Below are 60,948 nucleotides of genomic sequence, written 5' to 3'. Positions count from 1 at the left end.
CTCGCTTTTAGCTGTTTTTTTCGATTTAGGCATTGATAAATACATACCACTCATATTTGCATATTTGGATGTCAAGGACAAAATTACGTTCCGATGTGTTGGTGTTTGCAAAAACTAAATCCGACTCGGGAATGAGTACATTTGCTCTTGCATATAATGCACTCAGATAAAACTTAACATCATATAAAATATACTTGTTGAAATATGGTCACATCACAGAGAGAAAAAAAATAATTGTGTTGAGCTTGAAATTACGTTCAGATTGTGCAAACAGATCTGACACATTCGGGATTAATTAACCAGATTTCCTCATGGCAGTTTGCCGAGATCTGCGATAAACAGACAACAATCAGCTAATAGTAATAATAGTACTGTGACACACAACATGGTAATAAATCATTGGCTTCAGAATAAGAAGTATGGACAGGGCCTGGCCGTGTGATACCAAAAGACGTTAAACGGGCATTTGCTGTAGAAACTACCGCACTCTGAGTGGGCGGAACTTTTATGAGTGATCTGACAGGTCAATATGACGTCATGCTAACATACAAACTTCATTGGTTAACGAGTAAACGGGTAACGTCATGTAAACACCCACCCAAGTGGGCCGTTTCACAACCAAGATATAAGTTTTAATGGAAATAAATATCCATCAAACGATTCCAACACTTTTCAACAAACGCGTAACGTTTGGTTTCAAAACCTACCTGCTATGTCGTCTTCAAATCTTCATAAAATGATGCTGTGGAATGTCCACGATTTATGTTTTTATTCCAGTCCAACACAAAACTTAGTCCTGCGCTATTCTCTGGACGAGAACGAAATACGTTTGTCGTGATGAATAAGAGTAGTTTTGTTGAACAAAACACCATATTATGTATCACGGCACCAAATGTAATCCTGTGGTGTACGGCATATTTGCAGTTTATGAATAGCATTTCACACAATACACACGGTAATCTGTGATTCCAACAGTGTTTTTTTCGTTGTGTTCGTCTTGGCTTCATCTGGAATCAGGATGGCAACGATCGGGAAAATCCCTGGTAATGGTACAAAATATGTTCAAGTGATGAAAGTAGTTATTTGTCGTTTCCATCACATGTTTTCATTGCCCAGTAGCAATGTGTTTTGGCAAAGTCACACTTGACCGAGGGCTCCTCATGGCGAAATCACTCTATCCGTGAAACTTTGCGGGTCCCCGTGACCCAGATTCCCTGTTGATTGGCAGCGCAATTGTCATTTGCATAAGGCTATCCATATGTTGTGTATGAGTTTCTCCTCTCAAACCTCAACTAACCAGAGAGCGGGCTGACAAAAAAAATAATATTTTTTATAAAAAAAATGTCTTTCAATATTTGTGTAAGTTATTTTATGACATTTAGAAAAAGTTAATTGGTGCTACACTTACTGGTACTAGAATCTAGTCGATAAATTATTTTATGATGTAGATTGATTCGCTTTGCTTCGGAAGCGATTTTGAAATAAACAACTTAAGAAAGATAAAGTTTTTTTTATGACGGTTCAATGGTAGATCTAGTAGTATTTATTTAACTAGATCGGTGCACATTTTCCACAGCCGCAGGATAAATTGAGACATGAAACCTTTATTTTATTTCACGTCGGAATCGAGATTAAGAACTCGGACAGCATCACATACTTCGAAACGATGTTCAGATACATACATGTTCACACTAATTCTGCCATTTGCGTGTCCTTGGATTTCAACATTATTTTCATGAAGATTATTCAGGTCGCTGGCTACACGAATCTTCCTCTCTTGTAACTACTTCGGAATAAACACATATTTTGTTTCGAAGCTCAAAGCAACAATGTTGTTCTGAGATGCATTTTTTTCTCTCCATCCATGATGAGCATCTGTCATAATGTCAATGCCTCGACAATGTTCCTGGTCAATTGATTTCAACAATGTAATAAACACGGCGTCATCACAAGATTCCGCAGAAATATCCACCCACGTGATAATAGTTATGACCACGGGATGAAGTTTTAAATTAATTTCCATTTTTAGGATAAAAAATGTGTTCGTGAATACTTTTATTTAAAAACACCATGTACACAGCCTCTTTGGATTGCACTGCGGATTCCTTCTAATTACTATCGAAAACTTTTTGTTTGCCCTATTCTGAGCAAGCGATTTCCAAGCAACCACGCCCCCTGAGCGCATACAAGTTGGATTGATGCTTACAACTTCCAAGAACTTTGCAAGTTCGCTTGTCTTCAATATGAGCAACAAAACAGTTACATGTGACGCTTAATTTGACGCAGAATTGTTCGAGATTATCAGGGGAGCCTTGGTCATTTCGATTATGACATTGGTGACTTTGCAAGTGCAACAGTAACTTTGACAAATTCAGTTCCGAGTCTTGGGATTAGTGAATCAGTGTCACAGACAGATTTCATTGTGGAACCAGATGAAGGCGAATATGTCTGTTCACATTGCTTTTGACACAGCACGGGCAATCGCAGTGAGGGAATGGTGTGGCCACCATGTTGCAGTAAATTGTCGATTCGAAAACAGTACTACAAATACACACGGAATGAGCTAAATAGACTAAGTGTTTGGATATATCCTAGATACTCGGACTTGAAGAAACGGATATTAAACGTAGCAGCAGATGAATGAATTAGTGGACATAATGGGAAGTGATTCCAGATTGTAATTTAAAACTTGTGCGCGAAATGTATCCAAATCCACCGAACAAAAAGTACATGTGACATATGTGGATCAAATGATCAAACTAAGTTTTGTGTGTGAAAATGTTGTGAAAGAAAAGGAAATCCATCGTTAAAGTTGTCTTAGAATATATGCATTAGAGTTTTGGTTTATCGTCAGTAGAATGTTATCTAGACAGGCCTAATGTAGGTCAAAGTATCAAGTATATTTCGTTACTTATTTATCAGTTGCTTATGTGCATTATGTTGATACACGTGACATATTCATATACTGTAGTCGAGCGGAGAAATATTGGCGCCGCTTCAGGTGCTTCAAATTAGGCCTCTTCCTAAAACTAGTTGAAGAATATGTGTAATAGTTTAAGTTTCATAGATATAATATGATTATAGTGTGGTATAGATCTGTCTATAACATGTAACTGTAATTAACGGACTGAACTGAAAGAATCTTGTCGCTAATACTTATGTAACTAACGTGAATTTCGTAGTTATGTATCGTTATTGTTACATTAACAGAAACTGCTGTTCTGCCGTAAATATATATACAACAATAAGACACTTTGACCACAAATGCATCGAATGTGACCATGTGCTTTGCTATTTAAACCACAACCCTTGATAAGCTCCGCCCACTGTACTTGATGCAGACGCCAAACACGACCGATTCGATTTTTTAATGATAAAACTATAGAAAATGTATTGACTTGTATATAGATATGGAGCCATTTGTCGTACCCAATGTTTGCCATTCAAGTTTGACGGTCAATGGTGATTTTGTTACCGTTTGGTTTACAAAAAGCTTATCTCGACACTCGGTTGTGTTCACCTTGTCAGTCATTGTTCGAAACTAAAACCGCCACCTTGCGGGCTATTTATAGTCAGGGTTGGGCTCTAACAGTGTACTTGTTGTGATCCTGCTCGGCGTATAGTTACCGAAAACAGTGGCACGATATCTCGGTTGCTCTGGCACTATAACTGCAACATATGTTCTGACAAGAACTAACAGCCACACACGTCAGCTAAATCCGGGATGTAATCTTGAAAGCGATGTTAAACTCCATACATAAACAAAGAATAATTAAAACTTGACCGTGTGTTTTTCCAGATCGTAAGTATATATAATGTGGTGGTGAAAATGGTTATCTAGTTATATTATATTGCAATGTTTGATAGTAAATGTTCTAATAACGAGTTAATTGCAAACAAAGACATTAAGCTGTGAACTTTGTAAGCCTTTATTATCAACGAAAGAGAACATTAGGAATTGAATAGAAACTCCAACAATTCCAAACCAGTGCACACAAGCCTATTGCAGAGACTTGATACGTTTATTAAATAATGCTCTTTCAGGATATTCAGTCATTCACTCCTGATAAGAGGCATTCACATGTACATAACATATAACGTGGGTAACGTTTGTGTAACAAAGGATTTCAAAGGGAGAACTTACAAATATGTTAGAGGTGATACTTACACGTAATATACAATGCAAGTGATAGTAAATCCCAGTTAAAATGCATAGGACATGTGTATGCTCTATGCAGACACTAATGGAGAGGAGAATGTTTTTTGAGAAATTTTAAAACGTCAACACCAAATAATCAGTCTCGATCATCTGCCGAAACAAAGTCCTTTGGTGCAAACCCAAAAGTACTGATGACACAGGTATGGATGGATAACTGAAATTCAGCGACAACTCCGGGTGTTCGCGAAAAGGTATACAAGTCCAGCCTTTACCAGCAGTACCTGTCACTCACACTGTAAAAAAAGTAAGCATTTGTTTGTTGTTATACCCACAAATACTTTTGCTTAGCGACGATATTGAAGAGATTTCTTTCGAAAATAATGGTGTCCATGCCCAAAAAACAAACGACGTGATGTCATTATGCCTGTAGTCAAATATACTGGCAGAAAATGCCACAAACGAACTTGCTTGTCTAAACACTGTGGATTGACACTACTATGTTCTCATGGGTGGGTTTTCGTAGTCAGCATTTTTGGATACGGTGTTGTAGTAAACATCGTTTGTGTGTATGTTGGACTGTCTGGAAGTTTCTTTCTTGATCTCTGAGTAACAGGGATCTGTATTGCCATTGTGAGCCAAAGTGTCGTACTGAGGTGTGTCAACATCAGCCAGTGATACATCTGCACAAACACAAATACAATTTAGAACTTAAGAATCAAGCATTGGTGACATAAGGCATATTTTACATTACACACACGGGTGCAAGCTGCATCAATACATTTGATCTGTGATACAAGGCCACAAGACATCAATCGGTTTTTTTTCGTTTGTATTGAGATATATGTTAGATATACTCAATAGAAACTACTGTTAGCAGCGGAACAAAATACTACGTTGTTGCTCGATTATAAAACAATAAATTCACATCCAATCAGCACTGATCGTATAAATGGCGTTACAGTCAGCTCCGGCTGTATGCAATATCGGCTTATGAATTGGAAACAAAAGGTATTTCTTTTTGGTAAAACTCGACGTGCGGTCCTGTCATCTAGGGCGCCGCAATTCGTTGTACAATGTTGCTTCTCATGGGACGCAAAAAAACCTACGAATACCGCCTCGCATTAATACAACTGGAATACTGTGCAAAGCTGCATTGTACCCAACTCACTCACGCACTATAATTAAAACATGAGAAAATTATTATCGAGCAAAGGACAACAATAGGAACTGCCAATCGAAGTAACTATAAATAAATATAAAAAAATCATATTGAGTCAATTTTAGAATGAGTTCACCTTGTGTAGCTTTTCCAATTTCTTTTCGCCTCCTCCTCAAAAAACATACACAGAGAACACTTATGATGAGGATCACGACGCCACCTCCCGCCATAACAATGATGATTATGGCGTTATTAACAACTTGAAAAAGAAAAATAAGAAAACAAATACTGGGCTGATATACCGTCTCTGGCAAATGTATGAGTTGTACTGTGCATAGAGGTTGTTAGTATAAGTATTGAATAATATAATATTAACAAACACATTGATAAGCAGCGAAACTAATGGGCTTTACACCTTACTCGTTAGTAATGGGTGTCTGTTCCATGATTTATTATTTAGCAGTGATATATTTGTGTAGGTCTTGTATAGTGTAATATTACATACTTCCATACAGCAGGGTTGACCTGTTATAAATTCTGCAATATCAAGAGCCATAACATACTAAAATATATCACCATGATGTTTCTTTGAATAAATGCTGGGCCGGTGGGGTAGCTTAGTGGTTAAAGCGGTCGCTCGTCACGCCAAAGAACAGGGTTCGATTTCTCACTTGGATAAAATGTGTGAAACCCATTTCTGGTGTCCCCAACCGTGATATTGCTGCAACATTGCTAAAAGCGACGTAAAACAATAGTCACTCACTCACTCACTCAAATAAACGAGGCTCAATGCATATTGATATTATGTCCTAGATCATGTGTCTGTAAAAGTTGTCATACTGATGTATTACTTCCTAATTCTTTTGATCTCCCGTTTAGAAAACTGCACTGAGCAGGATCGCAGTTTCAGAAAACCACAAATGTCGAGTGGCCTGAACAAACTTCATCTATGGCGTCTTTTCCAGTGTGACGCTATTCCGACCTTCAGCATCAAAAGGATTAAATGACTTCAACAATGCCATCAGAAGGACGGAAACAATGTCTTTTGCACTAGTACACATGCATTTTTCATGAACTCGGTCTTTTCTAACCCTATGGGTAATCATAGTTGTATTATATATGTTCCAGACTTTTCCTAAAACTAATATACATTGTACTGCCAAACCTTTAGCTTAATAAGTATACAAGTACATGACTTATGTCGGCATAAGTTTAAATATGATAACTGGTGTTAATACAAAGTCTCTCTAAATATGATATACACTGTATGCAAACGTTAGTTTAGTTAGTTGGTGCACAACTACCATGAATAGCTCTGTCTGTGGCGATCGTTGTTGCTGATGCAGTCAGTGGTGGAGTTGACTCATACGCAGTCCCTAGAATGTCTGCAGACACAAATAATATAAGTTAATTATGACATTTACTGGCTCAATATCTAACACACAATAACAATGTGGTCTAATGGTTGGATGTTCGATCTCCGGCCGTGTAATTCTAAAAAATGTGAAAAGATGGTACTTGTTGTTGCCCTGCCCGGTGCACTGAGTCAAGGGAATACAACAAGGACTTGTCGCTTCCGAGCGTAATGTGTCTGAGTGGGGTAATCATGTTAAAGTAGTGCATGATATCTTTGTGGGCTAGCACTATGAAACCTGCATTAGTCTGGGCTAGTATATTTGCAAGCACACACCCACATACGCACGCGCACGCACACACACACACACACACACACACACACACACACACACACACACACACACACACACACACACACACACACACACACACACACACACACACACACATATGCATGTCGCTGTGTAAGTGCAATAAACATGCAAGGGACGTTAAATCCCATTTCACATCACTTCTAAAAGTATTAATGTATCTTTGGGTGTCCGTGTTGTAAATATAGTTATTGATCATGCATACCGACTGAGGTATATCTGCATTGATACATGTACAGTGTGTCACAACATGATGCGTGAGATTACAAGGACATGTAAATGTAAATAAAAGAATATATGCGCACGAAATGAAACAGATAGATCATACCTGAAGTAAGGTTGTTACTGACTCTCTTGCGTTGATCCTCACACCGCCACACAGTCCCAGCATGGAGGTATTGAGTTGTAGTTAGTGTCATGTTGTGTTGGAGGTAACCACAGCTTACACTGACATCCGTTGATATGTATAGGTCGTAACGATATGCATAAGTATCGCCTGTGCTGGTAGGTGGGTGTTTTAGACATACATTCCCTGCAGACACTGACATGAGAACTCGTACGTCATCCATGTACCATTGTGTAAACTCAATCTTGATAGTGGTGTTAGTTGCGGTGCAGACTAAGGTGACATCATCGCCTGACTGGAACTGAGTGAGTTCTAGAGGGAAACCACCTGCAACATTCCAACATACATTAGAATAAATCAGGCAAACAGGTAGAGATTTTCGTACTTTGTCTTTCTTCAACACCAGTCATGTTGGAATTCCATCAGCGTACACAAAGAAACGTGGTGAGGGAGTACTTTTAAATACTGTGATTGCTATTTACACTTTATACACCATTGCACAATATATATATGTACATAGATAATTCAATACTTTGTATAATGACAAAGGGAAACCTACGTGTGTCAACAATCCGTCCTATCCACAACAGAGTAGTCAGGTATGTGAGAAATCCCATGTTACCGGCACATCGAATACACTCTCGTGAATGTCCCTTGAAGGCTGCTAAAATACTGTAAAACCAGTCACTACACACCATGCCCTACACCGAGCCGCATACAACGTGGCTGTGCAGTCACCAACCACTCTAAGGGAACTTTTATTTCCTGGTTTAGATAGAGTAGGAATCAAGTTTTTTTGTTTTTTTATGACCATGGAAAAGTTTTGTCGCTTTTATTTAGATAACGATGAATACCTACCCGTTATTGTGGATAGAATGGAACGGGTCGCTATTCAGAGTTTGATAGTAGGCGTGTTCACAAATTATTAAGAGCAGAATGCAACTGACCTGCCACAGTACACTTGCCGTATAATTATAACATATATTTGGTTTGCCAAGAAATAATTACATGCAATGAAATTTTGCAGAAACTATGTTCAGATAGTCGCGCGTAAAGTTTGGTGGTATTGATACTTGTTAATTTAAGTTTTACTGTCGGATCTTGACAGTGGCAGTTCTCACAAAGCAGCCTCGGGTAACCTGCCGATATGTTTGATATGTATGCGACGCAGGCTACAATAAGTTCGTTATAACAAACTATTGAAACTGCCCAAGCAAAATAAAGCTATGATCGCCTGATAGAGCTACACTAGCCAAATAACGATATGATAGCCACATAATTCATGGAAGGTAAATGGACATGAGTGTTTGATCTGTTATTTCTAGCTTCGTAAGGGCTATTGAATGTAACTTTATGTAACTGTTTCTTTATTCAAAATAAAGCTTTTACTTCTCTTTTGCCAGTTTCCTTCATCAATCAAAAGCTAATGTATCTGGTATTTTTTAATTCCATTTCTCTAAGAGTAAATTTATACTGAATTCTCCTCCGTGATACGGGCGGACTTGGATGCAAGGGGAATACTTTTGTTCTATCATAGCAACCATAGGGGAACACTTTTCAGTAATACTTGCACATGTGGGGCTTGTATTTACAGACCGCCGTCATATAGCTGGAATATTGCTGAGTGTGGTGTTAAACAACAAACGGACAGACATGATTTGGTATATGATGTAAAATGTCCATCGTTCAACTTATACGTCTCCTGGGTTCTACGTGTCAACGAATAACACTTGCATCACGTGTATGTATATGAATAACATTGCTGCCCCAGGGTTCCATAGAGACAAACGGATATTCAAAAAAATATAATGTACCTAAACAATTGTCTCTTTGCGAACGGATTCTCTCCTGTTACCGTATTGATTGTATCAACTGCATATCCATTAAGCATAGTCGGGCTAACGTGACTGAGAAGACAAACTAAACAATATGTGACCGATTGTTTCATGATACAGAAGGCAATAATGCCAACGTTCAAATATTAGTCCGACAGATCAGTTGTTAATAACATGATCCATGATCCACTCAACCAGGTAACGCACTGCATAACAGGTGTCCCTTATTGTGGTGTTGGGCTCTGATCTACCCTGGACATTAGGAATGACACAATCGGTGAATCAGTAAATGTATGCATGTACGTCACATGAGGTCTAAGCTGGCGACGATAAGAATCGTGTTGTTTTATAACCTGTCAGTAAAACATCCCCAGCACCATTAAGACGACCCAGATGGGTATCATGGACACTTACATCACCCCCTGGATGTTCTTGAGAGAGTGAGTGAGCTGCATTTACGCCATCACTAGATGGTATGTATGTATCTTGGTGTGGAAGGGGCGGAGGAGTAGCCTAAAGGTTAAAGCGTTCGCTCGTCCCGAACACGGGTTCGATTCCCTTCACGGGAAGAATGTGTAAAGCGCTCGTGTCCCCGCCGTGATGTTGCTGGAATATTGCAAAAAGCGGCGTAAAACAATATTCACTTACTCACATGATCTGGTGCTTCACGCCTCAGTGAGCAATACTTTAACTATATCGCTGTGGCTTGTAAACAATTGTGTCAGCACTAGACAATCCAGTAATTGATTCTACTTGCGACGTGTCACACCTCCAGGGTGTCAATCAACCAAGCCACCGAGCCTCCCCGACCGATACATTGTGTCGCTTCTTACGACATGCATAGGTGGTAAGAAGTGATTGGTGCCGGTAGTCAGTCTCCGTGACTCAGCCGATTGCGTGTCATCGTACCCGATGGCGTGGGACTCAAAACATCAGCCTCTCAACGCGTTTCAGAGGCCGCCGCGAAAAAACACGAATAATACTGAATGTGAGTGAGTGAGTTGGGTTTAAGGCCGCTATTAACAGTATTCCAGTTATATCACGGCGTGTCAGCTTAACGTAGAAGGAAAGCCCGAAGTAATGCAGGTCTCAGACGTTTACCACTTCGGTGAAACCCACGAGCACGGGTATTGCTGACAAACCTAGAAACATAATCGGTTCGAACCGGGATTCGAACCCACAATCATAGGTTTCTGGCGTGCCCAAGGGCCACAATTCTGCACAGCGAATCGCGGCGCCTTTGACGACTGGGCCACCCGTGCCCCCCAATACTGAATGTGCATTAAACAGCACGAATTAACTGCCTTTGATTTCCCAAATCAGTTCTACTTGAAGTACCGAGACACAATTCATTGTATATTTGTATACACATTTGTAGATAGCGATAATGTACATGTGACCTTATTCAGTTACTGCGATAGCATTCATCGGAACACGTTATTTTGACAGCTTCCGCGTAGCAATGTGTGTACAACAAGTGCTTTCTATCAATGCGTCAGCTAGTCTGTGATTCGACCATTTCACGTGATGTAGGAAGTTTGTCTAACTGATTTATCGATTACATCACAGACATGTAGTGGTGTAATGGTGTAGGCATGTACTCTGGTGTAGGTCAGTATGGTAGCGAAGGCAAATGGCGGAAGGAAAGTAATCTCTTTATTGTCATTGTACTTTTATTTCGAATACTACCGTACACATATACACCTCACTCGGTGTTCCGGTCTATATTATATGTCCTGTTCCAGTCGATAAAGATCTTGTTCCGGTCTACACACTATCTTTTGTTTCCGACTGTACACTATCACTTGCTTAATTGATAACGTTGTTAGAACCTACACCGAAACGTCGCTCCTAATTGTAATAAAGAAGTTGTTCATCCATATATGTTATCCTTACTTTGTACTCCAACGTCTAAATGCCTTTCAGAGAACTTACACGCAATAAGCAATTATATGTCACGTTCTGTTTCAATCTACACATCGTGTTCTTTTCTCGTCTACATATCATCTTGATTGTGTCCACTGCAGTTGTATTCAAACAGTTGAATTATACACCATGTCATTTTCCCATTTAAGAACATTTTGTAACTGATTTGTCCACATCAGTCATGTTGTAACTGTTGGCTTATTAATGAGCTGATTATATTAACTCACTGACTGTGTGTGTGTGTGTGTGTGTGAGTGTGTGCTTGTGTGTGTTTGTGTGAGTGTGTTTGAGTGTGTGTGTTTGTGCTTGTGTGTGTTTGTGTGTTTATGTGCGTGTGTGTCACTTATTTGAAAAGTTTGATAATCTCTTGGTTTAGTTTGATAACTCACGGTATGACCTTTGACCTTCACCTTCACCTCCCCCTTGTGTCTTATGATGTTTTTACTTCCTGTGAGAGATGGTCAGCCACATCAACAAAGAAATATTGTCTCATCACGCAAACAGTTTTCAATCAAGTGTTGTCTACTTCAGGAATAACCCGTTAATGTCAAAGCGAGGGGACACCAGAAATATACATCAAGCATTGTACCCATGTTGGAATCCTGACACATATGCCTCCCAACAAACAAGTATCCAAGTCAACAACAAATATATCTCCAGCAATCAGGACGCACTATGATCTATTTATAGTGAAGACAAGACAACGTACAGCTGATACAGTGATATGGTGATATACAGTGAACATATGATATATTGGTGTTGCGTTAACGCACTGATAACAACACATGTGGCGGTATCAATATCGACATACACAGCAAAACATTATTGAGTCCGGGTCAAGTGTTTCTTCCTGAAAACTCTTAAAAACAGAAGCTGATTTAAGTGATCAGCAAGTTCTTAACAAAATAAGTGATTACATTAAGTACAAGTACACATGGTTGTATAAAAATTCAAGTAGAAGACTAAATAACAAAAAGTTCAAGTACATATACAACAAGATAAAAAAGTGAACAAAACATGTTTCGAATAAAAGTCTTTGAATGTAAAAAGTGTTTCCTTGACATAAATTCCATTCACCGTGCAACTTACTCATCATTATGTTTAATGATTTGTAGCATGGTGGAACTATGTATTTTCAAGATGACAAAATAACTGCAAAATGTTCTCTGGCTGAGGTCGGTTATGAGATTCAATAGTTCATTAATGTTATTACGTGCCTCATGTGGTGGCAAAGCTCAAAGTGATGCTTGTCTGTTTGATAGTGATTCATAAGCACATGCTCATGGTATAGTCGTGAATCGTTCAATAGACTCTGTTTTATGCAGATATTTCCATTGGATATGGAAAGGGTTTTGTCGCGTTATTTAATTAGAACACGGGTCTGGAGGTGACAAACAAAAGACCACAAAACAGTGCGAATTTGGAATTCGAACTCATATTATTTGGACTGACTCAACTATGCACGGCGCCATGAACGACTGGGTCATCCTCGCTTCCGTATCTATAAGTAATACACTGGTACAAAATATCATACTGGGAGAAAATGGAGGCAACACTGACTACTCGGTTTATTTTATCTACTAAAAGTTTTTCAGAACCTCTACAGTGAAGGATTCGTTCAATAACTCACATCGTTCCATATAATCCATGACACGCAGAAAGTCGTCCTGCTAATCGTGCGTGATCTCGTAACCCACGAACGCATAAACATCACATTACACATGACTCACTTACTATCGAGTATGTTGTAAACTTCCATTGAGAGAAACAGATAATCCAACACAGACTCGCAGATAAATTTTCAAAATAAATGTTCTTATTGCATAATATCCACTGTGCCTATCTTTATGGCCATTATCTTGAATCAAGGATCAACATTTGATCCCAGGACAGATCTCACAAAGTCTGACTTTTTGTTAGGGTTGATGTCGGACATACGTCTCCCCTTGTTAGCCTTCTCATTTTTCCTCAACTCTTGAACCTGCGGCCTCTTCCTTGTAACGATGTACCTCCGTGCAACCCGTGCGATTCTGTTGCGGCAGACAACCAGGACAAAGATGATGATGAGCACCACGAGCAATGCTGCCACTAGACCTATGATAAGGTAAACGGGGACAGATGCTTGACTGACAGCAGGAGTATTTGACTTGGTAAAGGTGGTGAAGGCAGTCAGGGTGGTGGTTGAGGTGGGTGACGTGGTTGAGGTAGTTGAGGAGGTAATGGAGATGGTGGAGTTGGCGGATTTCACTAAAAGATGACAAAAGGACAATTAATCGTACACTTATATATAACACTTCGAAACCCCAGAGAAACCAAAATCCAAAGTATGACTTCATGGCCATTGCTGATGACCATTCCAATTTGGTCTGCCCTTGCTTTAATGGCTTATTGATGATAGTTTACACCTATATATGGAGTCAGTTTTGAAATAAATATATGTTGTACAACATGTTTGATTACAAATGAATGGATCTTACAACTGGATCACACACATGTATCATAAAGCAATCTGTTTTTCATAAATCTCAGCACAAATTACACGTACCTGTAGATGTCGATGTAGTTCCTGCAAGGATGAAAGCAACAAAATGAAAAATCTCATTGTAAGAAGAGCCTATTTCCATTAGATTCCCCTTATACCAGACACATATGTTCAGTGATATCAGAATTTATTAATGCCAAGAACATGTAAATCTGTACTGATATAATACGATAGGTATTGTTTTAATTGACGTTCGACTTGATAATCAAAAGAATAACAGAAGTAGTGTGGGACAACAAAATATACAAACACGTAAGCGTTGACATTGATTGTTTTGCAGTTGATGTCGCGCCAAGTGCAAAGGTGAGTGAGTGAGTATGGTTTTACGCAGCTTTAGCAATATCCCAGCAATATCACGGCGGGGGACACCAGGAATGGGCTTCACACATTGTGTGGAAAGGTGAAAACACCTATGATAAATACTTAATGTAACACTGGATGATATTCCATAAAATTGTCCAAAAGTAACAAGCTTATTGTAGACAAATACATTGATACTGAACAGGAAATTAAATCAATGATATATGTTTCAAATACTTTTCACAATGTGCCTCATCACCACACTTCTCGTCTTGAAAAAAATGTATCTGCATAAAATATAAAATAATTAAATTGATTTATATTTGACAGACAACCCTTCTTCCCTTCTAGAGGGTATATGTGACAAATATGTACCTTACTGGATCAAAAGCTCACAATGATTCCTGCATCATAGCAGTCAAAGGTGAGAGTTTCTATGTGTGCGCAAATACATTGTTTCAGCTAAATAGCAAAGATCACACAATGAGGAATAGGTTATTCTATTTACATGCATTGAAGCTACTCAATATGTGCGTGTGCGTGTTCGTATAAAATTATTAAGGCATATCCATTCAATTAAATAATGACATTTTACATGTGCATTTGGGCACAATACTTATGAATAATCCTGATATCGCGTGGAGACTGTTGACGAGTTTGGACAGGCACAGATTAGTTAGAAATTTAGAGGATACGTGTTGATATGTTTGTCAACTTATAACCTGAAATAATTCTAATTTATTCTATAGGCATCTGTACATAATCGTGATCCAACGGGAACTTATCAGTGAAAGTGTTCCGTGCGTGATGTCCCGGTTATTGTTATGGGGCGGCGTGGGAGCCCAGTGGTGCAGGTGTAAGATCGTCACACCAGATCAAGGTTTGGTGATGCAGATTGGTACAATATTTGAATCGCCCTCAGGAATAAAGTAGACAGAGGCGCAAAAGGCTACTCATCCAATGTTACTGTGCAATGCACTAATGTTATTAGTGACTCTTTTCTACTGTTTTAGCTTATAGTTTAAGGTGATTCTAAATGGTGCTTTGGGCCTGTAAACATAATCATTTAAACTAATGCACCATGACCAGTCATTGTGAAGCTTTATCAATACATGTACAACCGTCATTATACCAATATGCGCATACGCTTTCATGCATACTTCTGGATCTACACGGGAACCTTGTGGCGACAATCATTTTAACAAAAAAGTGTTAGTATATGACACTATTCATCATCTAATTAAGGGACCCTGAAAAATCGAGACACAGAATAAAGATATAATTTCAGTATCCATAACAAGTGCCACGTATTCACAATATGTCACGATTCGTTTGAATATACGCCCCGGATGTGGATAGTTGTTTGGGAAGAAAGCTCTGTCTAACGTTCCTTGGTGTTTGCTAACACAGCCTACATATAACCTGTGACATTTGGCAGGGAAATATAAGCGAGATATCACAAATTGTACATTTACAACAAACTGGTTGAAATACTAACATTAATCATTGAAATCAAAATTTAGATCAGTATTACGATACACTGTGTAGTATTAAGATACTAGGCTGCAGACCACCACCATCAATAGCCAAACCACACTACTGGGGACCATGGGGACTTACAGTACTTCAACAAGACTTGAATCAACAACTTAGCTGATGCTTGTTGTGGGTAATTTTAAAAACATTCTTAAGATAACAACACGCGAAATTTGCGTGATAAATGGTACATACCTTGACAAGATTTACGTGACATTGTCATGGACAATAACATTACATCCCTGAATAACATTGCATCAAGCATCTCTCTAAAATATGATCATACCAAATGAATTCATTACTGAATTACATGTATTTCAAGTATTTCAAAATCTGACCTCCACGAGAGCGATATAACGATCCTGTGACATTGGAAAAAGAATCCCTTGCAAAAACACACTTGTTGAACTGCTTGTTTTATATGAGGTCCCGAATGTAAGCTATAATTCAGGGCATATAATCATTATATGGAATAACTGGTGGGAATATTGATGAAGCCCTGTTTAGCTGCAGTGTCAGCCTATGTGTTAAACAACATACCAACATGGGTGGGTCATCAGGAAGTATGAATATTTGGCCAGGAAGTAATCAATATCATAATAATTCAATAAAATACCAGTGCACACTATAATAGTGTGAGTTCTTGTGTAACAGTACTGTCATTTCAATATTAGACGATCAAGACTGATAAATGACTGGCGAGTGTATTTGAATCCACTAAAGCAAACTATTGTATGAAAAATAGTGAGTGTTGTTTGAATGCGTGGAATCATGGGTCATATGTTTTGACTTTAGTTCAGACGTTGTTTTTTTTCACGAACATTTCACAGGCCTTAATGTTTCAAAATGTCCACTCATCTTAATCTTACGACAACATTGTACAATAGATTTGAAACTGTCTGGAGGAAATAGTAACTTGTACCACGATATAAATAGACTTGTTAAAACAGTTCTAAAACTGGTGATGCGGACTCTCACGTAGTCACATAGGCACCGAGAACCTTACAGAAAGTAATAACAGCGTCACCACCAACTTCATCTAATGTTTTGGTAAAGATAGGTAATGGTAACTATATACAGAGGATTGGTGATGGTAAATATCCCGTATTAGGAATAAACATTGTATTTAGCGAGCCTTGGCTATAATTTCAGTTTTCAATTCTGTGCTCGGAAATCTCTCACAAACATTACCTAAACATTGCAAGATTTCCTTGAATGTGCGCATTAATATATTTTAAGTCAGAGGGTAAGTGATGTGTCAGTCTGACAGTGACAGTAGCAAATATAATTCTAACAAAAACTTGTTTCTTATACAGAGGCGTAACAAAACATATGCAAAACAACAATTGCCCAGATAAATTTGTTTTTCTTGCCTTTCGCGACAATCAATCGTCTGTCCTACAGAGTAACCACCATTTGTCAAATTTGATTGTTAGGACGTGGATGGTAGAGTTTGGTCTGTGCGACTGGTCTCAGGAAAGTCTTGATGTACAAATTATATAATTAAAACACTGTTACTTGTGGTAATGTTCTTCGTAATACATACAGTGGTTCTGACAGTAAGGACCTAAAAACTGTAGGTCAATCACCATCATCCGACGAGGACAAATGATCTTAAGATAGCATGATGTCTGTAAACATATTTGCCTGTTATTAAAACTTCATAGAATGTGATGAATTTGAATCAAATACAATTACCACAAAGAGCATTTTCAAGAATATGTTACTTAGTTAAAACCTGCATACCGATCTTAACATCGAAACCCATGTCCTGCAGAGTAATTGTTCACTTGAAGTATAATGTTTTAAGAAAGCATGTGCATGTATATCACAGGGTGAGATGCCAATGCGACAATCACACCAAAGTGTCATGGTACTGTAGCTCTACAGTCACAAAAGTGCCAACATATAGTCATAATAAAAATTCTATGAGCACTGGATTTCAACTATTTTCTGCATACATTAACTCTGAAACAATCCATTCTATTGTATCAGTGGTTCCTAATCCTCCATAAAACATGTGAAATGAAATATTATACAAGTTTCAACTCTGAGTCTTACACACCTCCTTACAATACTATACACGTTCAAAATATTTGACAAAATATTTAGATTTCATAAACACCCACATGAAATATCATCTGAGAATAACATTTTCGAACATTAAGAAATATTTGCATTACATGCATAAAAAAGAGAAGCAACCCTTTAACTTAGTAACGCCACATGCTAGAGTTGCATTCATGATTTTTAGGATGTGGAATCTGACACTTTCTGAGATGACATTGTTAAAACTAATAATATGACGGCAACATTGGTAATTTGTTCGAGCCTCCTGAGCAAATTAAGGCCTGATCATTGACGCGAACAAGCATTCCGACATACATGTATATCCCCGTCATCCAATTCACTACTTTAACATCCCTTTGCATAATTATAACTACCGGCATATCCCAACAATTCCATTCAAAACAGACAGATTCCGAGGACCTCCTTCACAAACAACATATCCCCAGGATCTCTTTCACAACCAGCATATGCACCAGCATCATAATCACCTCAGACATGTCACCCACCATCGTGATCGCTACCTGACATATCACCCAGCATCCGTTTTCCTACAAACGTATCCCCGAGCATCTCAATAAGTACCACAATAACACCAAGCATCTAGATTAGCACCGACATATACCACAACATCCTGATCACTAATGACATATTCTCAAGCATCCCGATCATTGTAACCTTGGTATGACCACAAAATCGAATAACATAACACACAATTACCTCCGAATTCCAGAGGTTATGCAAATTATATAGGCCACGCATTAATCCTAAAATTGACGAGCATGATTAACAAAACACCATAGTCTTAGACTCTGGCATTAAAGGAACGGAACACTGAACTGAGCGCTGTATACTATTCACAGGTAGAACTATCCATGTCACCAAAAACGAATTTAAGATAGTTTCTTAATTATAAGAATGTTGCAATCGGTGCATTATCGCCAGTACTGAAATTGTGTTACATTTTAATCCAAATCTGCATGTATGACGAATAGCACATAAGGTCTACTGTTTACATACAGTACGTGATTGATAGGATTGAGGTAATGTTTGAACTAGAAGCCCCAAAGATATACCCACCATGTATTCAGTTGGCCCACACATTTCCACAGCAAGAAATGAACTTTGTCTTACCTTGTGTACTGCCTTCAGGAATCTGCGTTGATGTAAACGGTAATTGTTGAACAGTCGATGGCCTTGATGGTAGAGTTTGGTCTGTGCGACTGGTCTCAGGAAAGTCTTGATGTACAAATTATATAATTAAAACACTGCTACTTGTGGTAATGTTCTTCGTAATACATACAGTGGTTCCGACAGTAAGGACCTAAAAACTGTAGGTCAATCACCATCATCCGACGAGGACAAATGATCTTAAAATAGCATGACGTCTGTAAACATATTTGCCTGTTAGTAAAACTTCATAGAATGTGATGAATTTGAATCAAATACAATTACCCCAAAGAGCATTTTCAAGAATATGTTACTTAGCCGAAACCTGCATATCGATCTTAACATCGAAACCCATGTCCTGCAGAGTAATTGTTCACTTGAAGTATAATGTTTTAAGAAAGCATGTACATGTATATCACAGGGTGAGATGCCAAAGCGACAATCACACCAAAGTGTCATGGTACTGTAGCTCTACAGTCACAAAAGTGCCAACATATAGTCATAATATAAATACTATGAGCACTGGATTTCAACTATTTTCTGCATACATTACCTCTGAAACAATCCCTTCTATTGCATCAGTGGTTCCTAATCCACCATAAAACATGTAAAATCAAATATTATACAAGTTTCAACTCTGAGTCTTACACGCCTCCTAATAATGCTATGCACGTTCAAAATATTTGACAAAATATTTAGATTTGATAAACACCCACATGAAATATCATCTGAGAATCACATTTCCGAACATTAAGAAATATTTGCATTACATGCATAAAGAGAAGCAACCCTTTAACTTAGCAACGCCACATGCTAGAGTTGCATTCATGATTTTTAGGACGTGGAATCTGACACTTTCTGAGATAACATTGTTAAAACTAATAATATGGCGGCAAAATTGGTAATTTGATTCGAGCCTCCTGAGCAAATTTAGGCCTGATCATTGGCGCGAACAAGCATTCCGACATACATGTATATCCCCGTCATCCAATTCACTACTTTAACATCCCTTAGCATAATGATCACTACCGGCATATCCCAACAATTCCATTCAAAACAGACAGATTCCGAGGACCTCCTTCACAAACAACATATCCCCAGGATCTCTTTCACAACACGCATGTCCACCAGCATCATAATCACCTCAGACATATCACCCACCATCGTGATCGCTATCTGACATATCACCCAGCATCCGTTTTCCTACAAACGTATCCCCGAGCATCTCAATAAGTACCACAATAACACCAAGCATCTAGATTAGCACCGACATATACCACAACATCCTGATCACTAATGACATATTCTCAAGCATCCCGATCATTGTAACCTTGGTATGACCACAAAATCGAATAACATAGCACACAATAACCTCCGAATTCCAGAGGTAAAGCAAATTATATAGGCCACGTACTAATCCTAAAATTGACGAGCATGATTAACAAAACACCATAGTCTTAGACTCTGGCATTAAAGGACTGGAACACTGAACTGAGCGCTGTATACTATTCACAACTAGAACTATCCATGTCACCAAAATGAATATAAGTTAGTTTCTTAATTATAAGAATGTTGCATTCCGTGCATTATCGCCAGTACTGAAATTGTGTTACATTTAAATCAAAATCTGTATGACGAATAGCACATATGGTCTACTGTTTACCTTCAGTACGTGATTGATAGGATTGAGGTAATGTTTGAACTAGAAGCCCCAAAGATATATCCACCATGTATTCAGTTGGCCCACACATTTCCACAACAAGAAATGAACTTCGTCTTACCTTGTGTACTGCCTTCAGGAATCTGCGTTGATGTAAACGGTAATTGTTGAACAGTCGATGGCCTTGATGGTAGAGTTTGGTCTGTGCGACTGGTCTCAGGAAAGTCTTGATGTACAATTATATAATTAAAAAAACTGTTACTTGTGGTAATGTTCTTCGTAATACATACAGTGGTTCTGACAGTAAGGACCTAAAAACTGTAGGTCAATCACCATCATCCGACGAGGACAAATGATCTTAAGATAGCATGACGTCTGTAAACATATTTGCCTGTTATTAAAACTTCATAGAATGTGATGAATTTGAATCAAATACAATTACCCCAAAGAGCATTTTCAAGAATATGTTACTTAGTTAAAACCAGCATACCGATCTTAACATCGAAACCCATGTCCTGCAGAATAATTGTTCACTTGAAGTATAATGTTTTAAGAAAGCATGTACATGTATATCACATGCATAAAGAGAAGCAACCCTTAAACTTAGCAACGCCACATGCTAGAGTTGCATTCATGATTTTTAGAACGTGGAATCTGACACTTTATGAGATGACATTGTTAAAACTAATGATATGGCGGCAAAATTGGTAAATTGATTCGAGCCTCCTGAGCAAATTTAGGCCTGATCATTGGCGCGAACAAGCATTCCGACATACATGTATATCCCTATCATCCAATTCACTACTTTAATCCCTTAGACATATCACCCATCGTCGTGATCGCTATCTGACATATCACCCAGCATCCGTATTCCTACAAATGTATCCCCGAGCATCTCAATAAGTACCACAATAACACCAAGCATCTAGATTAGCACCGACATATACCACAACATCCTGATCACTAATGACATATTCTCAAGCATCCCGATCATTGCAGACACCCCCCGGAGCACCCATGTCTCGACTGATATTCCCAGCATTAAAATCCATAACAACATATCCCCAGCAATTTATCACTAAAAACATATCACTCATCACTTCAATGTCTACAAGCTTATCCCCCAGCATCTCGATTACTATCGGTATATCTATAAACACCCCGATCACTACCAAAATACCCCGAGCATCTTGATCACTACCAACATATCCCCAGCATCTTAATCGCTACCGATATACTAGTATACTCCAGCACCTTGATCACTAAAGATATATCCCCAGCGTCTCGCTCACCATGAGCATATCCCCGAGCGTCGTTGGATCACGATCAATACTGGCATATCCCCCAGCGTTCTGATCACTACCGACATTAATTAGTCTGAAGATATATCCCCCAGCATCTTGACCACAACGAGCATATGCCCCAGCATATCCTTACCTACCAGCATATCCCCCACTATCCCAATCACCAACGTCATAATCCCCAGCATCTTCATCACTTACATCATATTAATCCCCATCCCAAACACTTCCGAAATATTCCCAATAATGTCATCAACGTTTGTTATATATAGCATCCGGATCACCATGGACATATCCCAAGCACTTCGATCACTGACATCATATCCCCCTCCATCCCATTTACCACCGACATATCCCCAGGCATGGCCTTCACTGACGCCTTATCCTCGATCATCCTGATTAGTAGGGTTTTTTTTGTGTACAGAGCGAATATTGTTTTTTGGGAAACTTAACAAGTAAGGTCAGCATTTATAATAATTCGAGGCATCGAAGTGTTATAAGGGGTGGCAATATAAACTTTTAAAGACGGGATGGGACGGGATGTGTGTGTGTGTGTGTGTGTGTGTGTGTGTGTGTGGTGGTGGGGGGGGGGGGGGGGGGGGGTTCAGGTGGGGGGGGGAGCTTGACTGACTGCGCTACGTAATAGGTGATATGGTCATTTTATGATTGGGCAAGAATGTGGGACATTTAACCAAAGAAGGTTATCATATATTAGTTCTTCCAACAGATGGTTATACACTCATTTCCTTTATTATTTCTGGTGACCTCGACTTTTTAAAGAAATCAACCATCTCCTATTCAGCTGTAGACTCTTTACGCCAGTTCACAGTGGATAACCTATCATAACAATCAAGGTATTGGATTGTAAGCTGTTTGAATGTTTAATTCCTAGTAGCAGTTTTTTTACCTTAAATCTATTATATGCCTTAACCTATATAGAAAGATGTAGTAATTTAAACTGAATTTATGCTAAACCTCGATTAATACACCTTGATCGACAACCCTGTTTATTGTTGAAATTTGTAAAGTAACATTTAAGGGTTGTATGATGTACATACTCAGAAAAAATGTAACAATATTCCAGTGTTTTTTTATAAGGAGGGTTGGCGCGAAGGCCTTTAAATCACTTAAATGAACTGATGCGGCAGATTAATTTGATTTATTTGAAAACATATGAGTCCTCTTGTTGTGGACAACAGACATGATACGTTAATCTGCTAACGGGCTGCCTCCTGGACGACGACCAATACCAAACTCCCACACTGACAACTTTAAGCTGAGCTACAGTAAAAGTTTTATCAACACAGAGCACGAACACACTCCATCATTATACATACCTAAAGTGAGATTGTTACTACCTCTATTACGTGAATCCTCACATCGCCACACGGATCCATCATGGACGGTTAGCTCCGTGGTTAATGTCAGATTGTGTTGGTAGTATGTGCAGCTTACACTGACGCGACCCGAGATGTACTTATCATAATAGCTGTCGGTATAATTTCTTTCTCCTTAGATGTTGTATTAAATATGACAATTATTAATCCGTAAATCAAATCAAACGTTATTATATATAATAATATCAACTGTGACTTATTTCATTTCTGTGACTTATTTTATTTCTACATAAACCAATAAAGCTTTTCTACATGGACTAACTAACTTCAAGCCCAAGGAAGCTGAAAGTTTGTGATATTTAGATTGGAAATAGAAATTCAATGTTGTTATCAATGTAAATTATTGAGGTAATAACATATTGCAACATAAATTATTACCGTGTTGAAACTTTCACATACGATTTCTCGTGTACATATGACTTTAGTTCGAATCCAAAAGAGATTCATACGGATATACCTGTTTCATAAAATCCTGCAGCAATAATTTTGCAGACATGATACGTTAATCTGCTAACGGGCTGCCTCCTGGACGACGACCAATACCAAACTCCCACACTGACAACTTTAAGCTGAGCTACAGTAAAAGTTTTATCAACACAGAGCACGAACACACTCCATCATTATACATACCTAAAGTGAGATTGTTACTACCTCTATTACGTGAATCCTCACATCGCCACACGGATCCATCATGGACGGTTAGCTCCGTGGTTAATGTCAGATTGTGTTGGTAGTATGTGCAGCTTACACTGACGCGACCCGAGATGTACTTATCATAATAGCTGTCGGTATAATTTCTTTCTCCGGGGATACTACTGGGTTTATCCTTGTCACAGTGTTCGTTGTTCTCTATTTTCCTTGAATTCAGGACGATTGCGCCGTCTCTGTACCATGTTGTATGCGCCATCGATTCGTTGCTGTTGCTGCTGCAGATTAAGGTGAAATTGTCTTCAGGCGGGGTTATGTCAATCTCTAGAGTGAGTTCATCTGCAACTTTCAAAATAACATACATGTGACACGACTGATGTTTTGTTCAACACAACTTTAAAAAAATCATTTGTGCTTCTTCAAAATTTCCTGGGAGTCAAAAGTGGTTGCAGGTTGCAGAGGAAGACAAATAAGGAAAACAACATCATTCGTCGTAAAAGGAAGATCAGTTTCGGGACTCATAATATATTTATCTTATTTTGTTGGTTCAATACATGAATAATGTACAAATCCGTGTATGTGAATCTGTGTTTGAAAACAGACTGACATTTTGGATATTGTCAAGACAAAGAATATTATAAATCAAGTAATTAAATATGAATAACAGAAGTGTGTTGAAGCTTACCAGACGAATGTGCATACACAATCATTCCTATCCACAGAAGGAACATTAGAGGAATCCCACTTCTCATGGTTTCGTCAGATCTGCTCGGAGACTCACTGACGAGCTACTCGTTTGATTCATAAACACACTGTAAACCTCGTACCTTGTGAAATACTGTAGTATATTTATAGTTATATGATGATATGCGTGGTGTTGACACACCCACTGTTTTTTATTAACTCGTATCTTTTTAACATTCTGTTATGGGGTACAACATGGGTGGAGTACTCACGTTCTCTATACCGTGATATATAGCGGGTCTGGTATCTAGAAAGAGGAAAATATGTTGCATTTTGATCACTCTCATTATCATGCAATCCTATGAATTGATGCATGTCACGAACTTGTGTAACGTGTATGATATGCTATATGTCCACATATGAGGAAAACCAGATAACATTGTATTCATTGTATTTATTGTAGTCATTGTAGTCATTGTACATCATGATAGGTCGTGCAGGAACACACGTCAATCCGGCATACAATCACTATGAAGAACCTGGCGCTTGTAATGACAAATCATAATCAGTTATTATAAAAGAAACGTAAGCGTCAACACGAAAACTTAAACTTCCACATTACTTAAAACTGTTGTCCATTCTGTGTAATTGACTACGTTGAATCTGATTATCATTTTTGCTTGACAGAAACAATTCTGCTTCGCATTTCCATAGTATTATATATTTGGCTAACAATTGAAAAATATTGGATCAGTAGACGGCAATGCCTGTTTAAATTTAAATACGGTTGGAAATGTTGTTTAATTCAATGCAATGAATGCAGTTTGTGGAATCATATGGAAACCCGAATCAACTTGAATAGTAAATTGATTCCATTTTCAAAACGTATTAATTTAAAAATCATTTTGGAAAAAAATGAACAAATATACCACTTATCCTTTCAATTATTAGGAAAGCGTAGTTTTGAACTAGCGTTTAAACTTACATCTACTAAACATGAATAAATGTATGCGTGAGTAAGTGAGAAAGGTTTTATGCCACATTTAGCAATAGTCCAGCAATATCTCGACCACGGATGCTCTACATTGTACCCATGTGAGGAATTAAGCAGGGGCGTTCGGCGTGAGGGGAGACAGGTGGAGGTAGCCACCAGGCTACCGAGCCCTTAATAAACATGAAAACGACTAAGATATAGGGTGGCTGTGTGGCATTGTTGATTGCGTCCAATCGTGAACGTATGGTGTGGGTTGATACTCATGCTATCAGTCACTGGTTTGTCTGTTTAATGTAATTGAACTACTAGCTGCCGCATAAAATAACATTCACTAGTACGCTCGAACTCACATATGCTATGTGCCCTCAAAATCGTACATGTAGATGTTGTATTAAATATGACAATTATTAATCCGTAAATCAAATCAAACGTTATTATATATAATAATATCAACTGTGACTTATTTCATTTCTGTGACTTATTTTATTTCTACATAAACCAATAAAGCTTTTCTACATGGACTAACTAACTTCAAGCCCAAGGAAGCTGAAAGTTTGTGATATTTAGATTGGAAATAGAAATTCAATGTTGTTATCAATGTAAATTATTGAGGTAATAACATATTGCAACATAAATTATTACCGTGTTGAAACTTTCACATACGATTTCTCGTGTACATATGACTTTAGTTCGAATCCAAAAGAGATTCATACGGATATACCTGTTTCATAAAATCCTGCAGCAATAATTTTGCGTTGAATTTTATGAAAGCAATATACGAGCGTACATGGAGCGAAAGAATGTGTTGTGAGTCCAGACTTGGAAGATCGGTTTAACTCATGCAGCGTGATAATTATTGGTCGCAGAAACACGGTATAGATAACGTGAGTAGTTCACGCCTGTTATCCACCATGACAGAATAATAAATTAAAGATAACATAAACAGTTGGCGTATGAACAGAAGAACTTAAACACCCGTGTATATGATCATACGGCTAACAATAACAAAGGGAAATATAAATATATTACAATGTTTCACAAGGTACGAGGTTTACAGTTTGTTTATGAACCACACGTGCAACTCGCCAGTGTGCCTCAAAGCAGATCTGACGAAGCCATGGGCAGTGAGATTCCTCTGATGGTCCTATTGAGGATAGGAATGATTGTGTATGCACATTCGTCTGGTAAGCTTCAACACACTTCTGTAATTCACAAGTAATCTTACAATACAATCTTTATCTTGGTAATATCCAATATTTATTTCCAAAACTAACGAAACTTCTTTTTACGACGAATGATGTTGTTTTCCATATTTGGTTTCCTCTGCAACCTACAACCACTTTTGACTCCCAGGAATTTTTTTAAGAAGCATAACAACCTTACTTTTTTAAAGTTGTGTTGAACCAAACATCAGTCGTGTCACATGTATGTTATTTTGAAAGTTGCAGATGAACACACTCTAGAGATCAACATATCCCCGTCTGAAGGCACTTTCACCTTAATCTGCAGCAGCAACAGCAGCAAATCGATTACGTATACAACATGGTACAGAGACGGCGCAATCGTCCTGAATTCAAGGAAAATAGAGAACATCGAACGCTGTGACAAGGATAAGCCCAGTAGTATCCCCGGAGGACGTAATTATAACGATAGCTATTATGATAAGTACATCTCAGGTCGCGTCAGTGTAAGCTGCACAGACTACCAACACAATCTGACATTAACCACGGAGCTAACCGTCCATGATGGATCCGTCTGGCGATGTGTGGATTCACGAAATAGAGGTAGTAACAATCTCACTTTAGGTATGTATAATAATGGTGTGTGTTCGTGCTCTGTGTGGATAATACTTTTACTGTAGCTCAGCTTAAAGTTGTCAGTGTGGGAGTTTGGTATTAGTCGTCTTCCAGGAGGCAGCCCGTGAGCAGATTAACGTATCATGTATGTTGACCACAACAAAAGGACTCATATGTTTTCAAATAAATCAAATTAATCCGCTGCATCAGTTCATTTAAGTGATTTAAAGGCCTTCGCGCCAACCCTCCTTATCAATAACCACTGGAATATTTTTCCACTTTTTTAGAGGATGTACATCAGATCCTACCCTTAAATGTTACTTTACAAATTTCCACAATAAACAGGGTTGTCGTGCAAGGAGTATGGAGTATTTAAATTCAGTGTAAATTACTAACACGCTTGTGTAAGAGTTTGTATTCAACTTCTATGTAGGTTTAAGGTCAAGACTATAGCTACTATTAGGATTTAAGCACACACACGACTAACAACACCCCCACCTTCACCCACCCTCCTACCCACCCCCCACACCACACACACACAACCCCCCCAACCCCCAACCCCACCACACCACACACACACAAACACCATTCCTCCAGTACCATCATTCCCGTTTTATATTGCCACCCCTTATAACATCTTGACACCTCAAAACCAAAATAAAGTTATTGACATATTGCCAGTGCTGACCTTATTTCTTATTTTTTTCAAAAACCAATATTCGCTCTGTACACATAATTTCCTCAGAAACGATTGAACAGGATGGTCGGGGATATGCCGTCAGTTAAGGCCATACTCGGGGATAAGTCGGTAGTGACTGGGGTTGAGAAGGATATGCTGTCAGTGAAGACATCCTTGCAGTTAATTAATGTCGGTAGTGATCAAGATGCTGGGGATATGTTGGTAGTGATCAAGATGCTGGGGATATGTTGGTAGTGATCAAGATGCTGGCGATACGTTGGTTTTGATCGTTATCCCATGACCCTCGGGGATATGCCCATAGTGATTGAGACGCTGAGGGATATGTCTTTAGTGATCCAGTAGCTGTAGGATGTATCTGTAGGAATAGGGATGCTTTGGTTTATGTTGGTATTGACCGTGATCCCGCTCGGAGACACGCCCATAGTAAGTTAGAAGCTGGGTAATATGCTTGTCGTCATTGAGACGGATATGTTTTTAGTGATTGATATTGTGGGGGATATGTTGGTAGTGATAAAAATGCTCGGGTTATGTTGGTATTAATCGGAATGTATATGTCGGAATATGCTGGGGGAAAAGCTGGTAGGCATTGAGGTGATGGGTGATACGCTGTCTGTGATGTAAATGCTGGGGAATATATCGATAGTGATCAAGATGTGGTATATGTCGGTGCTAATTTGAAGACGTGGGGATACTGTGGTACGTATTGAGATGCTAGAGGATTCATTAGTAGGAATACGGATGCTGGGTGATATATAAGGTAACGATCACGATGATGGGTGATATGTCTGAAGTGATTCTGATACTGGAGGATATGCGGGTTGTGTAAGCGATCCTGGGGATCTGTCGGTTGTGAAGGTGATCCTGGAAATGTGTCGGTTGTGAAGCTGTTCCTGGAAATGTGTCGGTTGTGAAGGTGATCCTGGTGATATGTCTGTTTTGAATGGAATGCTTGGAATATGCCGGTAGTGATGATAATGCCAAGGGGTGTTCCAGCAGTGAATTGGATGATCAGGGTTTATGTCGGAAATATCAGGCATGAATTTGCTCAAGACTTTCGAATCAGATTACCAATTTTGCTGCCATAGGATTATTTTTAACAACATTTTTTTCAGAAAGTGTCTTTAAGCTTCCAATACTAACATTTGTTTATGTTCTGAAACTTGATTCGCAGATAATGTGATATTGTATGTGGGTGTTTATCAAAACTGTTTATATAAAATACTTTGAAAACGTATGGCATTATAAAGAAGCATGTAAGACCTAAAGTTGAAACTCGAATATTATTTCATTTTACATGTTTTATAGTGGATTATATTTATATGCTCTGTAAAAACATTATAAGTCAAGTGAACAATTACTTTGCAAGACATGCATTTTGATGTTAGGATTGATATGCATGTTTGGGTTAAGAAAAATATACTTCCAAATGCTCTTATGCTTATATGCTTATAGACGTCATGCCCCCTTTAAATTGTGTTTTCCTGTCCTAAGATAATTTAACATTTAATATCGTGGTCAGTTCATATTTGTGGCTACGTTTATATTACCAATAGTTATGGACCATCATCTTGTCAAAAACTCGACACAAAACGGTACTATATTTTTTAGAGCCAGATCTTCTCTACATGGTATAATGTTTTGTAAAATATTCAAATAATTTATACGTTGTTTTTTTGTAACCATGATGGATGATGGTGATGGATTTAATGAAATGATTAATATCCAAAGTAAATCTTTTGGGAAATGTGGTTCATTATAAGGAGGTCGTAAGGCTTTACTGAAGGAGCGTTACTTGCTGTAATGTTAAATGTTGAATTTGAATGACATGAAAAGGACGTTGTTGAAATTACAGGTAACTGTCAAAACGTCGCCAGTGTCCTCAATATCAATGCATATTTCCATTTCAATGCTAAGAGCAACATTCTGATGTCCTTATGAAATGCAGTTACTGTCATGATCAGAACCTTTGTATGTATTGTGTAGTTAAGTAACAGTGTTTCAATTGAACAATTTGTACATCAAGATTTTCCGGTGACAAACCGCACAAACCAAACTCCAATTCCAATGCTGACGGCAACTTTCTGAGGACATTAGGACATACAGTTTATAGGTCCTTACTGTCAGAACCACTGTAGAACATTACCACAAGTAACAGTGTTTTAATTGTACAATTTGGACATCAAGACTTTCCTGAGACAAGTCGCACAGACCAAACTCTACCATCAAGGTCATCGACAGTTCAAAAATTACCGTTAACATCAACGCAGATTCCGGAAGGAAGTGAACGAGGTATGACATTGTTCATTACTTGTTGTGGAAATATGTTTAATGTGTTTAACTGAATACACCGAGCTTCTATTACAACCTCATTAAACACGTACGGTTGGTAAACAGTAGACCTTATGTGATATTGTTGTTACATGTAACTTTTGATTAACTTGTTATACGATTTCAGTAGTGGCGACACTGTACGGATTGCAACATTCTTATAATTACGAAACTAACATTCATTCATTTTCGGTGGCATAGAGCTCTCAGTTCAGTGTTAACGTCCTTCTTTGCAACAATCCGTTCATGATAACGATGTTTTGTTAACCATGCTCGTCGATTATACGAGTAGTGCGCGGCGTACTTCATTTGCATCACCTACGTGGGCATTCTGAGTTAGTTGTATGCCATATTATTCGATTGGGTGGTCACACCAAGGCTGCTTGGTTGGCTGCGTGTCGACGAACCCTTACGGCATGGATTGTTGCTCCGCACAACACTTGCATCTTCAAGTAACCCCCTGTTACGGATCCAATTAATTCACTAATGTTAATGTTAATTTTCATTCCGGTGTCCAATCTGCAATGATAATAATGATAATGTGGGGATAAAGGAGTTTTGACAAGCCCGAATATCTGGACTCTTTGTTTATATAAATTTATTATTATTATTATTATTATTATTATTATTATCCAGTGATTGATATCATGAGCATCGATCCACGCAATTGGGATCGATGACATGCTTTAGCGAGCCTGATCACCCGATCCCGTTAGTCGCCTCTTACGACAAGCATAGTCGCCTTTTACGGCAAGAATGGGTTGCTGAAGACCTAATCTACCCCGGATCTTCACGGGACTGTGTGTGAATGTGTGTGTGGCTACTTGTCCACTCAGACACCACAGTTTAACATGAATGCTCCATTCAGTACATTAAGTCCAAACCGACAAATCCACGGATGCAGTCAAAATAGATTGTTCATATGTATCGATATTGAGCTGGGAACCGTCACATTTAATATACAGTAAACTATGGTTATAACGAACTCAACGGGACCACTAATTTTAGTTCGTAATAAATGTAGATCGTTAAGAGCATATGTACAGCATATTTACAACAAATGGTCGGGACTAAAAATAAGTTTGTTATGACGATCAGTTCGTTATAAGCGTGTTCGTTATAAACATAGATTACTATATGTTATTTATGTATGCAGACATTCCAGGGACGACTGAAGAGTCATCTACACAACTAACTGATTCAGCAACAACGATCACTACAGACAGCGATACTCATGGTAGATTTGTATCAGGTAAACTTACGATGTATATCATATGCAGAGAAACATTTATTGATACTAGTTATGTCATTCACATTTATGACGACGAAAGCCATTTTAATAACCTCAGGTCGGATCTGAGAGTTTTTTAAATCCTTCGTATATTATATGTCTCCATTTTCCCACACAGTTTAGTTAGTAACTCGACCTGTATGCAAATGTCCCAACGTCCGCTCAAAACACCCAAACATAGCTGATGTTGGTTCGGCTATCTGATTATTCAAACTACTGTAATGTGTTATGTTATGTCCTCTGAGGTGGGCTAGCAAATTTCATAACTATTTGGGTTTTATTATTTGTCAGCAGGTTTTCCAGGGACTGGCTATAAGACAAGTTCACAACTGATTGATTCAACAACAACGTTGGCAAAACTAACATCTATCAAGATAACTACTGCCCCGAAAATCGATAATAAAGGTAGTTGTGTACTCGTCGTCAACTGACCTATGGGTACGATGTATATGATATTTAGAAACATGCATGGATGTATAACAAAACCATAAACTAATGCAGGATCCACGACTTACCACCAATGTGCACTGAACGGCATTTATTTGAAGAGAGAGTATTGTGATATTCGATATCATAGCTCCAGATATTACGTTTTTGTGCACGGTTTTTTATTGCTGCAGTTTGTTCGAATACGGATACTGACTTAGCTAAGTCACTGTGAGTGAATAACGATTATGAATAACAAAGCAAGCCATATTGTAGTCACACCACAAGTAGCATGGCAAAAATAGCATGGACCCTACACCCATTACTAACGACGTGTTGATTAACGTCATCGGGTGTAGAGGACAAATTTGATCCATTGGATTCCAGTGTTAGTCGGCCATCATGGCAATCATAGGCTACTGATATACAGACACCTCTAGTATGAGTAGTTACATACAATATGCATATCTGCTTTCCATGCCCAAAATCTAGTGTTTTTACAGTACTGCAAAAGATCAGGTTACTCGTATCAATAATATATATATAAACGACCACTTTTCCCTTTTGAAAACAAAACTTCCCAATCAACCTAAGTTATTTATGGTGAAACATTATCAAATAAATTACTTCATATTATAGTTCATACTAATATAAACTCATACATGTGCCAATTTCACGAAGAGTAAATTTGCCCAGTATTTGTTTTCTTTTCAAGATGAAGCCATATACATCTCGGTTTGGGCGGTAGTTTGCGTCGTGCTCTTTATTATAATCGTTATCTGTGTATGTGTTGTGAGGAAGAGAAGAAAGGGAGCAGTAACAGAAGGTAAACTACGTCTTTTATGACGGTTGGAACATATAGCAGTTGTGTCAACGTTAAGCAGTACATATATTACGATTAAATGTCAGTTTCATAAACGTAATAATCGACAGCTCTTTATTTCAGCTTTTAATAAAATCTTATTTGAATGTCATCCGCAACCATCACAAAAGTATTAATTATAGAAATATTATAAATAATGCAGAGAACAAATTGAAATGATCGTCATGTCTGTTCGAAGCTCACAGCGATGCAGACAATGGTGCAGAGCTAACAGCAGCCCCTACTAATGTTACGTGAGTAAAATGTCAATTACTTCTACTGTATGTCTGTTTTGAATTACATCAAGCAATGCCCGTATGAGTCGCCATGGGTTTATCGATTATCTCATATCGTTCAATAACAATCAATCCACTGATTTACCCACCTAACCCGAAATAAAGGAGATTTATTTAGAAAATTTTAGAGTGACAAAACTCTTTCCACAACTTTCTAATCATCCACTGTTCTTTTATGTAGAGCAATATTCCTACAGCTCCAGCTCTTGGTGTCTATATTGCACAACTTTTGAGGTACAATCGAGCATGCCCTTTCTGCCAAGAATTCAAGGAGCGTCATACACCTCTTGCTCAGGAGCTGTTTGATCAAGGTTACAACATTCAAAGAAACATTCAAGGCCCAAAGTTTTCAAAAAGTTTATGGTAGACATGTGGAGGACAAAACTGACGCAGCAGTGACAAAATTGATGTTCGATCCAATTCCCTATTTTGACTTGTACCATATGGTCAGGTGTTTTTTTTCAGGTGATCAAATGACTTGTCTTTGTATGTGTTTCTGACGGGTATCGCCGATGGGACTAGATACGCTCACCTTTTCACAAACACCTGGCCATGGTCTTCTCACTATTTGATAGTGATTCATAAACACATAATCATGATACAGTCGGAATCGATCAATCGACTGTGTTTAAGGCGGAGGTTTCCTATTAATATGGAGTAGGAATTAATTGATTGTTATCACTATATAACTCTCCATAGAGATGGTTGATCTTGTCGCCTTCAATTGAAATGTTTATATTTACAGAATTAACATACACATCAACAGCCCTGATCACAGGTAATTCACTTGAATCCTTCAAAACTTCAAGACCGCCTCCGTGGTCTTGTGGTAGAGCGTCCGCCCGGAGAGCGGAAGGTTCGGGATTCGATCCCCGGCCGCGTCATACCAAAATACCTTGAAATATGGTACTTGTTGTTGGCCTGTCTGGCGCTCGGCATGAAGGGGCTAAAACAAGGACTGGTTGGCTCGGAGTCAGCATACTGTGTCTGAATGGGGTATTCATGTTAAACTGCGGCATGGTATCTCAGTAAGCTAGCACTATAAATCGGCATCAGTCCGGACTAGTACAAGCAGCCACACAAACACACACACGTACATGCACGTCGCTATATAAGTGCAATAATCTTGGACGCGACGTTAAACCCCATTTAACCTCACCTCACTTGAAAACTTCTAAATTGTTTTGTTTTTTATAATGCAGCTGCTTGAAAAAAGTGCACTTTGTGTATCCTCAAGTGGCTGAACACGACCTTTTATAAGTTTTAAAATATTTTCAAATTTGTATTGTATTAACAAGTGTGATTGTTTGATAACATGTTGTTGAGGGACGATGGGCTATAAATAGACACACTTGTTATTGATATTACAGGCAACGCCTAACACCTATTCGGATACGATGACACAAGTCACCCGATCAATAATATCTCCTTAAATGTGAACTTTCTTAACTTGTTTGTTTGTTGTTTAACGCCGCACTCAGCAATATTCCAGCTATATGATATAATCGAGCCTTGATCAGACATTCCAGTGAATGGCATCATGAGCATCGATCCGCGCAATTGGATCGATGACATGTATCAACCAAGTCAGCGAGCCTGACCACCCGATCCCGTTAGTCGCCTCTTACGACAAGCATAATCGCTTTTTGCGGCAAGAATGGGTTGCTGAAGACCTATTCCACTCTGGAATCTTCACGGGTCTTAAAAATGAAAAATGTAAAATGTAAATGTTAAGGACTTATTCCTGCCACATTGCTAATGTGTAAAGATCGTATTTTCGTATAGGTTTCTATGTAATGTTAGCTATTATGATTTGCAATTATTTATTCCAGAGTTGAAACACGCAATAACTTTAAAAAAAATGATATTCCTTTTCAGAAACCAAGTTGAACCTGGTGACAAGAAAGAGCACTTAACTAGTAAGTCTTTACAGTTGCGGTGTTCTTCACTTCCTCACACATCTGACTACTGTATTTGAGTTGTGATTATAGATATAGTGTTGCCTTCTCGGTGAAGCTTAATAATTTCAGAAAGAATATCTAGGGAGAATAATATGTTGTTACTTGTTGGAATATAAACACCATGATTCTATATTTAACTGCCGTACCAGACAAGACACCCGAACACCTGCCTGCTCTTGTCGGTGCTGTCGACGATGGCTATCTGTTTGCCGAACCAGACAAGACGCCCGAATACCTGCCTGCTCTTGACGGTGCTGTCGACGATGGCTATCTGTTTGCCGAACCAGACAAGACGCCCGAATACCTGCCTGCTCTTGACGGTGCTGTCGACGATGGCTATCTGTTTGCCGTACCAGACAAGACCCCCGAACACCTGCCTGCTCTTGGAGGTGCTGTCGACGTTGGCGATCTGTTTGCCGTACCACACCAGACACCCGAACACCTGCCTGCTCTTGACAGTGCTGTCGACGTTGGCGATCTGTTTGCAGTACCAGACCAGACACCCGAACACCTGCCTGCTCTTGACAGTGCTGTCGACGTTGGCGATCTGTTTGCCGTACTAGACCAGACACCCGAACACCTGCCTGCTCTTGACGGTGCTGTCGACGTTGGCGACCTGTTTGCCGTTCCAGACCAGACACCCGAACACCTGCCTGCTCCTAACGACGTTGGCGATCTGTTTGCCGAACCAGACAAGACACCCGAACACCTGCCTGCTCTTGACGGTGCTGTCTACGTTGGCGATCTGTTTGCCGTACCAGACAAGACCCCCGAACACCTGCCTGCTCTTGACGGTGCTGTCGACGTTGGCGATCTATTTGCCGTACCAGACAAGACACCCGAACACCTGCCTGCTCTTGACAGTGCTGTCGACGTTGGCGATCTGTTTGCCGTAAACAGAACCTTACCGTCGTCTCTTTTTATATGAAAAATATCAACTCTTATTGATACAGTTTTATATTTTCGGGAACTCTCGATGTATTGTATCAACATGTATTGACACATGTTACATGAAGAGAGACGAGGGTAACACTCAATTAAATCCCAACGTTTTTAGTCTGCAACCTGTACAAGCAAAATCAATTCTCATCGGAGAACATGACGTGCCATCAGTCTCTTGCCAACGTCGAACTCGAACTTTGATTAAGCGGTTTCGGCGATGAAAGGGCCGGATTGGGTGGTCTTCAACCCGCGTGGTCACCCGTAGTCTCCCGCTTCTATGCCTGTCTAATGTCTGTCCTGTCTGTTGTAAATGTTGCATCAACCTAGTAATGATGAAACGGGTGCCTTGAAACGTGCCTTTTAATTATCAAAATAGTGGAAAACTTGTTAGTTGGTATTCTTTTGTACATTAGTTTATGTAACATTTTAAATTCATATTTGTGCGTTTTTCTCTTTCACATTCTTTAAACTTTAATATTGTTACAGGGACATTTCTCTATTATGCTATTGGTCGTATTGGTTGTCATGTTTTTTACATTTATACTTATTTCATTGCAACACATATTTATTTTAGATGTTTCCACCCCGGGCGTATTGCATTGGGCTGTTTGAATAACGACATTGTACATATTTGACTACGTTATGTGTCGTTGTCTTCAATCGTATTACGAATGTCAAAAAAGGGCAAAAGCGCGATCAGTTAAAATATATGGCAAAACCGAATATCAATGTACAAGAAAATTCGTGATAGAATATTTCAACAGATTTCAATGGGGCAGTTGATTCACGTACGTCAGGCAAGTACTACAACAGGGATGTGAATGTGTTTCAATGCGGTTTCCCTCTGTGTCTCGGGGAAGACAAGCCAACATCAAAATAGTCGTGTATTGTGTAACATTGTATCCTTTACCAGCAACGTATTTTGCTTTTAAGGCTTCGTCGCACAAAGTACCTCAACAAAGGATGATCACGATTGTCACTGCTACAGGAATATTCAGTTCAAGCGAATATATGCCAGACATAACGGGGTTGAATATAACAAAATGTCGGTTATTATGAAACATATTTGAACTTCATTGGATCATGTTCGGACCGAACTGATTGTAGCCTCCTGTATATTATGTGCTTTGGTCATATTCATAGCATGGGATTTATTTTTGTAGTTTTTTACATCAGGATTCTATCTGATGATGTTTCTGCAAACCGTTATAAATGTTTTTTATTACTGCATAGTCCCCTGTGTCATGTTATAAGTGAAGAAATTACACTTTTTTATTTACAATGAACAAAGTATTTTACTATTATTCAATAATTTACATTTTCACACATACTTTAGTCGTACAGTCGGTTTTATGTTGTCCTACATGTTGTTCAAGTTTAAGAGTTTTGTTTTTGAGGATTTTACTTCCTTATCTGCTATCAGCAACAAATAAATATGCCTCAACTGAAAAACTGTGTTTTTTTCACTCTCAACCCTGATGTTCAATGCTTGTAAGAACAGTCTAAACTTCACATGCGAAACGTCCAACTTTCCACCATCGTTGCAGTGACACTCCACAAAGTAACTGAATCCCCAAACAGGTTCCTAATCGAAGAAAGCAGGCAAAGCATATCCTTGTGGCATTTATCTTAATTTATCAAGCGTGCTGTTCATCAGAGCTATATGACATGTGTGATTTGCCAAACCGTCTAAACACTTACGAATTTCACATTATGAATACTAGTATATCAATAATCTGTCGCCAAACCAAAACCAAAACCAAATGGAACAAACGTTGTATGTTTTGTGTGTAAGTGGGCGGACAAAGGAATCAGTGGTAGTACCATACTCAAAGTCCAACGACACCGGAAAAACACACACAACCATCCATGTTACGGCGCCTGACCAACCAATCCCCTTTTTAATTAGTTTTTATTTTGTTTGTTTGTTGATTAATCCAGTGATTAACATCATGAACAACGATCCACACAATTGGAAGACGATGACATGCATCAACCATTCAGCGAGCCTGACCAACCGATCCCTTAAATCGCCCCTTACGACAAGTATAGTCGTTTTGTATGTCAAGCATGGGTTGTTGAAGACCTACCCTACCCCAGATCTTCACGGCTCTTTTGTTTTGTGGGTATTTGAGATGTGCATTTTCACTCGGAATCATAACTGGACATGCTTCATGTTACGCCAAATTGTTGCTTAACGTCGCAGTCAGGACTGTTCCAAGCACAATAAGAAATAAACAAAACATACACGATAAACTGATTGTTAATTTTAAGAAATTTGAATTCAATTCATAAAGTATCATTGTCAGAAAATTCCATACAAAAATTGAGATCAGAGATCGGTATTTTAAGAACTGAATTAATTATTTCTGTTTGTTTGTTGTTTATCGCCCCACTGAACAATATTACAGCTGTATGGCGGCGACCTGTAAATATTCGAGTTTGATCCAGACAATCATGTGACTGACAATATGAGCTTTGGTTGGTTTGTTTGTTGTTTTACGTCGGCGTCTGGCCCAGACAACCCAGTGATAAATAGCATGAGAATCGATCCATGCAATTGGGATCGATGACATGCATCAACCAAGACAGCAAGCCTGACCGTTAGTCGCCTCTACGACAAGCATAGTCACCTTTTACGGCAATCATGGGTTGCAGAAGACCTACTCTACCCCGTGATTTTCACGGCACTATAATATGAGCATTATTGATCCACGCAAATGGAATACGATGACATGCATCAACCAAGTCAGCGAGCCTTACCACCCGATCCCGTTAGTCGCCTCTTACAACAAGCTTAGTCGCCTTTTGCGGCAAACATGGGTTGCTGAAAATTCTACTCCGTATCTTCACAGGTCGAAATCTTTCTGAGGATTCTTGACAGGGTGAATAATTAATTGTATTTGCTTTAGTGTGTTTGCAGAGCAGGACATGTTTAACTCAGAAATATGCCAACCATATGGCGGCGATCTGTTATTAATCGAATCTGGACCAGACAATCCAATGATTGAAATAATGATCAGCGATCCACGCCGTTGCTTTCAAACAAGTCACCCAATCCATTTATTCGCCTCTAATGACCAGTATAGGTTGTTTGGAACCAATTCTAACCTTTTGTGGATAGAGCGTGCGCCCAGAGAGCAGCTGCAGATGCACGTCTATGTGAGTGCAATGATCCTAAGTGCAACGTTAAATCCCATCTTAGATCACCTCACATCCTACCTGGAATCGGAGGTACCACTATTCATTTGTTTTACTTCATGGACAATGTGCAATGTTGACATTTCAACATGGTATGGCATACATTCATTGCACTCTCCTTCACTCATAGACGCCCCTCTACCCTTGAAGATCCGAGTTATAACAGGCTTTCGGCAACCCATGCTTGCCGTAATCGGGTGGTCGGGCTCGCGAACTTTGTTGCTGCATGTCATTGCCACAATTGCGTGGATCGATGCTCGTGATATCCTTCACTGGATTGGTCCAGACTCGATTATTTACAGACTTCCGTCATATACCCGGAATATTAATGAGTGCGGCCTTAAACGACAAACAAACAAACACTTGCCTCATACGCTACTGCAGAAGACAAAATGAGAACAAAACCCAGAAGGTGCCTCTTTATTGTGGATATTTTAGACTGAAACATGAAATTAATACAGACTACTAAACGGAGATAACGGTGTGGAGATGTATGAAGAAATGAGAAATCAGACAACAGTAAAAAGGATAAGAAACTAACTGGCCTTTCCTACCGTAGAAGAACCAGTACTTGAATGTTGTTCAGTGTCCAACCGCCGTCTGTAACAAGTCGTTTTACTCATCGGCATTTATATCTAATGTGTAACACACGTCAGTTGTACAAACATCCAGTCACACTCGATGAGAGGACTAACACGTGACTTGCATATGGCACATACCCGCAGTCACAATCATTCAGAAGTGGAACAAATGATTGTTTAGACAGTTTTGTTGTTTGGCAGTCCCCTGAGAAGTGACCATAATTAGTTCTACACATTGTTCTAATTTTGTATGCAATTCCTACATACTATAGTTATCTGTGAAGAGAATATCGTAATAGGTTACTGGTAATCGTTTTCATTGCCACAAAATAAAGCGCATTACTGTACAATGCATATTTGGAGAACACATGTTGTTATCGTTTAACAAATTGCAATGATTCGTGGATATACATGAATTTGCTCTCATCTATATCTCATTGTTTAATATGAGATGCAATTTTATACACCTATAATATTTAAACGTGAAAACTTGCAATGTTGGGTGAATTTCTGATTCAGACAGGCACACAACCGCGAGACAAGTAGAGGCAACTTTGCACCGATGGTTTACTGACATAGGGGGCGCATATGGATGTATTCATTACGGTTCACGTTGTAATACACAGACGTAGGCGGTTGAAGTGACAGTGTCTGGGCATATCTCGCGTGTCTTTTACACGACATTGAAATATCATCCATGGCAAGGAAGAAACAAAGGAGATGCTAACTTGACGGTCGCAAGTAAACATGTACGCTTAGCGCATAAGACGTTAAAAGATGGTACTAGCTTTTCACGGCACTTAGTGGATAAAACAAGGACTGATCAGTTAATGTGTTAATGAACCTGAGTTTCAAACCCGGATATAAATTCCAGTTAAAAAGTTTGACTCATCTGCCATTTACACAATTATCCCTCATGATAAACGATACTCCACAGGGATTTTGTTACCAAGAAAGAAGTTTAATTGTAACACATTTTTTTTATGGATGTGGTCAATCTGTCAAAACTGAAAGTAACTCCTCACAGAAATATTCAGATACGCCCACATTATGTGAGTTGCTGTACGTCCATTGCTTCGGTGTTGACATTAAATGATATTTACATATATCAATAATTTATGATTATTTTTGTGTTGAAAAACTATTACTTAGCTCCTAAACATTAAGAACACAATTGCTGATCTCAAACAAAAATCCCGCCAGACAATTTCTATTTTTCAATAGTCTGAAGTATAATTAATTTTTTCAAGAATTTTCGGTGAAATTGACATTTAGCTTTCTCGTACAGACAAACATTTCAAGATAATCAGCTGTTTCTGTCAAGCTAGAATATTCAGCTGAGTTCGACCAATATTAACTATATTATTCATTTTAAAACTTCAAATGACAAAATCGTGGGTGGGTTGGCAGACTGAAATACTAGGGATATCGTGACGCAAATACGATCGATTTGTGTTTAGATATGGTCATAAACTTTCACAAATCAATGGGTTCAGGTGTCACTAAGATGGCTGATATTTGTTTTAAATACAATGTATTTTACACACATGTACTTTCGTTAAGTTCTACTTGACATCAATCAGATATATCGGCATTATTTATACTGTTCATACATGTATATGTCATGAAACATTCTTCAGAATGCAGATAATATATTAATGATCTCGAAATTTAAGTAAATTTACAGTAAGTACATTTATGATTGTACCATTGTATTGATTAGACAGTTCAGTTTATTCAGTATTTTAGGCATCAAGGCCCATAGTACAATGCAGATTGGATATTAAAGTTGTCACGTGATGCACATGATTAGATTTTTAATCAAGTTTCACATTCATCATTATAAAGTCATCTTGGGAAATCCATACATATGAAAAGCCACTAACAAATAATAGATTTATCCGTTCTGAAACCCAATTATTTTCACCATTATCATTACGTACTTTTAATATTTTGTAATACTAATATGAGTATCTATCAGGCATCAGGCAAGACATATTGTTTTCCTATTAACATAGTCAATAATTGACTTTTTTAAAGTCAATAAACACACAATAAAAGCGACCTCTGGTTTTGCACAAATATTCCAAACAAAGAGCTTGTAAAACAAACAAATTATCAACAGTAGAGTAGTGTGGCCGGAACCCTGCTTGAGACTCGGGCAGTTAATCATTTACTTCGATCCATTTTCTCAAACGTTTTTCTATGATTGACGTGACGATGTTTCCCATAATGTTTAGTAGTGACAACAACTTAAAGTAAGGATAAAAAGAGATCCACTGGTACTTTAAAGAATTCAGGGGGTATCCCATCTTCACCTGTGGACTTGCCCGTACTCAGATTGTTGATAGCGTCCGTGACCTCTCTTTCAGTGATCTCGCCTGACATGAGTTCATCCGAAAAGGGTAAATCATTGCAGTTATCACATGTATGAGAGAGCAGAAACTCCTCCACAACACAATCAAACTCATTCTTATCAGTTCCCTGTAAGGAACTGTGAAGATCTCTAAAGTAAATCAGCCAGTCACTTTGAGATATGTTACTTCTCAGTGGACGTCTCTGTATGGCCTTTCACTGTCAACCAAACTGTTTACAATAACTGTGTTTAGCAGCGGTACTGACTTCTTCATTTAGATGTAAGTCGTAGTTAAGTTTCTTTTTGTACGTTACTACATTTCGTAAACCCACATTTGGCTGATATATATTGCTCTAAGTTAGAATCACACTTACACCTTCTAAATTTATTCAAAATTCTGTATTTATCGGACTTCAAAAACTCGCACTCCTTAATAAAAGCACGGAGGCTGATATCTTTGTCTACCTGAAGTTCCAAAAGAAACAGCATCCGCTGTCTTTGTACAGTACAGTATGATATCCCTGGGCTAACATACTGCAGCATTTACATTTTGACCTACCAACAATATATATTCTTCAAAAACCACTTTACAAATATCTTCGCTGATATACTTAACATATGATGAAAATTGTTCTGAAGATAATTCATATTTAGGAACATAGGATAAATTAACAGAAGCAGTACTTTCCTTGTAGACACCACCAGTAACGATATCCTTGAAACTGCATACTATAGGTAAGTGATCAGTCTCTGTGAAACTGACATACAGGTGTATCTGATACATTTTGAAATAACTCAGTAGATACAATAAAACTATCTACAACGCTGCAACCTGTACGAGAGATGAAGGCAAAATAACCAGAGCTATCCAGTACAGATCTCCGATTGACAATATGTACACGAAACAGCTTACATAAATCTAATAGACTTCTACCAATCTTATCATCAAGTTTATCAAGGTTTTTTTTTCTATTGCAGCCAAAATAATCTGACTTGTAATCTTCATCTGTGGATAAATATTCAGTACCAACATTGAAAATATAATCTAATTCACACCCGGTTCTAGTGTCCATGAATGTTCCATGTACACACATTTATAACAGTGCTTACATTTCACTGTGTATTAGTATTATTATCATTATCATTATGTACAGATTAAAATAAAAAAATGCAGCAAAGAGGGTTCGGGTGATCATGGCACAGTCAGGCTGGTCAGACTCATCATCAGCTCAGGGCCCTTGCCCCCTCTACAAGCAGCCCAGACAGTGAATGAGACTTCTCCCAGGAAGCGCTGCCTTGTCAAACCCACCCAGAGCTTTTCAGAGAATATGAAGACTTCCGAACACTGCAGCTTTCTGCATTACCAAGATTGTCAACAGGGCTGTATTCCTGGTAGCAATCACGGATACTCTCCCAATGTTAGTCAACAGATTGGGAGGTACCAAACCTTAGTCACCGAGGACAATGGGGAGTCGGACAACTTGGTACTTGGGATGTCAAAAGAGCCAGAAAATTCAATAATATAAAAAATTCATTGGATTTATCAAAAAGGACAAGATCAGGTTTGTTGGCCTGGGAACGTCTGAGGCTGTATTCGGGCCTATTTCAAAGAATTTGTATTGATCATTGGTCGTACCATAGATGGACCTCTGTGTCAAAACCACAAACATGGCAAAGACGGTAATAAAATGATCGAGCCACTCCATCATGTCGCTTGAGATACTGTGTTTGTGGCAAAACTGGGCATCCACTGACAATGTGTTGGACAGTCTTATTAAATTCATTACATAATCTACATTTCATATCACCATTTTGATGCAAAATCACACATTAACGGTGGAACTGTGGAATGCCTTGTTTTCATCATGAGTCTTGATATGCTTCACAAGAGGATCATCAGACAAATATATGTGTGCAAAAGCGCACAAAACAATTATGTCATGAAGAGCCCAAACCTTAATCAAACCACGCCCTCCCATAATGATTGGCAAATATAAGCGATTGAGGGAAGAGCGAGGGTAGTGGGATCTATTGTCTGACATGATTTTTCGTGTAAGGGTGTCAATACCCTGGATTTTGTGTTTCGTCCAATCAGCAACACCAAAAGAATACGAATACACCGGTACCGCATAAGAATTTGTGGCTTTGACTTGCTTGCGAGCGTTCAACTCTGAACTACAGATTTCAGATTTCAAGAAGTCTACGTTTGTTCTCTGCCCGAAGTTGTTCATTATTATTATTATTATTATTATTATTATCATCATCATCATCATCATCATGGGAATTTTATATTCATTTGCAAAAATATCCCGCAATTAACAAGGTCATCCAGTTATAACGTCCATGAAAAGTTTCTTTAAATCAATGTTATGCCCATCATTTATTTATAGTTCGTCGAATGGAGGACTACATTTATATATTTATCCAAATATTGTGTGGGCAGTTATTGCTTTAGTGTTTACAGTCACTCAAATGTTCCATGGCATGTGGTTTACAAACACATATATTAAACATGTTCGAGCATAAAGGGAGATAGTTATTCAAACTCGGAAAGCACAGTTCGATTTTCGTGCATTGCATGAAGAGGAAAATTGGGTTTCTATTTTGATCAAAATGGATTGAAGCTGGCTATTATGTATATTGTCCACAGACTTAAAGCACTCAATTGCAAAATAAAATAAGAGGTATCCACTCTACAGGGAGGCGACATCAAATTTCAAAACACAAGAGGTTTATCTCCTAATTCTAAACACCACTACTCCCTTGTAAAACTTGGGTGAAATTGGTACCAAGTAACATACGTATAAATGCATAACTAACATGGATTTGTAAGAGAGTCACCGTGATTGCATGTCGTCACTGTGATTGGATGTCCTAATTGTGCTGATTGTTGCAGATCTGCCTGGTCAAGTCTCGGTAATTTACAGGGTGATACAGCTGGAATAGATGTTTACAGCGGAACAGATCACCTATTTATGTTAGCTCAATTTTTTATCTCCTTTCAGCAACTTATTGCAATGAGGACTCCGCTGGACAAAGAATGCCATGTCGGACATATTAAAGAAACCTCTGAAGAGTTGAACGTGAAAAAAAGAGGTATTGGACAGGTACGTGAAGTTCTGTTTTAACTTCTAACACCGATTAGGAGATGGTGTTTAAAGAGTCGAATAGTAAGTGAGCATATGTTCTGACGTCCGGCGTCCATCCGTCCTGATTCCAGAGCTTGGTGTATGGTTTTATGTCGCTTTCAGCAATATTTCAGCAATCTCAAGGTGGGGGACACCAGTCATGGGCTTCACACATTGTACACATGTGGGGAATCGAACTCAGGCCTTTGGCGTGACAGGCAAACGCTGTAACCACAAGGCTACCGCACCGCTCACTTTATTAACATAAAGTATTTTGGACAATTGCAAGTAATATGTAGTTTCTCGAAAACTCAAATATTTTGTTTGACTTTTTTTGGACAGTATTTAGGACAAGTGGGTTTCATATCATGTGAATTCTCAAAAAGTAAAATGTTCGTTAGGACTCCTGTAGACATGTCCATGTTTTGATGGTTTATGCAGGCCTGGATTTATACACTGTTTAAACCTCCTCTTCTCCTGACGACCGATCACAACATTTATATTTCGTGATCCCCTACTTTCAATGGAGAATATATTTCACATTTGGTTTGATTCTTTTATCCACAGCTGTCTTGGTCGTAAACAGAAACGATTAGAAATAGTATATTTTCTCTCATTTACTCCTAAAGCACAATGAAACTAGACCAAATCTCTGAGAATTGGATCGAGGGGTTTGTCCCCTTGAGTCGTGGGCTGTAGATGAGCACATAGGCAGAGTTGACCTCACAAGTATGTATTGTCTTGCATCATTGATTGGATGAAACTTTCTAAACAGTGAATACATACGAGGGGCGTTCAATAAATTTTGCAACTTCAATATAAGAAGTGGCAGAATATCTTTTGCACTTTTATTTTTCAATATAATCCTAATTCACGTTAATACACTTATTCCATTTGTCCTTTACGCTTTTAGTACCAGTTTTAAAGAAATCTGCAGATTGGCCCTCTAACCACGCCTATGTGGCAGCCTTTTTGTCCTAGTCATCTTGAACGCTCTTTACGTAGGGCAGATTTCATTTGCCGGAACAGGAAATAGTCACTGGGGGCCGAGTCTCCGCTGTAGGGTGGGTGATTTAACAGTTCGAATCCACATTCACATATGGCGGCCTGTGCAATTCTCGACTTGTGAACCGTTTCGTTGTCATGCAAACGTAGAATACCACGTGTTCACATCCCACGGCGTTTCTGGCGAATAAATTTTCGCAATTCTTTCATTACATAAGCATGATACTGTCCATTGATTGTAGTTTTTGGTGGCATGTAATCAATCAGTAATATGGCTCTTGCATCCAAAAATATGGTGACCATTACCTTGCAGCCGATGGTTGAGTGCGAAACTTCCTCGGAGGCGGAAAATTGGGTTGCTTCCATTGCATGGATTCCAATTTAGTTTCTGGGTCCCAGTGGTGGATCCATGTTTCATCACCTGTCACAAGACGAGAAAGAAATCTGGCTTCATCATCAGTATAGAGATCGAGGATCTCTCGACAACTTTCAGTTCTCTGATGGCGATCTTGAGCTCTGAGGTTTCTAGATACCCATATTGTAGATACCTTGGACACACCAAGATGCTCATGAATAATGGTTCCAACAGTTCCAACTGATATTTGGAATTCCCTAGAAAGTTCAGATTCTTTCACTCGTCGGTCAGACAAAATTCTTCTTTCCATAGCAGCAATGGTTTCCGGTTGGGTGGAATCTGAAGGCCTATGGACTCCCTACCCCTTTTATACTGTAGTGACCAACGGCAAACTGTGGAATAGTCAAGAGCATCCTTACCCATCACTTTACACTTTTGCTTTGCATGCCTCCTTGGTGAGGGACTTTATTACAGCACGTTGTTCATGTTTGAGAGAATCCATGATTGTGATTGAAGCCATCACATCTAACTTATTGCTGTGTCTTGAACCTGTCATGACACGTGTCAACCTGATGTTATGACAGGTGTCACACCGGCCACAAGTTGACATTGTTTGTGTAAACACAAATGCCCAAGTTGCAAAACTTATTGAACGCCCCTCGTATTTAATGTTAGCTATTGTCCGAGGTATTTCCCGTTTATTACTCGCCCGTTTAAGATACCACTGTTGAAAAACAATTAGCTGGTGTTTAATACCAAAGCGCGTGTTTACATGTATGTACTGCCTGGAACTAATTTCCCGAAACCTATTGAAAGCCCTGAGCTCATTCAATGACATTTCGTTTGAAGATGGTAGATAACTCAGATGATCTTATGCAAACTCGATGACATTAACCCTGTTGCTTGGACATTGTTTCGTCGATGTAACTTCCACACATTTTCACAAATTACGTTATTAAAATTCAAATAAAATAAGCTGAAGATAAAAGCATGTTTATGACATCGCCTTCAACACAAACAATTATTTAACGTGTATTGTGTGTTCATGTCCTCTATACCCCAGTACCATAAGTTAGCATGTAGTTGTCATATTTTATGTATCTGAACAGAAAACATCCAATTATAAAATTGTGTCTCGTTTTGTCAATGTAGAGATCCCTTTCAAAGATGTTGAGCATGTAATGCGCGAATGTACAATATTTCAAATTTTCAGATGTCGGGCTTAATTTAATCATGATATTTCAATTGATGACATTATTTATGCCGATTATAATGCGAGAAAATATCTCATATCTCATTTGTCAAGCGCGGTGATATGGTTGGAATATTTGCTGAGAGCAGCGTTGGACAACAAACAAACAAATCATATGTCAAGACAAACAACTATGTGAGGACACGTAAAATCCCTGACTTCGACCACACATTCCAATTTAGTCGAGGATCGCGCTGTCGAATACAACTACACTCCCGGTCCATTCTGACCCCCTGTAATTTGAGTGTCGTGTTTCCCTATCCGGGGTTTATAATTAGTTATCATTGCACGTGTCCAAAAGGGTGATGGGAAGTGTCCAGTTATTATTTCCTGGTTGATGTCCACGTATTCATGGAACATGTCAAAAGGCCAACACACGAAGTGAGTGGAATGAATATGAGATAGTGATGAAAACATGCTTTGAAGCATAAAGTAGAGAATGCTTTCTTCATCAACATCCGGTGACGTCACATGGACAATAAGCTGCTGCAATGGAAAATGAGAGGTGACCAAACAAAAGGTGACCTTGAGTGAAAATGGTGATTTTTGTTATGCAGACACCATTATAAAGACACCATCGCCTAGTGGAAGGAGCGTTTGCTCGGAGAGCGGAGGGTCGATGGTTCGATTCCCCGGCCTCTTCACACTGAAAGATGTTGAAGATGGTACTCTCCATTAAGGGGCTACAACAAAGACTGGAAGTCCCTGTACTGTGTCTGAGCGGGTTTGACATGTGAAACTGCGGCATAGTATCTCAGTAAAATTGGCACTACAAAGCCGGCATTAGTATGGAATAGAACAGGACGTCTCACACACACACACACACACACACACACACACGTACGTGGCTATGTAAGTGCAATAATTATGAATGCAGGATTAAGCCTCATCTCACGTGAAACATTTATAAATAGCTGAACTGCAACTAAAGGGAGGCAACTAGTGTTTCCTTACCTTGTTAGAAGGAATTTTAAAGTTACATTGTACAATTGTAAGCGTTATTTATTGTTAAACTAAAGTGATTTTATGAGCACCTGATAGCTAAACAGTCATTGCGTGTTGTTTACATTCAAACCCCACGTATGTATCATGCTCCCAACAACATGCAGTATAATTTCAGGAGAATGTTATTTACCTTTTTTCAGTTTGTCTATGATATACACTATACAATGAATATATTATTAGTTAATCCTAATATTTCAAGTTTAAACAGAACAAAACATCACTAATTTCACTAGCATTATATGACCAAGAATGTTTCAAGCAGAACTGCAACGACAAAGAGACTGAGGTAAATTCGTTTGTTTATTAAATAACTGAAAACATTTTTAATGTACAATGTAACTTTAAAATTCCTTTTAACAAGGTAAGGAAACACGAGTTGCCTCCCTTTAGTTGCAGTTCAGCTATTGTAAATGTTTCATGTGAGATGAGGCTTCATCTTGCATTCATGATTATTGCACTCACATAGCCACGTAAGCGTGTGTGTGTGTGTGTGTGTGTGTGTGTGTGTGTGTATGTGTGTGTGTGTGTGTGTGTGTGAGTGGACACGTCGTCAGTTTAGGTTTGAAGTGTCATGGGATTGTGTGGCATCACAACTCACGGGAGAACACAGGTCGTCATTGTTAACGGCAATTTGAAAGGCGTACGCAACCGACATCTTTGGAGATTATGATAATGTTGTTCCCTTTGTTCAAATGCAGGGATGTAACGTCAGGTTGCAGCAGGATAATGTCCGCCCACGCATTGCAAGTGCCACAGACTTTGCGAGACAGCATAACGTCGCTGTACTGCCATGCCGGCTGTTTCTCCAGACCTCTCCCCATATAGAACATGTCTGGGATAAGATGAATCGACGCGTATTGTAGGACCGAAACCAGCCGGTAAGGCTAACTGGGCTAATCCATCTTTGACATTTCGAACAACATCCTTCCAGGCTGTTTACAGTCATATGGTGTCTTCCGTGTCCCGCCGCTACCTCGCCTGCATCAACGCAAATGATGCCCATTTAATTGGGTTCTTGCAGCATCCCTCATTTCGGGCGTGTCGCTGTGTCTGCTGTTACTGGGCATGGGATTTGTCAATGAATTTGTTCTGACAAAACGTCATACGTAGGACCAAATATGATGTTATTTTCAACAGGATAAGATTTACATCACTTTACATGAAGCACAGTTACTCTTTCAGTTTGTATATTTTTTGTCAGGATCGTACAATGGACTATTAGCAGTGATTTCCATTTGTTATTGAAATTGTCAAATTATTGTTCTTCTTAAAGTGACGGGTACAACTGGTAGAGAAGGACATGCTTATTCTTTTCACGAACACCTGGTGTCATCACTGATTTTCAATACATATAATTTCACCACTAGTTTGCCTTTTTTTCCGCTCAATCAATTTTGATTAGACAGGAAAGAATCGCATTGAATCGGATCTTAGTTCTCGCTTCCACTAAACAAAGATCTGAGGACGTCCCATTGCGGACATTAAATTTCCTCCGACCAATCAGAACGACGCTTACCAGATTGGGAAAGTCGCCATCGGACTGTGTTTTCTAATCATACACCATGGAAACGTTTAACACGGGGTATTCCGAGCGACAGTAACGGACTGTACGACTGATTCCGTCGGAATCATCGTCTATCCTTTGCTTCATTTGAACAACCATCTGAAACGGAAGAGACTTTCCGCGGGAAATACTGCCATACAATCTCGGCCGTCTACTAGACATTCCAGCATTTCGGTTTTTGTCAGTTTTCAAATTTTGATTTGATATTTTCCAAAGCGTGGTCTGGAAAGGAAGTCGGCACAAAACTCGAGAAAGCTGCCTTCTGAATGGCTAATGTGAACGTGTTGTTTGTCATTTTATTGGTCGGTCAAAGTTCGCGAAATGTCGTTCTTGAGTCCCCCATGATGGGATGTACTCAAATCTTTGTTCAGCAGTAGCGAGAACTAAAACTGGATTTTAGTGAACTTGGGCAGATAATCGAGATTGATGCTCTGGACCCGCGAAGATTCCGGGGTAGAATAGGTCTTCAGCAACCAATGCTTGCCGTAAAAGGTGACTATGCTTGTCGTAAAAGGCGACTAACAGGATCGGGTGGTCAGGCTCGCTGACTTGGTTGATGCATGTCATCGGGATTGGGTGGATCGATGCTCATGATATCAATCACTGGATTGTCTGGTCCAGACGCGATTACTTACAGACCGCCGTCATATAGCTGGAATTTTGCTGAGTGTGGCGTTAAAAAACAAACCAACCAACCAAGATTATGCTCTGGCGTTGATGTCTTATCATATTGGTAGGAGGTGAGGTGAGGTGAAATAGGGTTTAACGTCGCGTCCAAGATTATTGCACTTATATAGCGACGTGCATGTACGTGTGTGTGTTTGTGTGGCTGCTTGTACTAGTCCGGACCGATGCTGATTTATAGTGCTAGAACACTGAGATACCATGCCGCAGTTTAACATGAATACCCCACTCAGACACAGTATACTGACTCTGAGCCGACCAGTCCTTGTTTTAGCCCCTAAATGCCGAGCGCCAGACAGGGTAACAACAAGTACCATCTTTTAACGTCTTTTGGTATGACGCGGCCGAGGATCGAACCCCGGACCTTCCGCTCTCCGGGCGGACGCTCTACCACTAGACCACGGAGGCGGTCCATATTGGTAGGAAGGTACGTATATGTTAAAGGCAATTAATATGACATAATATTGGAGACGTACATGTAGTTAGATAATTGTATAGGTTTGTGGTTCATACTGTCTATGTTCACACTTTGTGTGACAAAAACATCGTAATTCAAAATGATTCACAGCATATCCAACTCAAATATCGTTACAATACACCGTCTACATGGTCGGGTGATACCATTTCTTCAGCTTTGCTTGTGTCAATATTGTCCCTCCAACATCTCTATATTTACAAGTGCCACGCCTGATGTCACAGTGTATGTTGTTCATATGTATTCAACAAGTTCGTCTTTGTCTGTGTTTCAAATTAAGCTGAGTGTTAACGTGAGCATCACCTAGGCCTGTTACGAGATATGGGCTTTCATTCTTCATATTGTTCTCTACTGCCTCAATTTGTCATGCTTGCGTCTTTCTCACTCAATGCCGAGCAGTATGTACATACATCAAAGATGATGAGGTAAATTTGAATTCTACTCACGTTTTCATGTGAAACTTCCATTCAAAATCTTGTCATAATATTGACAAGTTTTCAAAGATTTTTTAGACGTGTTTTAATTATCAGTTTAGCTCGGCGTGGACGTGAGCGCATGATGGTGTATAATGTAGACATCCTTAACTGGTTTCGTCTATTACATGATATCAATGCATCACTAGTTGTTATAAATGATAAAAAAGTATCTTAAGTAGTTGCCTTGATATAGTACATATATTACAAAAACAGACTAACTCGTGGTGATAAAACTAGGTTTTATATAGTGAGTGGATATGCTTGTCTTCTCGCTTTTAGCGATATTCCAGCAATATCACGGCAGGGAACACCAGAAATGGGCTTCACACATTGTACCCATGTGGGGAATCAAACCCAGGTCTTCCGCGTGACGAGCGAACACTTTAACCACTAGGCTACCCCTCGGCCCATATAATTATATAAAGTAAATGTATTTAATAAAACCAGGGGCGGTCGGGTAGCCTAGTGGTTAAAGCGTTCGCTCGTCACACAGAAGACCCGGGTTCGATTCCCGACATGGGTACAATGTGTGAAGCCCATTTCTGGTGTCCCCCGCCGTGATATTGCTGGAATATTGCTAAAAGCGGCGTAAAACCATACTCACTCACTCACTCACTAATAAAACCAAAAAAACAACAGAATGGAATGTACTTATGTCACCAAGGTGGGAACCATTTCTACCCCATCTCGAAAACAAGTACCCTATCGGACATACATGTACATACAGTTTCATGCGGAATCAGACAAATTTATAATAATATTGTTTACATTTCTGGCTGCTGTTGTCGGAGCAATTGCATTTGTTTCAATGCCTGTTATTTAGAGCGAGTGACTAAAACATCTTCTTTAGGTGCATTACGATCAGTGAAACACGTTCAAAAACCCTATGTGTGTTTATACCTTAATAGTATGGATCTAAAGTATGTCAAAACACTAATGTGCCCTCCAGGAGCACACAGAGTGCCATGATGTAGTAGTAACAAACTGTCTCTATGTCAGCGATGCCATTGTGTTACAGATGTAAAATCCGTATACATACTCCTAAATCTAAAGCGTCAGAGAATAACTAGTCTCGACTATTGGTCGTTAAAGGCCAAAAATGGGGTGAGAAATATGAGTGTATCACTGAAAATTAGTCATGACACCATGTATTCACGAGAAAAGAAGCACGTCCTGTCCCACCGGAATTCCCCGCAATTCAGACAATTGCATATTAAAAGATACTGTGTTTGATGATTGAGCCGTCATGGCAGTACTCCCGCATTTCGACGCCGGCATGTAGGCAAACCAGCGATCAAGTGATGGACTTAAAATGCGACCATGCTTGTCGTAAGAAGCGACTAACGGGATCGGGTAGTAACACTCTCTAACATAGTTTATGCTTAACCCAGTAAGAGAATAAGGGGAAGGATGGGGTGTAACCCAACAGGCAGGGAGTTGTAGTTTGGCTTCAGTGACGGATCAAAAGATCACGATAGCAGTTGGCGGTGCAATCCACCAGGTGGCGAACGGTTGAATTTTGCTTTAACATGTATATCTAAATGCAACATGGAAGCAAGTTCGTCCTACGCTCGTTTTGGGGATGATGTTCCTTTATTCCAGTGAATACAAGACGGGCACTTGCCCTTAAGGAAGACTACTGTTTAAGATGTTGCCACCAGATTACTAAACATACCTTTTTTAGATACACCATATCTAAACAGTATCTAACATAGGGACCGACTATCAATACCAGATGTGTTATTAAATTAAAGGTGTGGGCTTGATTTTTTTTTAGAGAAACACCTTGCAACAATGTAACTTTTGTGGAAGAAAACTTTGTTTTCTCTTCAGCAGCCTGAACCATAATAATGTTTTCCACGAATTATCTGGGACAATTATTTTTTTTACCAGCATGCATTATCCAATTTCTATTTTTGTTACTACAATTGATGTCTATTTTTAGCACAGATGTTTCATATAAAAAATTGGATTGTCCCAGTTGAAAATGGGTTCTCAAGGTGCATGAGTAGAATTTCCGTGCAATGAATATTTCACTTGTTCAGTCTCGTTATGTTGAAAACAGATCCAGTCTGATTGTAAACAAACTCTTGAATCTCTTAATCACCCCTGCTCGGCCAAAAAACAAAATACTATATGGAATTCTTTAGAGCATTATTGGTGATTACAGGCATGGCTGGATAATGCATTTGTGTACTGCAATAGCTTGCGCTTGTTTGACATTGAAATACTTGCCCCTGCAGATTGTTTGTTTCACAGACATTGTATTTACATAATATGTACAGTGACTAGGAATCTGTGGTGATGAGGATGCTGAAGGATCCTGATGCGGGATTTGAACTTACGACGAGTTGATCAATGGAAGTCTTTAGAACACAGCACAGATCTGGTCCACCTGACCACCTGTGCCCCTAAAGCAACACATTTTGCAGTCAGTGTGAAATACATGTAATTTTGTAATGCTAAAGCGATACACCAGGTCTAATGTGCAGATATTCTTCAATTGTTGTCTTTCTCCTAATTGTTGTTGTTCAACTGAAATCGTATTGATAATTGTCCTTTCGAAATAATATTTTTGCAGCCATCCTTAATATGCTGACTGCAGTGTTAAGCAGGATTCATTCACTCTATCGCTCATTGTATTACGATGTACAGATACTACTGTGTGTAAAGAATTTTTTTCGATGTTACAGTGAACGCCAAATCTTGGGAAAAACGTGAGTGAGTTTTGATTTTACTGAGCTTTTAGCAATATTCCAGCAATATCAGGGTGGGGGACACACGAAATGAGCTTCACACATTGTACCCATGACGGGCTAGCCGACCGCCCCTTGTGAAAACCGTGGATACAAGGTACTTCTTTTCTTGCTTCACTATTGAAGTTTTCTGTCTGAAGATTATGTTATGTATAATTGAGAAAGGATCCGTTAAGATCCGGGTTTAGCTTGGTCTTCAGCAGCTCATGCTTAAAGTAAGGGGTGACTAAAAGGGATCGTGTGGTGAGACTCGTTGATTTGGATGATGAATGTCATCGTATCCCAGTTTCGTAGATCGATGATTCAATTGCTGAATTGTGTGGTCCAAACTCGATTATTACAAACCGGCGTCATGTAGCTGGAATATTGCTGGGGACGTCGTTAATCAGTCAATCCATTGATCAATTTGTATTGATAAATTTGATATATTTTGATGTGTTTGATTTTATATAGTTGTATTAGTGTGGCAATTGTATGTTAAGGATCCCATGAGCGAGTGAGTATGGTTTTACGCCGCATTTAGCAATATTCCTTCGGAAGACACCAGAAACGGGCTTTACACATTGTACAAATGTTGGGAAATCGAACTCGCGTCTTCGGCGTGACGAGCCAACGCTTTAAACACACGCGTACGAAACCGCGCAAACAATCTCATGTTTTAAGGTTCTGTGGGCATTTTCGAAGAAACCGAAGATGTTAAAATGCCTCATCCAGCTGACACTGTGTCATGGTACCCCTCGTTGGTCATACTATTAACCACTGGTTTGCCTGCCCAAGTCTACAGACTGCCATAAAGTCAAACAACTCTCTCCCTCACTCAGAATGGTAGAAGGTAAATTCCATGGAGGGGCAGATTCTATAAAGACAAGGCCAAGTGATTTGATAATCCCTCAATTCTGCGAAAAGACTTGAAGTTCTCAACTTGCTTCTTATTGTGAATTCAGAATGTATTTCTAATGGAAATCTACACAGAAGAAGAGCCACCTCTCTCTGTATCGATCTAGTCTCTACATTCCTTACTTCCTCTGACACAAGTATTTGCTGATGGTGACCCGTGAAGATCCGGTGTAGAATAGCTCTTCAGCAACCCATTCTTGCCGTGAAAGGCGACTTTGCTTGTCGTAAGAGGCGACTAACGGGATCCGGTGGTCAGGCCCGTTGACTTGGTTGATGCATGTCATCTTATCCCATTTGCGTGGATCGATGCTCATGATGTCAGGAACTGGATTGTCTGCAGCGTTAAACAAACAGACAAACAAACATACAAGCTCTCAGAACAAAGCACAGGTGTGGACCAGATGTGCACCTAAACCAGCATAGTATGCAGCCTGTGCGATAAACATATGATTACTTAATGCTAAAACGACACATTTGGTATTATTTTTGGAAAATACATTCTCTATATGTTTTGTCTTTCTTCCAATTGATGTTTTTTTTCAAATGAAATCGGATTGATGATCCTTTCAAATAACGTCCTCAATAATATGCAGATATGACAAAACTACTCCGGCAATAGTGAGCAGAATTCATTCACGCTATCACTTCATTACTTTTGAGCCATCACGATGTACAAATACGACTGTTTGTAAATGATTGTATTCGATGTTAACTAATATCACGGTGCCCGACAATTCGTGTAAAAACTTGGACACTTAAGTACGTATTTTCTCGCCTTATTGAGTTTTCTGTAGAAGATTATGTCGTGTATAATTAATAAAGAATCTCTGGAGATCCGGCTTTGGATTCAGCAACAAACCATGCTTGACGTCAGGGAGGGATCGGGAGGATAGACTCACTGATTTGGTTGATGCATGTCATCGTATCCCAATTGCGAACATGATTCAATTACTGAATTGTGTGGTCAAGACTCGTTTATTACACACCGCCGTCATGTCGCTGGGATAGTGCTGAGCGCGGTGTTAATCAATCAATCAAACATTTCATCAATAATAATTGACAAAGAGGACATATATATTGCATTTTTAACAATAATCCACGCGATCATTTCATCAAAAATAATTGATAAAGAGGACATTATAGAAATAATGCAGCAATATCACGGCGGGAGACACCAGGTTTTACACATTCTACCCATGTGGGGAATCGAATCCGAGTCTTCGACGTGACGAGCAAATGCTTTAACCAATAGGCTGCCTCTTGGCTCGAAGAATCCCATGAAGACTCAGTGTGCGTTTGCGTAGAAGCCGACCATATTAAAATGGCTCATCTGGCTGATACTGTGTCACGGTGCCCCTCGTTGTATCGTGGGTCATACTATCAACCACTTGTTTGCCTGCCAATGTTATCTACATATAGTAAAACACTCACTCACTCAGAAGGGTAAATTGAGGGTACACTCAGTGGAGGAAGAGATAATACAATAAAAGCCAAGTGCTTAGATAATCCTTCAGTTCTCACCAAAAAAAAGACTTTTCGACTTTTGTTATTCTGAGTTCAGAATGTATCTGGATTGGAAATGAATTGGAAATCTCCACAGAAGAAGAGCCACCCCTGTCTGTATCGAGCTAGTTCCTACATTCCTAAGTTTCTTCTGATATAAGTATTTGCTGAGGGTACAGTGGTTGTATTCCAAGACTACCCAATGACATCGATCAGTTGGTCTTTACCATCGTCTGTTTCATTGGTTGGTTGGTTGGTTGTTTAACGCCGCAGTCAGCAATATTCCAGCTATATGGCGGTGATCTGTAAATAATCGAGTCTGGACCAGACAATCCAGTAATTAATATCATGAGCATCGATCCACGCAATTGGGATCGATGACATGCATCAACCAAGTCAGCGAGCCTGACCGCCCGATGCCGTAAGTCGCCTTTTACAAGCACAGTCGCCTTTTACAGCAAGCATGGGTTCCTTAAAACCTATTCTACCCCGGATCTTCACGGGTTAATTGTGGTTAAGCACTAGTCTCGTATGTTTGAGTGTTACATGTTGAGTTAAACAGATGAAGTGTTGACTACGGAGTCACATACAGTTGGAAGACATTCTTGACACCATACCTTACTAACACAACAGTATGTAAGTCAACATGTAACTAGATCTGGTACTCACGTAAGCTTGAATGTTGTTGGAAATAGTAAAGAAATAGTTTCTAATTGTGCAAAAACAACATTTTTTTCACAAAGAAATTGGTTTGAAACATTGGTTTATTGCAACTTTGTGGTAAATATGCATATTTACCTTCTTATGACAACATCAATTGGAATTTTGAGAATGCACACTTTTGGCATGATCGGTTGGCCTTATTGAAATCCGACCCTGGAGACTTGTTACTCTTGAGGGTGACTATTTTCTCGGTCCTTGTGCCAATTGATCGTGACAGCCGCAACAGTGGTTACAGCAGCAAGCGCTTGCAACAATTAGCTGAGCAGCCGCTGCACGTTTGCGTCGCCTGGATGGAGCTGTAATAATCATTAAGTCTGTTAAGTATAAGGTAAAGTGCTATACGTATGAGATGATTATAATAAAGATAATGTTGTGAGATTCAGATTGTCCTAGCTTAAAAAAACAACAAATTTTGAAAGGCGAGATAATACAAGTAAAAGTAAAGTTGACAAAACCAGTGCTACCACAATCAGTGTCACTCAATAAACTTTCGACATTAATACTTACCGCATGCGATTAAGTACTGTTCATCGATTGAAGTTTCATATACAGATTAGAGGAGTAGACGTGAGATGTAGACGTGCATAACTATCCAATAAGCTCGGCATGGATGTAGGCGCATTATGGTTTATGATGTAGACATTCTTAACTAGTTTCGTCTATTACATGATATATTAATGTATTACTAGTTGTTATTAATGAAATGTGCATATTAAGTAGTGGCCTTAACATACTACCCATAAATCATAATGGTATGGGTTTTTTGTCGCTTAAAGCAACCACCAATTTTATTATGAGTGATGTCCCTTTTAAGCCTCTCCTATGGGCCAATCAGATTCCACCCTTCGTATCACTTGCATTTGTTTCAAACAAAACGGCGGCGCCCAGTCAAGACGATCTGATCGATAATCAAGATCTATATTGTGCTAATACGGGTCTTACATCGCGAAGTGCATGAAATCAAGTGAGCACATTGATTAGAAACATGAAAAGACTTGCAATTGGACATTATCTGTTGACAACGAGTTGGCAGTGCACATGCTTTGCAAATCCTGCAATCGACCGAAGTCTGCACGACAATTTACTAACCGGATTTCGATTTCGGTGCGCGATTTTGATTGGACTATGCATAGACTCGTTAGTCCAGCCAAAAAGTAACTCCATCATTCCTGCCTAGTTCGGCAAGGGTGGAAACTAAACTTTCATAGTCAGTTTACTCCCTGATGGGAAGATAAGTTTGCATTGGCTCCTCTCAGTAATCGTTCATCTCTATAAGTTCAGCGATATTTTAGAGTTTTCAATACTTGTTGTGAATCTAGTTCCGGCAGTATATTTGTACGCGCATTGGTATCAAACATTGTAAAATACCAGCGTATTGTTACTAAATAGTGGAATCTTAAACGGGCGAGTAATAAACGGAAATACCACTCGGACAATCTCGTAACATTTAATATGTATTTACAATTTAGAGTGTCACATAATCAATAATGCAAGACAATACATACCTGTTCGGTCGACTCTGCCTGTGTGCACGAGACCGACGAAGTAGACGTCGTGGAAGCGGCAGAAGCTGTCGATCTCATCTCCAAGGAGTTCCTTCACAGCCCACGGCTCAATGGGGCAAACCTTCTTCACGTCGATCCAGTCTTCAGCGATCTGGCCTACGGTTGCATTGTGCTTTAGAAGTAAATGAGAGAAAATATCTTTTTTCTAAACGTATAAGTTCAGGACAAAGACAGCTGTGGAGACAAGAATCAGAACAAATGTGAAATATACTCTCTAACGGAAGTAGGGCATCACGAAATATAATTAATCCATTGTCAGGAGAATATGAGGTTTTGAAAATTGACTACTAAAAACTAACACTCCAACCCATCAGAAACGTGGACCATGCAATTCCTCCGTGAATGTAGGTAGGAAGTCTTGCTTCATTTTGATACTTCAGGGAAAGGTACCGGTCGTCATATTGTTCTTGAGCCATTAGTATGTCCTTATCTATGGTAACAGGAAAGCGCCCTGCTATTGCTATAATGAGGCATTTGTGATCAGATTGAGAACGCGTCGTCAAGTACGCGATGAGCGCATACGCGCTATTGGCATGCTTCAAACTCAGCGAGAGGCAGCCAATATGTTGAATGTGTCTCAGTCTGTGATTTGCGGACTTTGGAACCGGTTTTTGCAGACACATTTCTTTCATGCCCGACCCTTCACAGGATGCCCAAAGACAACAACACAAGTCCAGGGTCGTCAGTGCAAGAGAATAACCAGTCTAGATTATCCACCGAAACAGATTTTAAGACCAGGTCTAGATAGGTCGTCGAAACGTGGACGTGTCCGAGCCAACGTCAACGTGAGGCAACATGCCATATTTAGGGGTGGGTTTGTAAACATATTAGGCTGGATAACTATAAATACAACTGCATATTGTTAGTTAGTGGACAGTACTAACGAGACAACATAGTGGCGCCAATAATGTTTGCGCCTTGCTGGTACCTAAAGCGCATCTTTACATGATAGGGAGACGGGTTCGTCGATTTCAAGGACCATCCGCTACTTCTGCAGAACTGGGCCAGGCGTTGTACGAGTAGCGGACACACCTGCCTGAAACTGCCATTGAGAGATTGACTCTATACATGAATAGATGAATGTTTGACCAATCGTGGGGGTCACGATCAAGTCATCTCGCACTGTAAATACACACCCCTGTCAACTTTCGTGGTTGTTTCGCACCCTTTCAGAACATGGCTAGTGTTTTGTTGATTGTCATGTCGCACCTAGTCCTTCCTCTTATCTTATCCATCTAACACCTCTTTGTTTGTCTGTAAATCATCGAATATACCCCACGTGTTTGGAGGGTAAAACACATACAAGAAGCAAATATAATTACTGGAAATAGTATTAAAATGAAATGTTTCTAACATTTGGATATTTGTT

General features: G+C 39.2%; 4 protein-coding genes across 5 annotated transcripts in view; 1 reads left to right on the top strand and 3 right to left on the bottom strand.

The window, feature by feature from the left end:
- Window positions 1–3,975: 3,975 nt before the first annotated feature.
- Window positions 3,976–8,105, bottom strand: LOC125381481. Its single transcript, XM_048398050.1, has 4 exons — window positions 7,951–8,105; window positions 7,374–7,718; window positions 5,455–6,703; window positions 3,976–4,839 (listed from the first exon to the last, which is right to left on the bottom strand). The coding sequence occupies exons 1-3, from the start codon at window positions 8,087–8,089 to the stop codon at window positions 6,600–6,602; spliced, it is 588 nt and encodes a 195-aa protein (XP_048254007.1). The 5' UTR covers window positions 8,090–8,105; the 3' UTR covers window positions 3,976–4,839; window positions 5,455–6,599.
- Window positions 8,106–11,812: 3,707 nt separating this feature from the next.
- Window positions 11,813–24,749, bottom strand: LOC124117998 (cell wall integrity and stress response component 4-like). Of its 2 annotated transcripts, XM_048398048.1 has the most exons (6): window positions 24,459–24,749; window positions 23,756–24,118; window positions 20,549–20,653; window positions 18,732–18,836; window positions 13,698–13,718; window positions 11,813–13,399 (listed from the first exon to the last, which is right to left on the bottom strand). In XM_048398048.1, exons 1-6 carry the CDS (start codon window positions 24,523–24,525, stop codon window positions 13,017–13,019), a joined length of 1,044 nt encoding a protein of 347 aa, XP_048254005.1. In that variant the 5' UTR covers window positions 24,526–24,749; the 3' UTR covers window positions 11,813–13,016. The 2 variants fall into 2 exon arrangements, with proteins under 2 accessions (XP_048254005.1, XP_048254006.1); XM_048398049.1 differs by lacking the exon at window positions 13,698–13,718.
- Window positions 24,750–35,232: 10,483 nt separating this feature from the next.
- Window positions 35,233–48,610, top strand: LOC124117985. The gene is made up of 3 exons (XM_046480019.2): window positions 35,233–36,003; window positions 45,197–45,287; window positions 48,489–48,610. Exons 1-3 carry the CDS (start codon window positions 35,233–35,235, stop codon window positions 48,608–48,610), a joined length of 984 nt encoding a protein of 327 aa, XP_046335975.2.
- A 9,427-nt stretch (window positions 48,611–58,037) lies between these two features.
- The window catches only part of LOC125381480, a 5,479-nt gene continuing 2,568 nt past the window's right edge, over window positions 58,038–60,948 (bottom strand). The window contains exons 2-3 of the mRNA XM_048398047.1: window positions 59,520–59,691; window positions 58,038–58,310 (exon numbers count right to left, since the gene is read on the bottom strand). Coding sequence (XP_048254004.1) covers window positions 58,195–58,310; window positions 59,520–59,691 — 288 coding nt within the window. The 3' untranslated portion in view covers window positions 58,038–58,194. The remainder of the gene's footprint in view (window positions 58,311–59,519; window positions 59,692–60,948) is intronic.

This window comes from Haliotis rufescens, unplaced genomic scaffold (genome assembly GCF_023055435.1).
Source record: "Haliotis rufescens isolate VD_foot unplaced genomic scaffold, xgHalRufe1.0.p SCAF_18, whole genome shotgun sequence".
Taxonomy (NCBI): Eukaryota; Metazoa; Mollusca; class Gastropoda; order Lepetellida; family Haliotidae; genus Haliotis; species Haliotis rufescens.
Note: the sequence above shows the minus strand (reverse complement) of the source record. Positions and strands in the feature narration are given on the sequence as shown.

What these genes read in the sequence shown, in the direction of transcription:
- LOC125381481 (XM_048398050.1), bottom strand. Translation starts at nt 8,089, where the DNA reads ATGGTGTGTAGTGACTGGTTTTACAGTATTTTAGCAGCCTTCAAGGGA. An exon ending in AGGACGGATTGTTGACACAC is followed by an intron (nt 7,719 to 7,950) that starts GTAGGTTTCCCT and finishes GGAATGTTGCAG; the next exon opens with GTGGTTTCCCTCTAGAACTC. An exon ending in CAGTAACAACCTTACTTCAG is followed by an intron (nt 6,704 to 7,373) that starts GTATGATCTATC and finishes TTGTGTCTGCAG; the next exon opens with ACATTCTAGGGACTGCGTAT.
- LOC124117998 (XM_048398048.1), bottom strand. Translation starts at nt 24,525, where the DNA reads ATGAGAAGTGGGATTCCTCTAATGTTCCTTCTGTGGATAGGAATGATT. An exon ending in TCCTGAAGGCAGTACACAAG is followed by an intron (nt 18,837 to 20,548) that starts GTAAGACGAAGT and finishes TTGTACATCAAG; the next exon opens with ACTTTCCTGAGACCAGTCGC. An exon ending in AACTACATCGACATCTACAG is followed by an intron (nt 13,400 to 13,697) that starts GTACGTGTAATT and finishes GTCATCTTTTAG; the next exon opens with TGAAATCCGCCAACTCCACC.
- LOC124117985 (XM_046480019.2), top strand. Translation starts at nt 35,233, where the DNA reads ATGATTCTATATTTAACTGCCGTACCAGACAAGACACCCGAACACCTG. An exon ending in ACGTTGGCGATCTGTTTGCC is followed by an intron (nt 36,004 to 45,196) that starts GTAAACAGAACC and finishes ATCTCCTTTCAG; the next exon opens with CAACTTATTGCAATGAGGAC. An exon ending in GTTGAACGTGAAAAAAAGAG is followed by an intron (nt 45,288 to 48,488) that starts GTATTGGACAGG and finishes TTTGTTATGCAG; the next exon opens with ACACCATTATAAAGACACCA.